The sequence below is a fragment of the Pipistrellus hanaki genome, assembly GCF_964339955.1.
Source record: "Pipistrellus hanaki genome assembly, chromosome: 3".
NCBI lineage: Eukaryota > Metazoa > Chordata > Mammalia > Chiroptera > Vespertilionidae > Pipistrellus > Pipistrellus hanaki.
The window spans coordinates 168,265,176-168,337,264 of record NC_140505.1 but is presented as its reverse complement, the minus strand read 5'-3'; the positions used below and the strand labels follow the sequence as shown (position 1 = coordinate 168,337,264).

The window sequence follows — 72,089 nt, the reverse complement described above, 5'->3', positions numbered from 1 at the left end:
GCTCTTTATTCTGGAGGCCATGAGACTCACGTCCCCAGTGAACGACAACAGAGAGAATGGATTTTAAAATGTCACAGTCACATAACTCAGCAGTGAAAATGAACAAACTGCAAATAAATGCAAGAGAGATGAAATGCAACAACATCATATGGGAGTCAGAAGAAACAGGAAGAAAATATGTTACTGTACGATTTCATTTCTATGAGTTTCAAAAACAAGCAAAGAGACTCTATAATATTAAAGGTCAGCACAGTGGGTAAGTGATAGGGCAGGAGAGATGATGAGAGAATACACAGGAGCAGAGCTGCTAAGGAGCGCAAACTCTATTTTGTGATCTGATTTGCAAGTATATGGTTCCATTGCCCTTGTAATCCATCTGTTCAATTATTTGTTTAGTATCCTTGATAGAAGGTAAAATTAAATGGCAAAGTTTGTTTTAGAAACCAAACACTTATAGAAACACAGTTTACTATAAAAAGCAAGACTGGAGATTAGTAGTATAAAAATGAAAAATAGTATGAAGTCAAAGTGGAATTTTATGTAGACTTTAAATACCTACAACTATGTACAAAAATGTGAATTCTACCAATATACTATTGACTGAAATAAGCCCTAAATAAAGTATATGAAATGTTTAACATCTTACCTTTTCTTCTTCATTATCTATGTAAAGCAGAGTAGAGTTCTTAGAAGCACAGGCCTGCAAACTCTCATTCCATGTTTTATTTTCAGTGCTAATGTAATAGCAATTGTTGGAATATGTAAACCACTCCAGTGGACAGTGATCACAATGATGTGCTAAAGGAAGATTATAAATTACTATCCAATAGCAATTTGAAGTTTTAAAAATAAAAATTAACTTACTTACATAGATATAAATACATAGGTACATAATATATCTATGCACATATAAAACAAAACACTCTCATACACTCACTCACAGAAAAAGGTCAGCCAGATATTCCCTAATTTATATGCCCATATAATGCAAACACAGAAACAAAAATATCCACTCTATACATGTCCTAAAGGTCGATGAATGAAACTACTTTTTAAGAATGGTGAAATTACTTGTCTTTTATTATATTATAGCAGTAGGAAATTTAAGCCAAACAGCAACAATAGGTGTGGGAATTTAAAATTAATATTTCTTCATAATGTTGCAAAAGAAGGAACACTCTCTTATACTAATTATTTATGAAAATTTATTGCTCATATTATAATTTATGTTCTCCCCATAAAAGGGTCTATTGTCATTTTTGCCCAGCTTAGTATAGAAACAAAATATAAACTTTGCTAGTATCAGAACTTTGAAAATCATATTTACCTTTCTGGATCCTTGTTATTTGGGAATAATTGTTCTTCTCCAGTTTACCAATATCTTCAAAAACTAAAAAGTAATTAATATAATTAAAACATAACACTTTTTGGTTTTGGCTTGAAGTCTTTTTAAATATTGTCTATGATGAGAATTATCTGTTAACAAAATTGATTTTACTAAGAAAAAAGAATAAAGTAATACAGACTTAGGAAGAAATATTTTAAAAGCATATGGGAACAAACTATACCATCACTTATAGTATTGACTTACCCAATATAGATAATTAATTTGCACTTCTCGATAAGGCCTTTTGTATTCCTATAAAGTATATGTTTAAGTTATGAAGTCAGAATATATAAATATATGTAAAATATTTTCTACAAGTCATTCTATCTCTATGCACTTGACAAATTCAGCATAGCACATTTATCTAAATGTAGACATTAAAATTAGAATTCTGTTCTGTAATACCGTATTATGAAATCCTTAGAACAATTTGATTCTTTAAAATTATGTCTCCTTGAAATCTTCCAAAAACTTACGAGGCATAAAATGTATCGCTCTCACTACACTGTACATCAAGATAAGGCAGATAACTCCCAGGACACAAGCAAAGACCTTCTCTGGAGGTGATGGTGAATCTGCAGGAAGAGAAAGGAGAAATGGAGACATTATTTTGACAATTTACATATAAGAGAACCCACAGGCACAGTGAATCATATAAAGTTGAACCCCAAAACTATATCTACCAGTGGAATCTTCCTCTCAGATGAACCATTTCATTTTCACGATTCTCCATAAGTTGTTGGTTAAAGGCGACACCTTACAACAATGCCTGAATGAAATTAGCCCTCAGATTTCATTTTAGAATACTGTGTTCCAACTTCAAGCTCTGGCTCTTGCAAATGAAAAAACGTGAGCTAATTCCCTACTCCTTTGCACACCTCTGTATCTCAGCTGCACCTCCTAGGACCATTATACTGTGTGTCTAATAAATGTGTCAGCTTTGCTTTAGTCATCCCTGTAATTCCATAGAAGATCTTGAAAAGCACTGGGAAGTTTATTCCCACATAAAATACTGACTGTTCAGTTGGTACAAAGGAGCTTCTCACGCCCTTACCTTTCACTTGCTGTCTCCTTAAGTCCTTAGCCAGATTCATTTCTGAGTCATTTTCTTGTTGGACATCCATCTCTGAGGCTGAGTAACGACAGGATGGTGTTTAGGGTAACAGTACTTAAGTATTTAACAAATGATGTGAACAATGACAAGACCCCAAGGAGAGCCTTTGGGAGTGGAGTGTGAGATAAGTAACAGTACTCACTTTGCATTTGCCCAATGTGAAATCTTGTTCTAACTTACGTAGATATTTAAATGTGCTTCATGATAGAATAATAGTTCTTAAAATGATATTCTGTGTTTGGCATAATATTATTGGTTGAAGCAATGATAATAAGTTATTGAAGAGTAAAGAAATTCAGAATAATGATATCATTATTAAAGTCAGAGTCCACTGAAACATTTTAATACAGTTAAAATAACTTTGAAAATTTAAATGTTATATAGAAATTGATGCCCTAATTCTTATGACAATTTTTAATTCAGTAATAAACATATTGAGTGTTTTAAAGTTGGGTGAATAGTAGTATTAGAATACTTTTCTGTGAGAAATTAATTTTATTTAGTAACTTACATTTATTTATTAAAAGGGCAAATATCAAGTGATGTTTTAAATAATTTTGGAGTTCTGAGAAATCATTATAATTTAAGAAAATATATTATTGCTGAAAAATACTAATGACATACTAAAAGTGTCCAAAACTTACAAATAAGAAAAGCAATAGAACATTAAAAGAATTTTAAAAATACTAACTTTACACAAGTAACTTACAATTTATTTAACGGTTAAGATATGAAACCATAAAATGACTAAGAAATATCTATGTCATTTATGGAGGAACATTGTTGGTGCAAAATTCCAGAAAGACCCTATGGCTATCAAAGTCAGCGAAGGTGACTTTAGTGTGTAGGCAAATGTAATAAATCTGATAATTTATTCAATTATTCAGTCAATGGGCTTTGCAATCAGTAAGATCTAGAATAAATTCTGGCTTTGAACCTTTAAAAGTTATTTAGTGTTTAACAACCTAGCTTACTAATCTAAGGTGGGAATAAAAATATGTTAAGATACAATGCATATAAAGATAACACTTAATCTGACATTTATTAACCCTCAATATGTCACTTGTTTTAATTATTTTAACACAATTGCCTTGTTACTATTTCTGATTCTTATCAGACAATGAAAACATAATTCATTAGACAGGAGTCTTATCAGTGTGGCATATTTTTGCATGTGTTGTTCAATTTCTAAAAGTATCTTGATTATTTATAATTAAGCTTAAATATTCAACAACAAACATTTTTAAAAGTTTAAATAAGCATTTTACCAAGACTACTAAATCCTGATTTTTATTGCAAGTCACACTGATTTTATTTAATTGAAGTGTATGTATGAGGAATTATGTTTTACCTTCACGACTTGATGAATTCTTGTCAAAAATCTACTTTTAAAATCTGGGATAAATATGAAATAATATACATTTACAATTATATCTATTAATTACAAAATACTATGGAATTTCATGAAAGTTATACTGATTTTCAAGCCCAAATATACATGTATGTATGCTCTTTAGTAATTTTATACAGGCAAAAATTTGAATATTTTAAAATAGCTACCAACACATTTCATGTTTTACTCTTTTGTCCTAAATTGTATAAATAAGAATGCCAATGTTTTCTTTATTTGGTTGTATGTGAATTGTACTTCAGTAATACCACATCTAGCATTTGCAATTTCCCATTAAATGAACTGGGCCAGTAGAGAGACAGGAGAGTAGACACACATACCTCTGGGAGCCAGAAAGTTATGAATCCTTAGTGAGAGGCCAGGTCACTCCCGCAAACAAACAATGTCTGTGATGTCCACAGACTGTCCTGTGAAGACTGGGAGGGAATCAAAACTAGAAAGAAAGAAAAGTAGATTTCTCATCTCTGTGTCACTTAGAGTTTGAACAGGAAATTCTTACACTTGGGCAAATCTGAAGGTGATTTATCTCATCACACATCTTCCTAGTATAGGAGGCTTTGGTCTTTTAATGCGTCACTTGGTTTGTCCATTGGGAAATGCCTCTGAGAAATTATTCTCATATTCTAAAAGATTTCTGGGACAAAAGACTTGACCCCTCACCATGTTAGCTTATTTCATCTTAACATCACGAAATCTTAGGCCTTGTGAGAGAATCTCAGATGTTTAAGTTCTACTCTCAGACAAGGTTGCTAAATAATGGCCTCACCTCATTTTACTTTATACTCATTATGTTATTTTAATTAGAATAAATCTAAAACCATAATTTCATTAACAATAGCTACTTAATGATGTTTGTCACTAATGTTCTGAAGAATTACTACATTTTCAACATATAGTAACTGTTAACAAATATTTATTCTCAAATCTATCTTCTTACCCTGTTGCTTTTAAAATTGCTGAATTTAATCTTATTATTTACATATTAAAAATGTAAATTTTCCTGATAATAATAAATATCTGTGAAGGATAAGATAGTAAGCAACACTGAACTATACCATAGTGTATAGAATTGAAATATTAAATTAATACTCATATTGTTGATTAATTCATATTCAAATTATAATTAGTAGTTTGTATTTTCATAGAAATATTTGTTTTAAATGACAAACACCCAAGTCTAACTATGGAGGAGGAAAACAAATGTAATTTTTTAAAATTTCACTTGATCATAACTGTTGTGGTAGAAATAGTAGACTTTGAAACCACATGTTAAGTGACACATGAACATTAGAAGAAATCAAACATTACATTTAAATTATCTAGTGTGTATCAGATAGAATTTTTTTATCTTTCTCATATTACATCATGAAAAGAGGAAACATTTATCTTCAGTAGTAAGTAAATTAAAGCCAGGATTACCACATGATCCAGCAATCTCATATCTGAATGTGTATCCAAAGACACAACACAATTATTTTATAATTTTTAATTTATTTATTGATTTTCAAAATAGAGAAGGAAAAAAGATTAAATAAATAGATAGATAATAAAAAGAAATAAACTTATTTGATTCTTTTTTAAGATTTTTAATTCATTTATTTATTTAATTTTTTTACAGTTCAAAATTTTTAATAAATTGACAGAATTGTGCATCTATTACAGAAAAAAAAAAAACAGCATCCAAAAAATACAGAAAAGCATTGTTAGATTCTTTTTTTTCTTCATTAAGATATTACATATGTGTCCTTATTTCCCCATTGACTCTTTCTCCCACCCACCCACCCCAATCATGCCTTCACCCCCTTGGTGTCTGTGTCCATTGGTTAGGCTTATATGCATGCATACAAGTCCTTTGGTTTATCCATCCTTTTTACCACCACCCTCCCCTACCTTCCCTCTGAGGTTTGAAGGTCTGATCGATGTTTCTCTGTCTCTGGGTCTGTTTTGTTCAGCAGTTTATGTTGTTCATTCTATTCCACAAATGAGTGAGATCATATATTCACCCTGACCAGGGATCAACCAGTAACCTTGGTGTACAGGGACCATGCTCTAAACCAGTGGTCAGCAAACTCATTAGTCAACAGAGCCAAATATCAACAGTGCAGCGATTGAAATTCCTTCTGAGAGCCACATTTTTTTAACTTAAACTTCTTCTAACGCCACTTCTTCAAAATTGACTTGCTCAGGTTGAGGTATTTTGTGGAAAAGGCACACTCAAGGGGCCAAAGAGCCGCATGTGGCTCGTGAGCCACAGTTTGCCGGCCACGGCTCTTACCACTTGGGATATCCAGTCAGATCAACGCAATTATTGGCAGAGATATCTGTGCTCCCATGTTCACTGACGCACATTCACCATGGTTAATGTTTGAAAGCAACCGAGGTGTCTTCGATGGGTGGACGGATAAAGAAAGTATCACACACACAGAGGGTGATTATTCACGCAGGAGAAAAAGAGATTTCTGCGATTTGTCATAGGTATGAACCTGAAGGCAGTTTGCTTAGTGAAACAAGCTAAACAGAGAAAGTAAAAATACTGTATGGTATAATTTATATGTAGAATTAAAAAAATATGAAATTCATTAAAAAGTGGTTGCCAGAAGTTGGGGGTGCAGAAAATTAGGTTGGTAAAAAGGTACAAACTTCCAGTTATAAGATGAATAAGGCCTAAGGATCTAAACTCTTACAGGAGGACTAAAGTCAATAGCATTGTATTTTAGAGTTGAAAATTTACTAAGAGGTAGAACTTAAGTATTCTCAACCAAAGGTAAAAATGGTAACAAAATAAACCACAGATTATAAAAATTCCCATTGAGAGACACCCTTGCTGAAAATTTGAAAAATTCTAAGAGAAAATTCTGTAAATTGATAGTTACAACATTGTCATGGGGATGTAAAGCCTAGGGAATATAGTCCATAATATTGAAGTCCTACATAATAAAAGCCCAGCGAACATAAAGGCATAACAACAACAAAAAATGAGAGGCCAGAACCACCTCTGCCCCTTGTAGGGCTGGCCCCGCCCCCCAGCAGGCACTTAGGGGTGATCAGGTAGGCAGGCAAGCAGCTGGGGGCAATGAGTAAGGTAGGCAGAGCCCCAGGATCAATGCCTCAAAGAGGGAGTATAGGACTCTCTTTCACGGCCTGCATAGAAAGAGTTCCAATTCAGGGTTCATGTTCTGGAGAAGGGCCGCACACAAATGAAGAGACTTGAGACTTGAAGACATTCAACTTGGCGATATGCGGGGGCCAGCCAGTAGTCCAAATCTAGTGGGAGAACTACTCTTGCTCTGGCCCTGCCATCCACTTTTATTGAGGCTTTGGGGAAAACATCTTAGGCAACATAAACAGAAATTTACATGTGACCCTTAGGCAGTAAATAACAGAAACTTTCATGGGATAAACAAGGTGGAGGCTGCTTCAGCTAACAATGTCTCAACCAGAGGTCAGAACAATTAAGGTTGGTGACCAGCCTTCCTGGCTTCCTGTCAACATCTTTTTTTAGTGAAACTGATTTGTTTTCCAGCAAGGGAGACCCAGGCCACAGCTCCTGGGAGGGATGCTGGGTGGCTGCAAGGGGAGGTGCTGGCAGGGTGTGGTGCATTTCCATCCTGGTGAACCCTTCATAATACTCAGTTCTGTGTCACTCAGAAAACATTCCGTTTACTTAAAATAAAATAAAAAAGAAAGAGGGAGGCCCAGGCCACCGGCCGGTGATGCTGTGGCAGGTGTACAGCTGGCCAGCGATCGCCCAGCAGAGGGAGGCCCAGGCCAATCAAGCCACTAGTGTCAGGGGAGGGAGGGAGCAGGGCTGCACAGATGTCACATAGTAGCAGCAGTGGGGGCAGGGCCATCTGCCTGCAGCGGGTGGGGGGAAGGAAAGCCCTAAGAGTCCCTGATCTCAAGCCAGGCCTAGGGACTCTATCTGAGGATTCCCTGATTGTGAGAGGGTGCAGGCCTGGCTGAGGGACCTCTCTGAGTGCACAATTTTCCATGCACTGGGCCTCTAGTAACTATTATATATATGGTGCCAAATGGGTAAGAGACTGATTTAGGGGTTACTTCATAAATTACATAAATGTCTAACCACTATCCTCAATGCTTTAAACCAGTGGTCTACAAACTCTTTAGTCAATAGAGAGGTGAGCTGTTGTTTACCAACCATTGTCTTAAACAGTGAATAACTAGAGTCCTCATGCACAAAATTCGTGCACGTGGGTGTGTGTCCCTCAGCCCAGCCTGACTCTCTCCAATCTGGGACCCCTCATGGATGTCTCCTTCAGGTCTGATAAATGGGCAGTCAGACATCCCTCTCCCAACCCAGCAGGTCGTCTGGAAAGTTGTCTGGCTATTTGGTCTAATTAGCTTATTACTCTTTTTATTATTATAAACTAGAGACCCAGTGCTAGAATTCATGCACAAGTGGCATCCAGCAGGCCTGCCCTGATTGGAGCTGATCAGGGGGGGTCAGCTGAGGGGAGGGCTGCAGATGGTTAGCCAGCTGGCCCTGCCCCCATTGGCATGTGGGGGGCCAATCAGGGTTCGGGCCAGCCAGGGTGGGAGGGAACTGTGGGCAGTTGCCAGTTGCCTCCATCTCCCCCTCCCCCACCCTGGTTAAACTCAAGGTTGAACTCCCAATCAAGAGGACAATTTAAATATTAGCCTTTTATTATATAGGAATGATAAGAATCATATGAGATATTAGGTAGAACCATGTGAAATTACAACCATTTGGCTATTTTTGAGTTGAAAAACCCTAAATTTATGTGGTTTAACATAACCACGTGTTTAGCACAGGGGTTTGGGAAGAACAACTGCTCAGTAAGTGGTAGCTTTGCTTCTTATTACCCAAACCAGTGACCGGGTGTACAAAATTTGTGCAAAGTTGAGGGGTTCCCTCAGCCCAGCCTGCCCCCTCTCACAGACTGGGAGCCCTCAGGGGTTGTCCATGGGGAGCGGGCCTCAGCCACAGTATGGGCTGATCAAGGGAAGGTGCCAGCCCCATGAATCTGCTGCTGCAGCCACTGCAGCCGCCAAGCTGTTTTCATCAACACAAACGCCAGTCCCTTCACCATGAAAAAATGACAACTTTCTTTAGGCACTTTTAAGATGTGTCTTTTATAGGATATGACTTTTCTTTCTTTCTTTTTTATCCTCACCTGAGGATATGTTTCCATTGATGTTTAGAGAGCTTGTAAGAGAGAAAGACAGAGAGAAATGTCAATGTGAGATCACTGCAATTGGCTGCCTCCTGCATGAGCCCTGACCTGGGCCCCAGCCAGGGAGGAGCCTGTAACCTAGCTATATGGCCTTGATCAGAATCAAACCCAGACCCTGTGGTCAACAGGTCAAGGCTCTATCCTCTGAGCCGGCTAGGGCAGGATATGACATTTTTAGTCCCGCCAGCAGTGGACCTTCATTTTTTCCTCCAGGAGTGAGGTGGAATAACCCTAAATCAACTTCTTGGATTCTTATAACCCAAGTTACCACAAACACTGCAAGTGAAGGTGTACAGGGAGATTAGCCAATGAGTGGTCAGAAAAGGTATTTACTCTTGAACTGTTTTGGCTCAATAGATAGACCAATAAACCAGGGGCCTGCAGACTGAAGGGTCCGAAGTTTGATTCCTGTTAAAAGCATGTACCCTGGTTGGAGGCACATCCCAGTGGGGAGTGTGCAGGAGGCAGCTAATCGATGTTTCTTTCTCATTGATGTTTCCGAATGTCTATCCCTCTCATCTCTTCTCTGTAAACAAATCAATAACATATACATATATTGAAAAAGTGTTTCCTCTGCCAAAACCGGTTTGGCTCAGTGGATAGAGTGTTGGCCTGTGGACTGAAAGGTCCCAGGTTTGATTCCAGTCAAGTCATGTACCTTGGTTGTGGACACATCCCCACTTGGGGGTGTGCAAGAGGCAACTGATCAATGATTCAATCTCATCGATGTTTCTAACTGTCTATCCCTCTCTCTTCCTCTCTGTAAAAAATCAATAATATATATATTTTTTAAAAGTGTTTCCTCTGCAGCTCATGCGGCTCTTGCATTGTGTCCACTGGGCTATTGGCATGTCCCCACCACTCAGAGGTGGCCGCTGGGGTCTCCGCAGCCCCAGAGGCCAGCAGCCAGCCCCCTGTGTGGGCACTGGTCTGGGGTCGTGGACCTGAACCACAGCTTGGTGCTGGAGCACACGCAAGCATCTGGGGGCGGGGCAGAAACATACCTGACTTCGAACGCCCTCGAGGGGAGGCCAGCAGCCAACTGGGCTTGTGGGCATGTGTGGACCTCTGGGACATGCATGGCAGCAGCTGCCAGTGTCTCCACATGCCCCAGAGGCCAGCAACCAGACCCCTGTCATGGGCCCTGGGCTGGGAACTTGGACCCGAACTACAGCTTCACCCCAGAGCACCTGCAAGCATTGGGGACAAGGTGGGACCATCCCCCACCCCTGTCTAAATTTTCCCACCCCGCCTCCAGCTATTTGGTGCCTGCACTCATAGTCCCGGAGTGGTCAGGGGCATAAACACGGACCTACAGGCTAGGAGTGGCCTGTGTCTCAAGGATGCTCTTAGGACCTAGGCAGCTCAGCACCTGCATATTCAAATTAACCACTATCTTTGTTGGGTTAATTTGCATACTCACTCTGATTGGATGGTTGGTGTAGTGGAGGTACAGTTAATTTGCATGTGTCTCTTTTATTAGATAGCATTGGTTTTGGGGGAATCTACATTTTGTCCCTCTGACCACTATGAGAAGAGTATACTTTGTAGACAATGAAAAAGGTTGGCCATGTGACCTGTTTTGATAATATAGTGTGAACTGGGAAGAAACAGTTTATGAATTCTGAGTTCAGGCATCAAGAAGCACATTTCTGCTAGACATGCTGAGAGTTGCTCATCACTGCTATGAAGTTATGTACCTGGTAGTTCACTGTTCAGAGAATAAAATATTAAAACAAAGATATGAGCTTTATGTGTGATCTTGAGCTGAGCCCATACATACCCAGTCTACATCAACTGAAAGCCATCCAAACCACAATACGGGAACTGAGAAATAATGAATAAAATGAATGCTGGTGTATAAATGTCAAAGCAACTTCAGCAATTAGATACAAATTAACTTTAAATATTGACACATTTCTCTATGTGAACCTAAGGAATAAATGTACAGAACATAAAGACAACATCTATGTCCGAAGAGATAAATGCATATAACTATTAATTCATTTTGCAATTATTAAGTGAGTGCAGGATCTCTCCCACCTGTAATGGAATTATAGCAAAAATATCTCCAAATGATTGTGTCAAATTACTATGGTTCATCCTACATTCTGTCAATAACTAACTCTTTGATTCACACAGATATTATGTCCTTTTAATTTTTGTTTTCTTCATTACTTAACACGTGATAACACTTGATTGCGTCCATCAAACATGCTTCTAATGCATGTTTTTAAGTAATTAAGAGTGTCAGAAGGAGAGACAGAGAATTTAATAAAACAAGGTACCTTCCAAAATATCTAAAATCCAGTAGAAAAACAAAACAGACATGTAAAATATAGCAAAGGACTCTGATTATTATACAGTGAAACCACCAGTCTGCACCCAAAAAAAGATGAATCTAATGATTGATATTGCTGAACCAATTTAGATTTCGAAGATATATGTGTTGGGTCCATATTCTGAATGAATGGGACATATTTAAATGGCTTTTCTATCGAAATCTTGGGGTTGTGGCATAATAAATAACCTTGAGTGTCGATTAAGAATGTATTACGCTGTTTTCCAAATCTATCTTTACTTGGTGAGTGAAGGGTGCTAGGTGAGCCCTAGGTGAGTAAATGGTGCTAGGTCTTCTACACCTTTTCTTCCCTGTCAGCTCACCTGATGTTTTCCTGGTAAAAGGCACCAGAGAGGCATGCCAGAGAAAGGGCACTTCTTCCTGGTTTCACGGTGTGTTCTCATTTTTTGCTAGAGATGTGGTTAACAGCTGAGAGCATGCAGGAAGCTCCTGAGGTGCTCGCCCTCCAGCAAGTGTTTGTGGCTGGTCACAGTTCCCTCTCCTCCAGCCTCTGCCTGCTGACCTGTGGCAGGGAGGCCTTCCTGCTTGTTAGTCATGACTTGAGGTCCATCCTCACCAATGTGGGCCAGCAGACTTGGAACTGCTCTGTCCTAGCACAGCCCAGTGAGCATTCCTGCCATAAAGCTTTCTGCAGTGACACTGTCTTCAATGAAGTCTAAAACCTGGCACCCATGTGATATTCCTTTTGGTAACCTTCCTTAGACCTATGGTACATTTTGTAAATTCCTTTTATTCCCCTCTCCTCAGGCTCTCGCCAACAAGTAGTTAATAATAACCTTGAGTCAAATTTCCTGAGTTTTTTCGCTCCTGACAAAACACATGTATACACCTTGTAACCCTGGGATGGTCAGTCAAAATTTTGAATATTTAAGGGCTAGGTCAAGCACATTAATTTAAAAATATTTGCTCAATTATTCATGTGATTGGAAACTTAGAAATAACAGTTTTTTGTTTTGCTTTTTAAATTCATTTCAGAGAAGAAGAGAGAGGAAGAGAGAGATAGGAACATCAATGATGAGAGAGGATCATTGATTGGCTATCTCCTGCACCGCCCCCCCCCCCCCCCCCCCCCCCCCCCCCCCCCCCCCGCCCACAGGGGATCAAGCCAGCAATCTGGGGCATGTGCTGTTGACCAGAATCAAACCCAGGATCCTTTAGTCCAAATGCTGACACTCCAAACCAGGAAGGGCAGAAATAACAGTCCTTGATATTATGATTCATAATATGTACATGATTTATTTTACTGAATATCAGAAGTTTAAAAGTGTACAATATGTAACTGAATAGATAGATACATAGATAGATAGATAGATAGATAGATAGATAGATAGATAGATAGATAGATTTAAAAATAAATTTGTAATACCAAGGGTGAAACATCAAATAAACTATAGACTTTGAAATAGAAGTTTATAATGATTTTAGAGTGAGGAATAGAGAGATAGAAAGATCGAAGGGAGAGGAAATTGACAGGCTGCCTCCTACACACCTCCTAATAGGGATTGAGCCTGCAACCTGGCATATTCCCTGATTAGGAATTGAACCATTGACTTTCGGTGCATGGGATGATGCTCAATTGCTGATCCATGGCAGTCAGGCCAAACTATCGACTTTAAGTGCTATGAAGAGTCAAAGTACAATATGTACCAGGGTGGTGAGTGATGTTGATAAAAGGGAGGCTCTGGCCGAAACCGGTTTGGCTCAGTGGATAGAGCGTTGGCCTGTGGACCAAAAAGGTCCCAGGTTCGATTCTGGTCTGGGGCATGTAAATTGGTTGTGGGCACATCCCCAGTGGGGGGTGTGCAAGAGGCAGCTGATTGATGTATCTCTCCCATTGTTGTTCTAGCTCTCTATCTCTCTCCCTTTCTCTCTGTGAAAAATCAATAAAATATATTTTAAAAAAAGGGGGGAGGGAGAGGCTCTGCTTGGGTGGGAACAGAGGAATAAGAGAAATCCCAATAACTTCCTCTTAATTTTGTTGTGAGCCTAAAGCTGATCTCAAAATAATATCTTAAAAAATAGTTCTACAAAAATAATTGCGGTGCTTTTAAAGAAACTAGAAATGTATTATTTTTAGATGGTGCAGGTACCATTGTACTAGATTTAGCTAAGCTAATGTGGCTGGTGCTTACAAACATAGTTGTTATTTTGTAAACAGGATTCAGAAGAGATATTGTGACTGTAAAGCTTTGCCAATGTACAATTCTTAGGAAATCCTGACATTATTGCAGATCTGAAATACAGAAATAATATATCATTAGTCTGATCATATATAACTTCATATTTTAATGAATAAACTCTATACAGTAATATTTACATATCTAATACTGAACACCTCTTACAATTTTTCAACAGAAACATTTAGTTTATGGTAAACACTGGATTTAATGGACTCAGGATTTAATGGACAAAATTTCAGGTTTGTATATAATATGTGAAATTAACACCTTGCTAATTTTTAAATGTTTTAAAAAAAGGTTTAGCCCTGACCAGTTTGGTGCAGTGGATAGAGCGTCGACCTACAGACTGAAGGGTCCCAGGTTCGATTCCAGTCAAGGGCATGTACCTTACTTGCAGGTCGATCCCCAGTAAGGGTTATGTGGGAGGCAGCTGATCAATGTTTCTCTCTCAACCACGTTTTCTTTTCTTTTTTTTTTTTTTTTACAATAAGGAAGGGAGAGGTATAGAGAGCCAGAAACCTGGATGAGAGAGAATCATAAACTGCCTCCTGCACACCCCCCACCGTGGATGCGGCCACAACCAATGCACAGGCTCTTGACTGGAATCGAACCCTGGACTCCACAGTCCGCAGGTCGACACTCTATCCACTGAGCCAAAAACGTTTTGGCTCTCATCGATGTTTCTAACTCTCTATCCCCATCCCTTCCCTCTCTATAAAATATCAACAAAAATATCCGAAACCAGTTTTGCTCAATGGATAGAACGTAGGGTTAGTGACTGAAAGGTCCCGGGTTCGATTGTGGTCAAGGGCATGCACCTTAGTTACAGGCATATCCCCAGTAGGGGGTGTGCAAGAGGCATCTGATCAATGACTCTCTCTCATGGATGTTTCTAACTATCTCTCTCTCTTCCTCTCTGTACAAAATCAATAAAATATATTTTTAGAAATCAATGGAAATATATTTTTTTAAAGTTTACTTAAAATTAAATTAACAGATTATTTTTTCTTTTGTTCTTAATCACCATTTTTTTAAAAATTTGGCAACTAGGCCATATGTTGGGAAAAAACAATGAAGTAATTTTACCGACATGAATAAATATTACATATTTACTACTAGAGTCTACATATTTAAATCCAAGAGTCAAAGCTCATAAACAATGTACTGCTAATGGTTAGCAAATGATCACACCACCTCAACTGTGTTAACTGGTGCTGTTGCCCTGAGGCCAGACTCTGCAGCTGTTTTACAGCCTGAGGGCTGAAGCCACACACCAGCGAAGCACATTTGTTCCCAGGCCATGACTGGTGAATGCATACATTTACTAAACTTTTTCAGAATAAAATTTAAATTATAGTAGCACATACAGAAAGCTTTCCTGTGAAATGAAACTTTTCATATAAACTTCATTTTAATAACACAAGTGTGTCATCATAAGTACAAACAGGTGAACTAATTGGTCAATTTTTGAACATATATATTTGTAAAACCTACTTTCTAACATAATGGCTTTTGACTCGTGGGTAGCTCCTTGCCTGAGTTAGTATGCTCTACCAAAGTTTTACTGTATTTATGTAATCGTTCATGCATTGATGTTCATTTCTAAGATTAATTTCTGACTTAAAGCACAAAGACATAAAATATATACGTTCTCAAGAAACTTACAGTTTGGAAGAGAAAGCTAAGCCATTTTGCCACACCAACAGATTATTATTGTCTCTCTGGTAGGGTTGAATCCATGAATATTTAACAAAAATTTTCAAAAATTTCTATGAGAGATAAAAATGTTTATGAGAAATTAGGTAATTGATTTCATACAAAGAACTAAGTTGGTCCCTGGCTGGAGGAGGAGAAGGGAAACGAGGAGGCTGGGTGACTGCAATTAGTGAATAAACTACCACCCATGTCTCGCATATCAGGAATTGTCGTGACCCCACCAAGCTGGCCCACCATATCCAACATCCAGAGGATCCCACACTCTTCCGTGGAAACATAGAGGTCTTTGAATCCACTTGAAATACCTCAACATTCATGTGAATTGAGGCAACAGCTGCAACAGAAGCAGCAGCATCCTAACAAACTTGCCAAAGGAACAGAAAAGTATAGAAAAAAAATGGAAAACAACAAAAAAAAAATATTAATTGATGCAGAAAAAGCATCTGATAATATCCAACACCCAACTTTGATAAAAAGTCTTGTAAGGCAATAGATGACAAACCTACAGCCAACATCATACTAAATGGCCAAAACTGAAACCATTTCGCTTAAGAACAGGAACAAGACAAGGATAACCGACTTCACCACTCAGATTCAGCTTAGTACTGGAAGTTCTAACTATAGTGATCAGACAGGAAGGAATAAAAGGCATCCAAATTGGAAAAGAAGAAGTAAAGCTGTCATTATCTGCAGATTATATGATACTGTACATAGAAACCCTTAAGGCTCCACTAAAAGACTACTAGATTAAATAAATGAATTTGGCAACATAGCAGAATACAAAACTAACACCCAGAAATCTATGTCATTTTTATACACCAAAATGAACTCACAGAAAAGGAAACTTAAAAAAAAAAAAATCCCATTTATCATTGGAACAAACAAACAAACAAACAAACAAAAAAGAAACATAGGAATAAACTAAACCAAGGAGGTAAAAGACCTATACTAAGAAAACTACAGGACATAAAAAAAAGAGATAGAGGACCCTAACCGGTTTGGCTCAGTGGATAGAACATCGGCCTGCAGACAGTAGGGTCTCAGGGTAAATTCCTATCAAGAGCATGCACCTTGTTTGTGGGCACATCCCCAGTAGCGGTTGTGCAGGAGGCAGCTGATGAAAGTTTCTCTCTCATCAATGTTTCTAACTCTCTTTCCCTCTCCCTTCCTCTCTGTAAAATATTAATAATTCTTTTTAAAAGAGAGATAGAGGAAAATATAACAAGTCAAAGAAGACACTGTATTCATGGATTGGTAGAACCAACACCGTTAAAATGTCCATACTATACAAAGCAATCTATAGATACAATGAAATCCCTAATAAAACAGTATATTTCACAGATCTAGAAAAATACTTCAAAAATTTATATGGAAAGAAAAAAAGATCCCAAATATCCACAGCAAAATTGAGAGAGAATAACAAAGTAGGAGGAATCACAATACTAGATATGAAATTATACTACAAAGCCACTGTAATCAAAACAGCCTGATACTGGCACAAGAATAGGAATATACATCAATGGAGCATAATGGAGAACGTAGAAATTGACCCAAACCATTATCCTCAATTAATATTTAACAAAGGAGGCAAGAGCATACAATGGATTAAAGAGCATACAACTGAGTAAAGACAACCTCTTCAATAAATGATATGGAGAAAATTGGACAGGTACATGCAAAAACAAAATGCAACTAGACCACCAGTTTACACCATACACAAGAATAAACTCAAAATAAATGAAAGACTGAAGTGTACGGTGTTGAACCATAAAATCTTAGAAGAATCCACAGGCAGCAAAATCTTGGATATCTCTCATAGCAATATGTTTGTGGATACATCTCTAGGGCAAGAGTAACTAATGATAAGTAAAAAAATGGGACTACATAAAAATAAAGGGCTTCTGCACAGCAAAAAAACAAAAAAACAAAACACCAACAAAATGAAAAGGGAGCCCACTGCATGGGTGACATATTTGCTACTGATACATCTGATAAAACATTAATATACAAATTATAATATAAGGAACTTAAATAACAGCAAAAGGAAAACAAACAAACCAATTAAAAATGGACAAAGGACCTTAAAAAGCACTTCTCCAAAGTTGACATAGAGAAGGCCAAAGACAACTAAAAAACTGTTCAAAATTACTGATCATCAGAGAGATGCAAATTTAACTGACAGTGAAGTATCACCTCATACCTTTCAGAATGACTACCATCAACAAAGCAACAAATGACAAGTTGCTGATGAGAATATAGAGAAAAGGGAACCCTAGTACACTGCTGGTGGGAATGCAGATTGGTGCAACTACTATGGAAAATAGTATGGAGTTTCCTGAAAACGTTAAAAATTACATTGGCATTTGGCCCAGTGATCCCAATTCTAGGAATATATCCTAAGAAACCCTAAACACCTATCAGAAAGAATGCATGCACCCCTATGTTCATAGCAGTGCAATTTACAATATCTAAGATGTGGGAACAGCTCAAGTGCCCATCAATAGATGGGTGGATTTAAAAGGCATGGTATATTCACACTATGGAATACTATGCCAGAGTACAAAAGAAGGATTTCCTACTCTTTGAGACAGCATGGAAGACCTAGAGAGTATTATGTTTAGCAAAATAAGCCACTGAGAAAGATAAGTGTCATGTGATCTCACTCATATGTGGAATCAAAAGAACAAAATTAAATGATGAACAAAACAGACCCAAAATATAGAAGCATAGGATAGACTGATGAATCTCAGAGGGAAGGCTGGGGTAGGTAGGTGGGGAGGGAGAGATTAAATGAAAAACTTATATGTATATATGTATAACACATGGGCACACACAATGGTCTGGTAAAGGCCTAGTGGGAATAGAGTGATGGAAGTCAATGGGGGAGAAGACAACTGGGAGATCTGTAAAACTTTCAACAATGAAGATAAATTAAAAGTGAAAAGAGTTTGGATCTCTGTACACCACCCCCAGTGAACAGTGTCAAAGGAAAATATAGAAGGATCACTTCGTTAATGTTGAGTTCACATCATTGACAAACTTTCTGAAGGTCCAGAGGCAAGCTGATGTGAAATAGAAAGTGTTTGTTGCTCCAGTGGGAGCCAGTTCTGGAGAATTTGGTAGTTTTCCTGAGGAAAGCTCAGAAGAAAAGAATCTTATATCCTAGGAAACCCAAAGTCCACCTCAGGAGCAGGTGCAGGATGAGGAAATTAGGGAGAATGACGTTTGCCTTGCTCATGAGAGTCTTCTGTTAGGTAATTTGAAGCTGATATTATGGATATAAAGGACCTATTAAAGATTTGTGTAGGACAAAACTGGTTTGGCTCAGTGGATAGAGTGTTGATCTGCGGACTGAAAGGTCCCAGGTTCGATTCCAGGCATGGGCATGTACATTGGTTGAGGAAACATCCCCGGAGGAGGTTGTGCAGGAGGCAGCTGGTCGATATATCTCTCTCATCGATGTTTCTAGCTCTCTATTCCACTCCCTTTCTCTCTGTGAAATATCAATAAAATGTATTTTTTTTAAAGATTTGTGCATGATAATTCATTAGCAAGGAGATGTGATAGATAGTATAGAAAGCAAAGTTGAAAGGGCAAGAGTACATGGCCAACAAGCCAAGCAACAACTGTCAAGGGTAGCAGAATATCAGAGAAAAGGATTCCTGCATGTTGCTGTGCAATGCCCAAGCCATTAAAGAAGTATAGAAACCGACAAGGTAGGTGGAGAGGGAGAGATTAACTGAGAAACATATGCATATATGCATAGCCCATGGGCACAGACAATGGTCTGGTGAAGGCCTGGAAGTGGGGGTACGGTGGTGGGAGTCAATGGGGGAGAAGACAAGGGGAATATCTGTAACACTTTCAACAATGAAGATAAATTAAAAAGTGAAAAGAGTTTGGATCTCTGCCCACCACCCCCAGTGAACAGTGTCAAAGGAAAATACAGAAGGATCACTTAGTTAATTTGAGTTCACATTGACAAACTTTCTGAAGGTCCAGAGGCAAGCTGATGAGATATATAAAGTGTTTGTTGTTCCAATGGGAGCCAGTTCCAGAGAATTTGGTAGTTTTTCCTGAGGAAAGCTCAGAAGAAAAGAATCTTATACCCTGGGAAAGTCAAAGTCCACCTCAGGAGCAGGTGCAGGATGAGGAAATTAGGGAGGATGACGTTTGCCTTGCTCATGAGAGTCTTCTGTTAGGAAATTTGAAGCTGATATTATGGATATAAATGACCTATTAAAAGATTTGTGCACGCCAACACTGGTTTGGCTCAGTGGATAGAGCATCGATCTGCGGACTGAAAGGTCCCAGGTTCGATCCAGGCAAGGGCATGTTCATTGGTTGTGGGCACATCCCCGGTGGGGGGTGGGCAGGAGGCAGCTGGAAAATATATCTCTGTCATCGATGTTTCTAGCTCTCTATTCCCCTCCTTTTCTCTCTGTGAAATATCAATAAAATACTTTTAAAAAAAAGATTTGTGCATGATAATTCATGAGCAAGGTGATGTGATAGATAGCATAGAAAGCAAAGTAGAAAGTGCAAGAGTGCATGTCCAACAAGCCAACCAGCCACTGTCAAGAGCAGCAGAATATCAGAGAAAAGGATTCCTGCATGTTGCTGTGCAATGCCCAAGCCATTAAAAAAATACAGAAACCTACAAGTGGCTAGCAATGAGGAATGGAACAAAACTCTTAATCTTTATATTTTGTGACTATATTATCATTATTTTGCCTCCGGTTTTAATTTGTATGTTGAGATTTTGGATGCAGTTTTCGGTAATAATAAACAATGAGAATAATTTTTGAGCAATTTTAAAAAAGATTTTTTCAGTTACAATTGATAGCCAGTGTTTTTTTGGTTACAGATGTACAGCTTGTTGATTGGGCCCATGTATACCTTTTGGGGTGAACACCCCACTGGGTCTGCTACCCATCTGACAACATGAATGATTATTAGAATACTAGAGGCCCAGTGCACAAAATTCATGCAAAAAGAGGGTTTCTCAGCCCGGCAGGCACCCTCTCTAATATGGGACTCCTCATGGGTTGTTCTATTGGCAATTTAGGCCCAAAACTGGCAATCAGACATCCCTCTCACAATCTGGGACAACTGGCTCCTACCCAATCACCTGTTTGCCTGTCTGATCACCCCTAACTCCTCTGCCTGTTGGCCTGATTGCCCTGATCTTGCCCCCCTACGGATCTAGTCACCCCTATCTTGCCCCCTGCCAGCTTAATTACCCCAACCTTGACCCCAGCCAGCCAGATCGCCCCTAACATCTTTGCCTTCCTGCTTAATTGCACCTAACTTCCTTCCCCTGCAGGTCTGGTCACTCCCAACTGCCCTCCCCTGCAGGCCTGGTCCCCCTCAACAGCCCACTCAAGCAGGCATTGTCCCTGCCAACTGCCCTGCCCTGCAGGCCTGGTCCCCATTCCAACTGTCTTCGCCTGCAGACTTGATCACTCCCAACTACCCTCCCCTGCAGGCCTGCTTGCTCCTAACTGCCCTTCCCTGCCAGCCTGGTTGCCCCCAACTGTCCTCACCTGCAGGCCTGGTCCCCCACAACTGCCCTCCCCTGCTGGCCATCTTGTGGTGGCAATCTTGTGTCCACATGGGGGCAGCCATCTTTGACCACATGGAGGAGGCCTTCTTATGTGTTGAAGTGATGGTCAATTTGCATATTAGCCTTTTATTAGATAGGATGGGTCATTTAAGTTTTTAATTAATGTGCACAATCATGATACCTTCAGTTTCCTTGATGTATAGTAAAATCAAGTAGCAAAGTTTACATTAGAAAAAAGCATTTATAGAAGCATGGCTGTCTATAAAATAAAATGGAAACATTTAAATCTTACCATTTCTTCTTCATTATCTATGTAAAGAAGAGTAGAGTTCTTAGAAGCACAGGCCTTTAAACTCTCATTCCATGCTTTTAGTTCAGTACTAATGTAATAGCAATTGTTGGAATACATCAACCAATCCAGTGGACAATGACCACAATGATTTGCTAAAGAAAAATTATAAATGTTTAACTGAACACATTTTGAATAAAAAATAATCTACATATATGCACAGATACATACATATCTGTGCACAATATCTATGCACATTCACAGGCTGATACATATACCCACTCACAGAAAAGGATCACCCCTTATTGCCTAATTCAGGTGCTCACATAAAGAAATAACACATAGAAAAATATTCAGTCTCTAATATCTGGAAATCATTGAATGAAACCACTTTTTTTAGAATAGCAATTGGATTTTGTCTCAACATAATAGAGCAGTAGGAATTTTGCGATAATTGGCAATAGTGGGTATGGTGATTTTTAAGTAAATACTTTTTCTTATTGTTGCATAAGAAGAAATACTTTCTTTAAAATTATTTGCTCATTTTAAAATTTATGTTCTCTCCACTGAAAGGGTCTATTGTCATTTTTTCCCAGCTTAGAATAGAGACAAAATATAAACTTTTCTAGTATCAGAACTTTGAAAATCATTATGTACCTTTGAGGATCTTTATTTGAGACGATGAATTGTTCTTCTCCAGTTTACCAATATCTTAAAAAATTAAAAAGTAATTAATATAATTAAAACATATCACTTTTTGTTTTTAGCTTGAAGTCTTTTTAAATATTGTCGATGATGAGATTTATCTGTAACAAAATTGATTTTACTAAGAAAAATGAATAAAGTAATACAGACTTAGGGAGAAATATTTTAAAAGCCTATGGGAACAAACTATAACATCACTTACAGTATTGACTTACCCAATATAAATAATTAATTTGTACTTCTTAATTAGGTCTTTTATATTCCTATAAAGAATGTGTTTAAGTTATGAAGTCAGAATATATAAATATTTGTAAAATATTTTCTACAATCATTCTATCTCTTTGCACTTGACAAATTCGTCATAGCACATTTATCTAAATGTAGACACTAAAATTAGAATTCTATTCTGTAATGCCGTATTATGAAATCCTTAGAACAATCAGATTCTTTAAAATTATGTCTCCTTGAAATCTTCCTAAAACTTACAAGGCATAAAATGTATTGATCTCACTACACTGTACATCAAGATAAGGCAGATAACTCCCAGGACACAAGCAAAGACCTTCTCTGGAGGTGATGGTGAATCTGCAGGAAGAGAAAGGAGAGATGGAGACATTATTTAGACAATCTACATATAAGAGAACCCACATGCACAGGGAATCATATATAAAGTTAAACCCCAAAAGCATATCTACCAGTGGAATCTTCCTCTCAGATGAACCATTTCATTTTCATGATTCTCCATGAGTTGTTGGTCAAAGACGACACCTTACAACAATGCCTGAATGAAATTAGCCCTCTGATTTCATTTTAGAAAACTGTTTTCCAACTTCAAGCTCTGGCCCTTACAAATGAAAAAACGTGAGCCAATTCCCTACTCCTTTGCACACCTCTGTTTCTCAGCTGCACCTCCTAGGACCCTTATACCGTGTGTCTATTAAATGTGTCACCTTTGCTTTAGTCATCCCTGTAATTTTATTGAAGATCTTGAAAAGCACTTGAAAGTTTATTCCCACATAGAATACTTACTGTTCAGTTGGTACAAAGGAGCTTTTCACGCCCTTACCTTTCACTTGCTGTCTCCTTAAGTCCTTAGCCAGATTCATTTCTGAGTCATTTTCTTGTTGGACATCCATCTCTGAAGCTGAGTAATGACAGGATCGTGTTTATGGTAACAGTACTTAAGTATTTAACAAATGATGTGAACAATGACAAGACCCCAAGGAGAGCCTTTGGGGGTGGGGTGTGAGATAAGTAACAGTACTCACTTTGCATTTGACCAATGTGAAATCTTGGTCTAATTTACATAGAGATTTAAATGTGCTTCATGATAGAATAATAGTTCTTAAAATGATATTCTGTGTTTGGCATAATATTATTGGTTGAAGCAATGAAAACTAAGTTATTGAAGAATAAAAAATTCAGAATAATGATATCATTATTAAAGTCAGAGTCCACTGAAACATTTTCATACAGTTAGAATAACTGTGAAAAGTAAAATGCTGTATAGAAAGAAAGCGATGCCTTAATTTTTATGACAATTTTTAATTCAGTAATAAACATATTGAGTGTTTTAAAATTGGGGGAATATTAGTATTAGAATACTTTTCTATAAGAAGTTAATTTTATTTAGTAACTTACATTTATTTATTAAAAGGGGAAATTATATTTTAAAATTTCAAGTGATATTTTAAATAATTGTGGAGTTCTGAGAAATCATTATAATTTAAGAAAATATTTTATTGCTGAAAAATACTAATGACATACTAAAAGTGTCCAAAACTTACAAATAAGAAAAGCAATAGAACATTAAAAGAATTTTAAAAATACTAACTTTACACAAGTAACTTACAATTAATTTGACAGTTAAGATATGAAACCATAAAATGACTAAGAAATATCTATGTCATTTATGGAGGAACATTGTTGGTGCAAAATTCCAGAAAGATCCAATGGCTATCAAAGTCAGTAAAGGTGACTTAAGTGTGTAGGCAAATGAATAAATCTGATAATTTATTCAATAATTCAGTCAATGGGCTCTGCAATCAGTGAGATCTAGAATAAATTCTGGCTTTGAAATTGATAGTGTATTACCTTTAAAAGTTATTTAGTGTTTAACAACCTAGCTTACTAATCTAAGGTGGGAATAAAAATATGTTAAGATACAATGCATGTAAAGATAACACTCAATCTGACATTTATTAACCCTCAATATGTCACTTGTTTTAATTATTTTAACACAATTGCCTTGTTACTATTTCTGATTCTTATCATATAATGAAAACATAACTCATTAGACAGGAGTCTCTTATCACTGTGGCATCTTTTTGCATGTGTTGTTCAATTTCTAAAAGTTTCTTGATTATTTATAATTAAGCTTAAATATTCAACAACAAACATTTTTAAAAGTTTAAATAAGCATTTTACCAAGACTACTAAATCCTGATTTTTATTGCAAGTCACACTGATTTTATTTAATTGAAGTGTATGTATGAGGAATTATGTTTTACCTTCACGACTTGAATTCTTGTTAAGAATCTATTTTTAAAATCTGAGATAAATATGAAATAATATACATTTATAATTATATCTATTAATTACAAAATACTATGGAATTTTATTGAAGTTATACTGATTTTCAAGCCCAAATATACATGTATGTATGCTCTTTAGTAATTTTATACAGGCAAAAATTTGAATATTTTAAGATAGCTTCCAACACATTTCATATTTTACTCTTTCGTACTAAATTGTATAAATAAGAATACCAATGTTTTCTTTTATTTGGTTGTATGTGAATTATATTTCATTAGTACCACATCTAGCATTTGCAATTTCCCATTAAATGAATTGGGCCAGTAGAGAGACAGGAGAGTAGACACACATACCTCTGGGAGCCAGAAAGTTGTGAATCCTTAGTGAGAGGCCAGGTCACTCCTGCAAACAAACAATGTCTGTGATGCCCACAGACTGTCCTGTGAAGACTGGGAGGGAATCAAAAGTAGGAAGAAAAAAAAAGTAGATTTCTCATCTCTGTGTCACTTAGAGTTTGAACAGGAAATTCTTACACTTGGGCAAATCTGAAGGTGATTTATCTCATCACACATCTTCCTAGTATAGGAGACTTTGAGCTTGCAATGCGTCACTTGGTTTGTCCATTGGGAAATGCCTCTGAGAAATTATTCTCATATTCTAAAAGATTTCTGGGACAAAAGACTTGACCCCTCACCATGTTAGCTTATTTTATATTAACATCACGAAATCTTAGGCCTTAGGAAGTGTTTCTCAGATGTTTAAGTTCTACTCTTAGACAAGGTTGCTAAGTAATGGCATCACCTCATTTTACTTATACACTCATTATGTTATTTTAATTAGAATAAATCTAAAACCATAATTCCATTAACAATAGCTACTTAATGACGTTTGTCACTAATGTTCTGAAGAATCACTATATTTTCAACGTATAGTAACTGTTACAAATATGTATTTTCAAATATATCTCCTCACACTCTTGTTTTTAAAATTGCTATATTTAATTTTATTATTTATATATTAAAAATGTAATTTTTCTTGATAATAATAAATATCTGTGAAAGATAAAATAGTAAGCCACACTGAAGTATACCATAGTGTATAAAATTGAAATATCAACTTAATACTCATATTGTCGATTAATTCATATTCAAATTATAATTAGTAGTTTGTATTTTCATAGAAATATTTGTTTTAAATGACAAACACCCAAGTCTAACTATGGAGGAGGAAAACAAATGTAATTTTTTAAAATTTCACTTGATCATAACTGTTGTGGTAGAAATCGTTGACTTTGAAAACACATGTTAAGTGACACATGAACATTAGAAGAAATCAAACATTACATTTAAATTATCTAGTGTGTATCAGAGAGAATTTTTTTATCTTTCTCATATTACATCATGAAAAGAGGAAACATTTATCTTCAGTAGTAAGTAAATTAAAGCCAGGATTACCACATGATCCAGCAATCTCATATCTGAATGTGTATCCCAAGACACAACACAATTATTTTATAATTTTAATTTATTTATTGATTTTCAAAATAGAGAAGGAAAAGAGATTAAATAGATAGATAATAAAAAGAAATAAACTTATTTGATTCTTTTTTAAGATTTTTAATTCATTTATTTATTTAATTTTTTTACAGTTCAAAATTTTTAATAAATTGACAGAATTGTCCATCTATTACAGAAAGAAAAAAAAAAACAGCATCCAAAAAAAACAGAAAAGCATTGTTAGATTCTTTTTTTTCTTATTTAAGATATTACATATGTGTCCTTATTTCCCCATTGACTCTTTCTCCCACCCACCCACCCCAATCATGCCTTCACCCCCTTGGTGTCTGTGTCCATTGGTTAGGCTTATATGCATGCATACAAGTCCTTTGGTTTATCCATCCTTTTTACCACCACCCTCCCCTACCTTCCCTCTGAGGTTCGAAGGTCTGATCGATGCTTCTCTGTCTCTGGATCTGTTTTGTTCAGCAGTTTATGTTGTTCATTATATTCCACAAATGAGTGAGATCATATATGCACCCTGACCAGGGATCAACCAGTAACCTTGGTGTACAGGGACCATGCTCTAAACCAGTGGTCGGCAAACTCATTAGTCAACAGAGCCAAATATCAACAGTACAATTATTGAAATTCCTTCTGAGAGCCACATTTTTTAACTTAAAATGCCACTTCTTCAAAATAGACTCGCGCAGGCTGTGGTATTTTGTGGAAAAGCCACACTCAAGGGGCCAAAGAGCCGCATGTGGCTCGTGAGCCACAGTTTGCGGGCCATGGCTCTAACCAATTGGGATATCCAGTCAGATAAACACAATTATTGGCAGAGATATCTGCGCTCCCATGTTCACTGACTTGCATTCACCGTGGTTAATGTTTGAAAGCAACCGAGGTGTCTTAAATGGATGGACGGATAAAGAAAGTATCACACACACAGAGGGTGATTATTCACCCAGGAGAAAAAGAGATTTCTGCGATTTGTCATAGGAATGAACCTGAAGGCAGTTTGCTTAGTGAAACAAGCTAAACAGAGAAAGTAAAAATACTATATGGTATAATTTATATGTAGAATTAAAAAAATATATGAAATTCATTAAAAAGTCGAAGAGTGGAGAAAATTAGGTTGGTAAAAAGGTAGAAAATTCCAATTATAAAATGAATAAGGCCTAACGATCTACTCTTACAGGAGGACTAAAGTCAATAACATTGTGCACCCTGAAACCCCGCCCCATCTGTAACTGTGAAATGCGACAACAAAATAGATCACAAACAAAAGAAATGGAGGACAAAAAGCGTCTGGATATAGAGTTCAAATCTATGCTTATAAGGTTTTTCAAGAATTTCCTAGAAAAGATGGATAAGACCTATGAGGATATGAAAAGAGATCATCAAGAAATGATTAGGGAACGACAAGAAATAAAGAATACATTGTCTGAAATAAAACATATTTTACAGAGTCCTAAAAACAAAAGGGAATATCGCAAGAATCAAGTCAAAGATTTGGAACATAAAGAGCCAGAAGACACTCCTCCACAGAAGCTAGAAGGCAAGAGAATTCAGAAAATTGAAAATAATGTAAGAAACCTCTGGGACAACTTCAAGCGAACCAACATCAGAATTATGGGGGTCCCAGAAGATGAGAGAGAGCAAGATATCGAAAACATACTGAAAGAAATAGTGACAGAAAACTTCCCCCACCTGGTGAAAGAATTAGACTTACAAGTCCAGGAAGCGCACAGAACCCCAAACAAAAGGAATCCAAAGAGGACCACACCAAGACACCTCATAATTAAAATTCCAAGAGCAAAAGACAAAGAGAGAATATTAAAAGAAGCAAGAGCAAAGAAGGTAGTTACATATAAAGGAGCACCTATACGATTGTCAGCTGACTTCTCAACAGAAACCATGCAGGCCAGAAGGGAATGGCAAGAAATATTCAAGGTGATGAATAGTAAGAACCTACAGCCAAAGATAATCTATCCAGCAAAGCTATCACTCAGAATCGAAGGTCAGATAAAGAGCTTCACTAATAAAAAAAAAGCTAAAGGAGTTCATCACCACCAAACCAGAATTATATGAATTGCTGAAGGGGGTTCTTTCAGAAGAGAAAGTAAACAAAGATAAAAATTATGAACAACAAATATGTAACTATCAACAAGTGAATCTAAAAACCAAGGAAATTAAAAAAAAAAATCTGATGAACAATAGTAACTGTTGAATATAATAGAATCAGAGGTATGGAAGGGGAGTGAACTGATGATTCTTGGGGAAAAGGGGAGAGGGGGGCATGGGAAGAGACTGAACATAAACTGTGCACCTATGGATGAGGACAATGGGGAGTGGGGAAAGGGCAGAGGGTGGGGTGGAAACCTGGTGGAGGAGAGCAATGGTGAGGGGGGGGGGGAAGGAACATTTGTAATAATATGAACAATAAAAATTTATTATAAAAAAAAAAAGTCAATAACATTGTATTTAAGAGTTGAAATTTACTAAGAGGTAGAACTTAAATATTCTCGACCAAAGGTAAAAAAGGTAACAAAATAAACCACAGATTATAAAAATTCCCATTGAGAGGCACCCTTGCTGAAAATTTGAAACATTCTAAAAGAAAATTCTATAAATTTTTAAAAATATATTTTTATTGATTTTTTTACAGAGAGGAAGAGAGAGGGATAGAGATTCAGAAATATTGAGGAGAAAAAAATCATCGATCAGTTTCATTTTGCACACCCCCTACCGGGGATGTGCCCACAACCAAGTTACATGCCCTTGACCAGAATTGAACCCGGGAACTTCAGTCCCCAGGCCGACGGTCTATCCACTGAGCAAAACCGATTTTGGCATATTCTATAAATTGATAGTTACAACATTGTCATGGGGATGTAAAGCCTAGGGAATATAGTCCATAATATTGAAGTCCTATATCATAAAAACCCAGTGAACATAATGGCATAACAACAAAAAAACAATGAGAGACCATAACCACTTCTGCCCCCCGCATAGGGCTGGCCCCACCCCCCAGCAGGCACTTAGGGGTGATCAGGTAGGCAGGCGAGCAGTTGGGGACAATGAGGCAGGTAGACAGAGCCCCAGGATCAATGCCTCAAAGAGGGAGACCCAGGCCACAGCTCCTGGGAGGGATGCTGGGTGTCTGCAACAGGAGGTGTTGGCAGCGTGGACGCTGCAGGGCAGGGCTGGTGCCACAGTGGCTCCTGAGTGGGCAGGGCACCTGCAGCCTGGCCCAGGCCCCAGGGTCACAGCCTCTCTCCATGGCTTCAGCAGGGCTGGACTGCCACTCCTCCTGCTATGATGCCTGGGCAGATCCCAGATCCTTCCATGACTTCAGGGTCTTCGGCAAGGCTCAGCTCCCTGACTGGACTCCCCAGCTCAGCGCTGTCTGCAGAGGAGTTGAAATACCCTGACATCTGTAACAAGGGGCCATGATCGCCCCTTTGCGCTTCCTGGAGGTGAACCTGGGCAAGAGGCCTCAACCTGTGAAAAGTGAGCTACATGAGGAAGAGGAGTGGAGGAGAAGGTGCTGGGGAAGAAACAAAGGGGTGGCAGCCCGATGCTGGAACAAGAAGAAAGAGGTTCTGCAGTGGGAATCTGAGTGGCTGGAGCTCATGACTGTGGAGCTGAAAACCCAGATGGAGGAGCTAAAGCAGGAGTGGCAGCAGTTCATCCCGATGCTCAATTGTCCCACCTGCATCTTCAGGACCTACAGCATTAAGACCCCAACTCAGAAGGCAACCCACTGCTTGAGCAGCTGGAGAAGAAGTGACCATGGGCTGGGAGGAGGAGAAGGGAGGCCCAGGCCAATCAAGCCACCTGCAGAGGGAGGCGACCAGTGTCAGGGGGAGGGAGGGAGCAGGGCTGCACAAATGTCACGTAGTGGCAGCAGCGGGGGCAGGGCCAGCTGCCTGCAGCTGGGAGAAGAAAAGCCCAAGAGTCCTGATTTCTGGTCAGGCCTATGGAATCTACCCAAATTGTGAGAGGGTGCAGGCCTGGCTGAGGGGCCTCTACAAGTGCACAAATTTTCATGCACTGAGCCTCTAGTAATTATATATGGTGCCAGGTGGCTAATAGACTTACTTGGGGGTTACTTCATAAATTAATACATAAATGTCTAACCACTATTCTCAATGCCTTAAACCAGTGATCGGCAAACTCGTTAGTCAACATAGGCCTCCAGGGTCTCCACATGCCCCAGAGGCCAGCAGCCAGACCCTGGTCATGGGCGCTGGGCTGGGGGCTTGAATCCAAAATGCAGCTTCAAACCAGAGCATCTGCAAGCGGCTGGGGACAAGGTGAAACCATCCCCCACCCCTGTCGAAATTTTCCCACCCCGCCCCCAGCCACTTGGTGCCTGCAATCATAGTCCAGGAGTTTATATGGTTTCACATAACAAAGTGTTTAGCACTGGGGTTGGTGTAGGACAATTGCTCAGTATAGTCCCCGAGTGGCCAGGGGCATAAACACGAGCCTATAGGCTAGAAGTGGCCTGGGTCTTGAAGATGCTCCTGGGACCTAGGCCACTCCACACCTGCATATGCAAATTAACTACCATCTTTGTTGGGTTAATTTACATGCCCACTCTGATTGGATGGTAGTGTAGTGGAGGTACAGTCAATTTGCATGTGTCTCTTTTATTAGATAGGATTAGTTTGGGGAGAATCTATATTTTGTCCCTCAGACCACTATGAGAAGAGTATACTTTGTAGACAATGAAAAAGGTTGGCCATGTGACTTGTTTTGATAATATAGTGTGATCTGGGAAGGAACAGTTTATGAATTCTGAGTTCAGGCATCAAGAAGCACATTTCTGCTAGACATGCTGAGAGTTGCTAATCACTGCGGTGAAGTTATGTACCAGGTAGTCCACTGTTCAGAGAAGAAAATATTAAAAACAAAGATATGAGCTTTATCTGTGGTCTTGAGCTGAGCCCATACATACCCAGTCTACATCAACTGAAATCCAACCAAACCACATTAGGGGAACTGAGAAATGAATGAATAAAATAAAAGTTGTTTTTTTAAATGTCAAAGCAACTTAAGCAATTACATACAAATTAACTTTGAATATTGACACATTTTCTCTATGTGCACCTAAGGAATAAATGTACAGAACATAAAGATAACATCTATGTCCAAAGAGATAAATACATATAAACTATTAATTCATTTTGCAATTATTAAGTGAGTGCAGGATCTCTCCCACCTGTAATGGAATTATAGCAAAAATATCTTCAAATGATTGTGTCAAATTACTAAAGTTCATCTCACATTCTGTCAATAAATAACTCTGGTTCACACAGATATTGTAATTTTAATTTTTGTTTTCTTCATTACTTAACACTTGATAACACTTTATTGCATCCTTTTAATTTTTGTTTTCTTCATTACTTAACACTTGATAACACTTTATTGCATCCATCAAATATGCTTCTAATGCATTGTAATTAAGAGTGTCAAAAGGAGAGCAGAGAATTTAATAAAACAAGGTGTCTTCCAAAATATCTAAAATCCAGTAGAGAGAAAAACAAAACAAAACAGACATTTAAAATATAGCTAAGGAAACTGATTATTATCCAGTGAAACCACCAGTCTACTAAAAAAAAAAAAAAAATGAATCTAATGATTGATATTGCTGCACCAATATAGATTTAGAAGATATGTGTGTTGGTTCCATATTCTGAATGAGTGGGACATATTTAAATGGCTTTTCAATAGAAATCTTGGGGTTGGGGCATAATAAATAACCTTGAGTGTCGATTAAGAATGTATTACTCTGGGCTCCAAATCTATGTTTACTGCCCTTGGTGAGTGAATGGTGCTAGGTCTTCTACACCTTTTCTGCCCTGTCAGCTCACCTGATGTTTTCCTGGTAAAAGGCACCAGAGAGGAGTGCCAGAGAAAGGGCCCTTCTTCCTGGTTTCACGGTGTGTACTCATTTTTTGCTAGAGATGTGGTTAACAGCTGAGAGCATGCAGGAAGCTCCTGAGGTGCTCGCCCTCCAGCAAGTGTTTGTGGCTGGTCACAGTTCCCTCTCCTCCAGCCTTTGCCTGCTGACCTGTGGCAGGGAGGCCTTCCTGCTTGTTAGTCATGACTTGAGGTCCATCCTCACCAGTGTGGGCCAGCAGACTTGGAACTGCTCTGTCCTAGCACAGCCCAGTGAGCATTCCTGCCATAAGGCTTTCTGCAGTGACACTGTCTTCAATGAAGTCTAAAACCTGGCACCCGTGTGATTTTCCTTTTGGTAACCTTCCTTAGACCTAGGGTACATTTTGTAATTTCCTTTTATTCCCCTCTCCTCAGGCTCTGGCCAACAAGTAGGTAATAATAACCTCGAATCAAACTTTCCCGAGTTTTTTCCCTCCTGACTCAACACACGTATACACCTTGTAACCCTGGGATGTTCAGCCCCCATTTGGAACATTTAAGGGCTAGGTCAAGCACATTAATTTGAAAATATTTGCTCAGTTATTGATGTGATTGAAGACTTAGAAATAACAGTTTTTTGTTTTGTTTTTTAAATTCATTTCAGAGATTAAGAGAGAGGGAGAGAGAGAGAGGAACATCAATGATGAGAGAGAATCATTGATTGGCTGTCTCCTGCACGCCCCCCACTGGGGATCAAAGCCTGCAACCTGGGGCATGTGCTGTTGACCAGAATCAAACCCAGGATCCTTCAGCCCAAATGCTGACACTCTACGCACTGAGCCAAACGAGGAAGGGCAGAAATAACAGTCCTTGATATTATGATTCATAATATGTTCATGATTTATTTTAGTGAATATCAGAAGTTTTAAAAGTGTACAATGTGTAACTGGATATATATATATATATATTTTTTTTAAATTAATATATAGATTTAAAAATAAATTCGTAATACCAAGAGTGAAACATCAGATAAACCATAGACTTTGAAATAGAAGTTTATAATGATTTTAGAGAGAGGAATAGAGACATAGAAAGATTGAAGAGAGAGGAAATTGACAGGCTGCCTTCTGCACACCTCCTAATAGGGATTGAGCCCGCAATCCAGCATATTCCCTGATTAGGAATTGAACCATTGACTTCTCGGTGCATGGGATGATGGTTAATTACTGATCCACAGCAGCCAGGCCAAACTACGGACTTTAAGTGCTATGAAGAGTCAAAGTAGAATCATTTTCAGTAAGAAATGTACCACAGTGGTGAGTGATGTTTATAAAAGGAAGGCTCTGCTTGGGTAGGGACAGAGGAATAAGGGAAATCCCAATAACTTCCTCTTAATTTTGTTGTGAGCCTAAAGCTGGTCTCAAAATAATATCTTAAAAAATAGTTCTACAAAAATAATTGCAGTGATTTTAAAGAAACTAGAAATGTATTATTTTTAGATGGTGTGGGTACCATTGTACTAGATTTAGCTAAGCTAATGTGGCTGGAGCTTACAGACATAGATTTTATTTTCTAAACAGGATTCAGAAGAGATGCTGTGTTTGTCAAGCTTCACAAATGCACAATTCTTAGGAAATCCTGACGTCATTGTGGATCTGAAATACAGAAATAATATATTATTAGTCTAATCATATATAACTTCATATTTTAATGAATAAACTCTTTCCAGTAATATTTACATATCTAAATCTGAACACCTCTTCCAATTTTTCAACAGAAATATTTAGTTTATGATAAACACTGGCTTTAATGGACTCGGGATTTAATGGACAAAATTTCAGGTACGTATATAATATGTGAAATTAACACCTTGCTAATTTTAAAATGTTTAACCCTGACAAGTTTGGTACAGTGGATAGAGCGCCAGCGTGCAGACTGAAGGGTCCCAGGTTCGATTCCAGTCAAGGGCATGTACCTTGGTTGCAGGTACATGCCCAGAAGGGGTTGTGCAGGAGGCAGCTAATCAATGTTTCTCTCTCATCGATGATTCTTTTCTTTTTATTCTATTGATTTTTTACAATAAGGAAGGGAGAGGGATAGAGAGCTAGAAACATGGATGGGAGAGAATCATCGACCAGCTGCCTCCTGCACACCCCCCACCGGGGATGCGCCCGCAACCAATGCACATGCCCTTGACTGGAATCAAACTCAGTGGATAGAGCAGGTCGACACTCTATCCACTGAGCCAAACAGGTTTCAGCTCTCATCGATGTTTCAAACTCTCTATCCCTCTCCCTTCCCTCTCTATAAAAAAATCAATATAAATATACATTTAAAACAGGTTTACTTATAATTAAATTTACAATATATTTTTTGTTCTTAATTTACCATTTTTTAAAAAATTTGAATCCACTTGAAACACCTCTAGATTTACATGAATTGAGGCAACAGCTGCAACAGAAGCAGATCAGTGGATAGAGTAGGTCGACGCTCTATCCACTGAGCAAAACTGGTTTCAGCTCTCATTGATGTTTCAAACTCTCTATCCCTCTCCCTTCCCTCTCTACAAAAAATCAATAAAAATATATTTTAAAAAACGGTTTGCTTATAATTAAATTTACAAGATATTTTGTTCTTAATTACCATTATTTTTTTTTAAATTTAGCAACTAGGACATATGTTGGGGAAAAAACAATGTAGTAATTTTACCAACATGAATAAATATTACATATTTACTACTAGAGTCTACATATTTAAATACAAGAGTCAAACCTCATAAACAATGTACTGCTAATGGTTAGCACATGATCACACCACCTCAACTGTGGTAACTGGTGCTGTTGCCCTGAGGCCAGACTCTGCAGCAGTTTTACAGCCTGAGGGCTGAAGCCACACCCCAGCCAAGCACATTTGTTCACAGGCCATGACTGGCGAATGCATGCATTTACTAAACCTTTCAGTGTAAAATTTAAATTATAGTAGTACATACAGAAAGCTTTCCTGTGAAATGAAACTTTTCATATGTACTTCACTTTAATTACACAAATGTGTCATCATAAGTACAAACAGGTGAACTAATTGGTCAATTTTTGAACATATATATTTGTAAAACCTACTTTCTAACATAATGGCTTTTGACTCTAGTGGGTAGCTTCTTGCCTCTGTTAGTATGCTCTACCAAAGTTTTACTGTATTTATGTAATCATTCATGCATTGATGATCATTTCTAAGATTAATTTCTGACTTAAAGCACGAAAACATAAATATATACATTCTCAAGAAACTTACAGTTTGGAAGAGAAAGCTGAGCCATTTTGCCACAACGAAAGATTATTGTTGTCTCTGTGGTAGGGTTGAATCCATACAAATTTAACAAAAACGTACAAAAAATTCTATGAGAGATAAAAATGTTTATGAGAAATTAGGTAATTGATTTCATACAAACAACTAAGTTGGTCCTTGTCCGGAGGAGGAGGATGGAAATGAGGAGGCTGGGTGACTACTTACTTAAATGCACAGCCCACAACACCTGATTCAATGAGTGAATAAATGAACCACCCATGTCTCACATTGCAGGAAATGTTGTGACCAGCTGGCCCAGGATATCCAACATCCAAAAAATCCTACACTCTTCCGTGGAAACATAGAGATCTTTGAATCCACTTGAAACACATCAAAATTCACGTGAATTGAGGCAACAGCTGCAACAGAAGCAACAGCATCCTAACAAACTTGCCAAAGGAACAGAAAAGTATAGAAACAAATTGGAAGACAAAAGACATATAATATTAATTGATGCAGAAAAAGCATCTGATAAAATCCAGCACCCAATGTTGATAGAAAGTCTTATAGGGCCATAGATGACAAACCTACAGCCAACATCATACTAAATGGCCAAAAACTGAAACCACTTCCCCTAAAAACAGGAACAATCCAAGGAAAGCCAATTTCACCATTCTGATTCAGCTTAGTACTGGAAGTCCTAGCTATAGTGATCAGACAGGAAGGAATAAAAGGCACCGAAATTGGAAAAGAAGAAGTAAAGCTGTCATTATCTGCAGATTATATGATACTGTACATAGAAACCCATAAGGCTACACTAAAGGACTACTAGATTTATGCCGAAACCGGTTTGGCTCAGTGGTAGAGAGGCGGTCTGCGGATTGAAAGGTCCCGGGTTTGATTCCGATCAAGGGCATGTACCTTGGTTGAGGGCACATCCCCAGTAGGTGGTGTGCAAGAGGCAGCTGATCGATAACACTCTCTTATTGATGTTTCTAACTATCTATCCCTCTCTCTTCCTCTCTGTAAAAAAAAAAAAAAAAAAAATATATATATATATATATATATATATATATATCAATAAAATATATTTAAAAAATAAAATATATTTAAAAAATAAAATAAAATAAAAGACTACTAGATTTAATAAATAAATTTGGCAACATAGCAGAATACAAAACTAACATCCAGAAATCTATGTCATTTTTATACACCAAAATAACTCACAGAAAGGGAAACTTAAAAAAAAAATCCCATTTACCACTAGAACAAACAAACAAACAAACAAAAAGATATGTAGGAATAAACTAAGCTAAGGAGGTAAAAGACCTATACTCAGAAAACTACAGGACATTAAAAAAAAAGAGAGAGAGAGATAGAGGACCCCAACCTGTTAGGCTCAGTGGATAGAACACCAGCCTGCAAACTGGAGGGTCTCAGGTTAAATTCCTATCAAGAGCATGCACCTTGTTTGCCGGCACATCCAGAGTAGGAATTGTGCAGGAGGCAGCTGATCAAAGTTTCTCTCTCATCGATATTTCTAATTCTCTATCCCTCACCCTTCCTCTTTGTAAAATATTATTAAAATAATTAAAGAGAGAGAGAGAGAGAGAGAGAGAGAGAGAGAGAGAGAGAGAGAGAGAGAGAGAGGAAAATATAACAAGTGAAAAAAGATACTGTATTCATGGATTGGTAGAACCAACACCGTTAAAATGTCCATACTATACAAAGCAATCTATAGGTTCAATGAAATCCCTAATAAAACAGTATATTTCACAGATCTAGAACAAAAGTTTCAAAATTTTATATGGAAACAATAAAAGATCCCAAATAGCCACAGCAATCTTGAGAGACAATAACAAAGTCAGAGGAATCACAATACTAATTATTAAATTATACTACAAAGCCACTGTAATCAAAACAGCCTGGAACTGGCACAAGAATAGGAATATAGATCAATGGAACATAATGGAGAACCCAGGAACTGACCCAAACCATTAAAACCATTGTCTTCAATTAATATTTAACAAAGGAGGCAAGAGCATACAATGGATTAAAGAGCATACAAATTGAGTAAAGACAACCTCTTCAATAAATTACATGGAGAAAATTGGACAGGTACATGCAAAAACAAAATGAGACTAGACCACCAGTTTACAACATACACAAGAATAAACTCAAAATAAACGAAAGACTGAAGTGTACGTTGTTAAACCATAAAATCTTAGAAGAATCCATAGGCAGCAACTAATTTATCATTAGCTTCTCTTGCCCTGGAGATGTATCCACAAACATATTGCTATGAGAGCATAGCAATATGTTTGTGGATACATCTCCAGGGCAAGAGAAGCTAATGATAAATAGACAAAATAGGACTACATCAAAATAAAAAGCTTCTCCACAGCAAAAGAAACCATCAACACAATGAAAAGGGAGCCCACTGCATGGGTTAACATATTTGCTACTGATAGATCTGATAAAGGGTGAATATACAAATTATATAAGGAACTTATACAACTTATCAAAAGGAAGACAAACAAACCAATTAAAAATGGACAAAGGACCTAAAAAGACACTTCTCCAAAGTTGACATACAGAAGGCCAAGGACAAATAAATAACTGTTCAAAATTACTAATCATCAGAGAGATGCAAATTTAAATGACAGTGAAGTATCACCTCATACCTTTCAGAATGATTACCATCAACAAAGCAACAAATGACGAGTTTCTGATGAGGATATAGAGAAAAGGGAACCCTAGTACCCTGCTGGTGGGAATGCAGATTGGTGCAACCACTATGGAAAATAGTATGGAGTTTCCTCAAAAAGTTAAAAATTGCACTGGCATTTGGCCCAGTGATCCCACTTCTGGGAATATATCCTAAGAAACCCTAAACACTTATCAGAAAGAATGTATGCACCCCTATGTTCATAGCAGTGCAATTTACGTACAATATCTAAGATGTGGGAACAGCTCAAGTGCCCATCAATAGATGAGTGGATTTAAAAGGCATGGTATATTCACACCATGGAATACTATGCCAGAGTATAAAAGAAGGATTTCTTTCTCTTTGAGACAGCATGGAAAACCTGGAAAGTATTATGTTAAGCAAAACGAGCCAGTGAGAAAGATAAATATCATATGATCTGACTCATATGTGGACTCAAAAGAACAAAATTAAATGATGAACAAAACAGACCCAAAATATAGAAGCATAGGATAGACTGATGAATCTTAGAGGGAAGGCTGGGGTAGGTAGGTGGGAGGGAGCGATTAAATGAAAAACTTATATGCATATATGCATAGCCCATGGGCACAGACAATGGTCTGGTGAAGGCCTAGAAGTGGGGATTGGGTGGTGGGAGTCAATGGGGGAGAAGAGAAGAGGGAGATCCATAACATTTTCAACAATGAAGATAAATTAAAGAGTGAAAAGAGTTTGGATCTCTGCCAGCCACCCCCAGTGAACAGTGTCAAAGGAAGATACAGAAGGATCACTTAGTTAATGTTGAGTTCACATCATTGACAAACTTTCTGAAGGTCCAGAGGCAAGCTGATGAGAAATAGAAAGAGTTTGCTGCTCCAGTGGGAGCCAGTTCTGGAGAATTTGGTAGTTTTCCTGAGGAAAGCTCAGAAGAAAAGAATCTTATATCCTGGGAAAGCCAAAGTCCACCTCAGGAGCAGGTGCAGGATGAGGAAATTACAGAGGATGGCCTTTGCCTTACTCATGAGAGTCTTCTGTTAGGTAATTTGAAGCTGATATTATGGATATAAAGGACCTATTTAAAGATTTTTGAATGATAACTCATGAGCAAGGAGATGTGATATATAGCATAGAAGGCAAAGTTGAAAGTGCAAGAGTGCATGTCCAACAAGCCAACCAGCAACTATCAAGGGCAGCAGAATATCAGAAAAAAGGATTCCTGCATGTTGCTGTGCAATGCCCAAGCCATTAAAGAAGTATAGAAATCTACAAGTGGCTAGCAATGAAGAATGGAACAAAACTCTTAACCTTTATATTTTAAGTGACTATATTATAATTACTTTGCCTATGGTTTTAATTTGTATGTTGAGATTTTTGGATGCAGTTTCCGGTAATAATAAACAATGAGAATAATTTTTAAGCAACTTTTAAAAATATTTGTCAGTTACAATTGATATCCAGTATTGTTTTGGTTTCAGGTGTACAGCATGTTGATTTTTAAGGTGAACACCCATCTGACACCATGCATAGTTATTAGAATACTAGAGGCCCAGTGCACAAAAATTCATGCAAAGAGGGGGTCCCTCAGCCCAGCCTGCACCCTCTCCAATCTGGGACTCCTCAGGGGTTGTCCTATTGCCAGTTTAGGCCCAAAAATGGCCATCAGACATTCCTCTCACAATCTGGGACAACTGGCTCCTACCCACTCACCTGCCTGCCTGCCTGATCGCCCCTAACTCCTCTGCCTGCTGGCCTGATTGCCCCAACCTTGCCCTCCTACTGGTGTGATCACCCTTACCTTGCCCCCTGTCAGCCTATAATCGCCCCAACCTTGTCCCCTTGCCAGCCAGATCATCCCTAACATCTCTGCCTGCTTGCCTGATTGTCCCTAACTGCCCTCCCATGCAGGCCTGGTCCCCCTCAACAGCCCTCTCATGCAGGCATTGTCCCTGCCAACTGCCGTCCCCTGCAGGCCTGATTTTTCCCCCACCCCCGCATCCCAACTGTCTTCACGTGCAGACCTGATCACTCCCAACTACCCTCCCCTACAGGCCTGGTTGCCCCCAACTGCCCTCCCATGCAGGCCTGGTCACCCCCAACTGTCCTGCCCTATAGGCCTGGTCACCCACTTCCCTCCTCTGCTAGCCTGGTCACCCCTAAATGCTCTCCCCTTGCAGGCCTGATCTCTTCCAACTGCCCTACACTGTGGCCTGATTGTCCACAACTACCCTCCCCTGATGGCCATCTTGTGGTGGCCATCTTGTGTCCACATGGAGGCAGCCATCTTTGACCACATGGAGGAGGCCTTCTTGTGTGTTGAAGTGATGGTCAATTTGCATATTACCCTTTTATTACATAGGATGGGTCATTTAAGTTTTTAATTAATGTGCACAATCATGATACCTTCAGTTTCCTTGATGTATAGTAAAATCAAGTAGCAAAGTTTACATTAGAAAAAAGCATTTATAGACGCATGACTGTCTATAAAATAAAATGGAAACATTTAAATCTTACCATTTCTTCTTCATTATCTATGTAAAGCAGGCTAGAGTTCTTAGAAGCACAGGCCTTTAAACTCTCATTCCAGGCTTTTAGTTCAGTACTAATGTAATAGCAATTGTTGGAATAGGTAAACCACTCCTTTGGACAATGTCCACAATGATATGCTAAAGAAAGATTATAAAATTTTATCAAAAACAATTTAAACTTTAAAAAATGAAAAATAATTTACATATTTGCCTAGGTATAGACACATTTGTGCAATACATATAAAAGAAAACACACTCACAGAGAAGGGTTAGTCTCTTCTTTCCTGGTTTAAATCCCATATTAAGCAAACACACAAACAAAAGTATCCACTCTCTACATGTCGTGAATGTCAATGAAGAAAAACACGTTTTTAGAATCCTAAAATTATCTTTGAGCCCATCTGCAACAATCAGTATGATGATCTTAAATGAATATTTCTTCATATTGTTGCATAAGAAAACACTTTTCTATAATCATTATTTATGAACATTTATTGCCTGGTATAATTTATGTCCCCATCCAAAAGAGCTATTATTTTTGACTACCCTATGTTGGAGATAAAGTATAAACTATACTAATATCAGCACTGAGAAAATAATTATGTACCTTTCTGGATCCTGATTTTCAAGGAAGAATTATTCTGCTCCAGTGATGCATTAGCTGTGGGGGAAAAAGTAATTCTTATAAAAATCAATCTAGATCTAACTACATCATAATACTTCTGTTTCTTACATTTAATTTGTTGCATTATCTAGGATTAGAACTATCTGGAATAAAGTTTAGTTACCAATGAAAATTAATGTAGTAATGATAATTTTGAGGGAAAACATTCTGAAATACTAAAGAACTACATCTCTCACAGTATTTGGATTAAACAATGTCAAAAAATACTTTGTATTTTTCAATAAGGTGTCCTAAGGCATGCCTTACATTATAAAATGTGGTCATATATATGTACATATATTTATAAACTACTCTCTAAAATCATTCTGATATTTATACCTTGGACAATTTCAGAGTTACAATTTTTCACTTAATCTAAATGCATACTTTAAGATAAGAGTTCTATTCTATAACACTATGAAGTATTCAGAGGCACTGATAAACATAAAAGTGAAAATTTTTATATAACCTTACAAAAATGTATTTACAAAGCATAATAGGGGTTGTCACCACAGCAGACATCAGGACAAGACAAATGACCACGAGGGTCCCAGCAATGAGCTTCTCTGGAGGTGATGGTGAAACTGCAGGAAGAGAAAAGGAAACACTGAGAAAGGAGAAAGAGAGACAATTTGTTTAGACAGTTTACGTACAGAGAATCAAATACATAAACTTGGACACTAAGCCCATCCCTACCACTGTAATCTTTCTCTTAGAATATGCTATTGCATGTTTAGGAAATAGACTGCTCCGTGAGTTACTGGTCAAAAACTACACCTTCAACAATACCTGAATAAAATTAGCCCTCTGCTTTTGTCTTAGAATACCGTATTCCAACTTTAAGCACTGATTCTCACAAATGAAAAAAAATATGCAAGCTAATGCCCTATTTCCCCCACATCGCTGCACCCCAGCTGCACACACTAGAACAGTTAGACTGTGTGTCTATTGAATGCGTTACCTTTGGAGTGGTCCTTCTTGTCCCTCCCTGGAAGATCCCGGGAAGCATTTCCAAGAGTTAAGTCTGCGTAGGTTATTTCCTGCTCAGTTACTGGAGTGCAGCTTTGAGTGCTCTTAGGTTTCCTTTGCTGTCTCTTGGTGGACTTGGCCAAATTCAGATCTGCATAGGTTACACTTTGGTTATTCATCTCTGCAGCTGAGTGGCGTTTGAGTCTGTGCTCTAACTTAAGTGTCCTTACAAATAAGTGACATAAGCAATAATGTGATCTCCAATACAGTAAAACTGGGCGGGGTAAAGGGTAGTAGGGCTCATTTCCTTGTTGAAAAAACTAAAGTCCTGATTTTAAATTTGTTAGATCTTTAAACAAGTGCTTCATAGTAGATGTAAATTTTACGATATTCTACATTTAGCAATATATTATTTGTTTGAGCCATAAAAAGCAAGAAATCAGAGAGGAATAAAGAATAGCATAAATAATGGCATTGTTATTAATTGAAAGACAGATTCCATGAAAATATTAACATTATTAGAATGCTTGTATTAAAATTGAAATGTTATATGAGAAAAAAGAGTCTCCAATATTTATGATAAATTTGAAATCAAATAATGTTTAAAGACTGAATGGTTCAAAGATGGGACATCAGTTGTGTTGGCATATATAGTAGTTTTGAAGTAAATTAATTTTATTTAATAACATACTTTATTTATAATGCAACATAATTCATTAAACAAGAGTTTCATTGTCAGTGTGGTGCCATTTCTTGCAATGTTTGTTTAATTTTTTTTAAATATCTTTTGATTTTTTATAATTCAGCTTAAACTTGCACTTTATGAGAGCAACTTCATCCTGATTTTTATTAAAAGCCAACTATTTTTATTTATTCTAAATAAGTGTACATTTAGATTACCACTGTAATTTAGATAACTCATTTAAAGAATCTCTTTTTAAAGGCTGGGCTAAGTATAAAATATACCTATATTGATAATAAAATAAAACTAACTCTTCCTTGTCATGATTCTTGCTGCATTTCCCTTTAAATTGTTTTGCTTAACACATCAATTGTGCATGGGTGTATGCACTTGAGTCATTCTCTAACAGGCAAGAATTTGAATTGTTTGATATCCTCCAACATATTTCATATTTTATTCTTCTCATTTTTTTGCCCCAATTATTTAAATAAAGACAGCAATGTTTTCTTTTATTTGGTTCTATCTTAATTGTACCTCACATCTACCATATGTAATTTCCCACTACATTTGAGACGGGCTAATAGAGAGACAGGAAAATAGAGACACATACCTTCTGTAGCCTTTAGTGGGAGACCAGGTTTCTCTAGTAAACAAACAATGACTGTGGTCTTCACAGACTGCCCTGTGAAAGTTCAGAATGCATCATGAGTGGAAAAAGTAGATTTCTCATAAAGTTTGAACAGGAAATTCTTACACATGGGCTATTTTTAAGATAGTTTATGTCATCAAACACCTCCAGAATATGGGATACTTGGGGCTGGTAAGTGTGTGCTGTGGTTTATCCACATTGGCAGTGCCTATGAGAAGTCGTTTTCTTATTCGAAAAGATATCAGAGGACAAAAGACGTCAGCACACATGCTGTTAACTTACATCTTAATCACAAACTCTGAACACTGAAGCCTTGTTAGGAGTATCTCAGATGTTTAAATCCTACTCTTAGACAGGTTACTAAACCCTGGCATTACATACTTCTTTTCCTTATACTCTCATTATGGAATTTCTATTACAATTGGGAAAATTTCTAAAATCATAATCCCATCAACTATAGTTATTTAATGATATTTGTCTCCAATGAACTGAAGAATTGCTATTATTTTCACCTTTATGTAAACTGTCACAACAATCATTAATCCTCAATTTCTTACCTTCTCAATTTCTCCTTCTTGGTTCTTAAAAAAAAATCCCTCATTCATTTTATTATTCTTAAATGTTAGACTTCCCTTGGCAAAAATAATATCTCTGTGAAGGATATAACATTAGATAATGTTGAACTATACCACCATGACAGAGATTAAATTATTATATAACTAATGATTGAATTTTTTTGCTCATTTTTCTAATCAAAACCATCTCTATTTTAATGATTAATTATGGTAAATAACAAAGCAAAACTCTACCTATGTAGGGGGATACATAGGGGGACATTTTTGAAATGTCCCTATGTAGGGGGACATTTTTGAAATGTCCCTTATTTTAAAAACTAGAGGTCTGGTTCACAGAATTCGTGCACCAGGAGGTCCCTCGGCCCACCCTGTCCTCTCTCAGAGTTCAGGAGCCCTCAAGGGGTGTCCTACTGATGGCTTAAGCTCACTCCTAAGCCATCAGTAGGCCTCCCTCTGCAAGAGGCAACCTGGCTGATCAGGGGAATGTGCCAGCCCCATCACCCCACTGCTGCTTCCACTGCCCTCTACCACAGCTGCCAAGATGGTTTCACCAACACGGACTCCAGTACCTTCACCACAAAAAATTGACAACTTTCTTTAGGCATTTTCAAAATGTCTTTTATAAGCTATGACATTTCTTCCTTTATTCCTTTTTCTCTATCTTTATTTCTTCTTTCTTTCTTTTTTTCTCTTTCTTTTTTTCTCTTTCTTTCTTTCTCTCACTCTTTCTTTCCTCCTTCCTTCCTTCCTTCTTTCCTTCCTTCCTTCCTTCCTTCCTTCCTTCCTTCCTTCCTTCCTTCCTTCCTTCCTTCCTTCCTTCCTTCCTTCCTTCCTTCCTCCTCTCCTGAGGATATTTTTCCATTGACTTTTTGAGAGTGTGGAAGAAAGAGGGAAAAACAAAAGGAAACAGCACTGTGAGAGGGACACTGCAATTGGCTGCCTCCTGCATGAGCCCAGACCCAGGCCCTGGCCAGGAAGGAGCCTTCAACCTAGGTACATGCCTTTGATCAGAATCAAACCCAGGCCCTGCAATCCACAGGCCGGGCTTTATCCACTGAGCAAACTCACTAGGGCAGTATATGAAATTTGTTAGCCCCTCCAGCAACAGACTTCCATTTTTTTCCTCCAGGAGTGAGGTGGAAAAACCCTAGAACACCTTCTTGGATTCGAATTGTCCAAGTTACCAAGAATACTGCAAGTAGCATCCAGGGAGCTTAGCTAATGAGCTGTCAGAAAAGGTGTTTCTTCTGCAGCTCAGGCACAGAGGTTGGTTTGCTGGTGAGAGCCTGCCCTTGGCCAGGAGAGGGCCTCCCCCTCCCCCTCCCCCTCCCCCTCCCCCTCCCTCTCCCTCTCCCTCTCCCTCTCCCTCTCCCTCTCCCTTTTCCTCTCATCCTCTCCCTCTCCCTCTTACTCTCACTCTTCCTCCCCTTCTCCCTCTCCCTCTCCCTCTCCCTCTTTTTCTCCCTCTCTGTCTCCCTCCGGTCCACTATCTCTAAGAAGCAGTGAAAAAATATCCTCTAGTGAGTATTAAAAAACAAAACAAAACACAGAATAACGGGCCTTCTCCTTGGAGATGCTGAGTATGTAGGCCTGAAAGAGAGAATACTTGGCTCTGCGAAGTTCCCTACATGAATTTTATTAACCGTATTTGGAAAATTAGCCTAAGCCACACCAATGACTCAAGTTTGTGCTTTTCTGTGTTCCAGGGAAGAATCAAATGACCCTTTGCTCTATTGTGTCAAAACAAAATTGTGCATGTGTTACATACATAATTCTTATTCAAATATATAATAGCAGATGCAAAAGCTCTGTAACTCAGTGAAGGGACTGGCAGGATGACAATTCTGTTCAAAGGAGATTGCCAAAGATGAAAGCCTGAAGTAAAACTGCTATATTAGATACAATCTGGCTAAAACCCTATAGGACAATAAAAGCAGCACTTTTTGAATTGGTGTGCCTTCTAGTCAGAAATTAGTTACATCTTTAAAAAAACCTAAAAATTATTTTCATCTTCTCACTTTGCTGATCATTATATGTAACTTTCCAGGGCTGTAAAATGCGAAAGTAAATGGAACTTGGTGAATTGTAAATAGTGTGTCAGAGTTACGTGTTTCATAGAAAAGGAAATGATCATTCTGTGGGCCTCTAATGCCCCAATTATACTGAAAGGACTTGCTGTCAACCTTTTACTCTGGGCCTGTGCTCAGCCACAGAGGCTCGGGCAGGGGCAGGTGGCCCGCCCCTTTCCTCTCAGGGCCTGTGATAGGCCTGTGAGGCTGCTGGGTGGGCTCCCCGCTCCTCTCCCAGCCTTCCCCTCTCCCCACCCTGTCCCTGACCTTGTCAGCTCCAGCAGGCCTGCCAGAGCCACAGGATGATGGCTCAGGCCAGCCTCTTTGTACCTGTCTGTGTCTGCTCCTGAGCCACTGCACAGCGGCTTGGCTGGCCTCTCCTGTCTCTATCTCCATCTCTGTTCAAGGCCTCACCTATGTGAGCAACCTCCACCTGTCCAGTCATGACCCGTTAAGGCATCATGGCCTAATTTGCATTATATGTGCGTGTATATATATATATATATATATATATATATATATATATATATACACAAGTTAAAAGACACATAAGCATCAAAAGAAACAAAACTTTACAGCACGGTGGTTTGATATACATGTACTGCAAAATGATCGCCACAATACGTTCAACTAACACCCATCTTCTCATACAGAAGAAATAAGAAAATAAAGAGGATATAGTGTATACACGCTGTATACTCTACCCGCCCACTAATCACATAATAGCTGTCCAGGTGCAAGACAGTCTGCTGTGACATTGCAGTGCTTGTGTTCAAGCAAGCCTTATTTTACAAAATGGAGGCATAAGATCATCCCATGGAATGCAGCATTAATGTTACCCATATGATCACCGAAGGATTACAACTTTGCAGCAACACATTGATGAGTTGGGGAAACACACACACACACACACACACACACACACACACACAGCTACTTCCAGTAATAGTGTTCTTCCAAAACTATTCTGCTGTGATAGTTCCTGCTCCGGTGCATGGTGACCACCCTCTGCTGGGGCAGGAATCCGGGAAGTTAGGCCCATCCCTATTGCTTTGGGCCCTGGGGCCCTCATATGACAGCAGCGCAATGGCAATGTTCCACCAAATTGATGAGGGGATAGAATGAGGACCTGGAGACCTATTTCTACTCTGCTCTTGTGGTGATAACTTCTGCAAGAAAAACGTGGAGAATGGGGAAGACATAGCAACCTGTCCTAGCTGCTCTCTTTATAGAAAGTGACTTATGGGCCTGGCCAGGTGGCTCGGTTGGTTGGAGCATTTCCTTTACAACAAAAGGTTTTGGATTCCACAATCCCTGGTGGGGCACATTCGGAAGGACTGATGGGTGGTCTCTCTCTCTCTCTCTCCCTCTCCCTCTCCCTCTCCCTCTCCCTCTCCCTCTCCCTCTCCCTCTCCCTCTCCCTCTCCCTCTCCCTCTCCCTCTCCCTCTCCCTCTCCCTCTCCCTCTCCCTCTCCCTCTCCCTCTCCCTCTCCCTCTCCCTCTCCCTCTCCCTCTCCCTCTCCCTCTCCCTCTCCCTCTCCCTCTCCCTCTCCCTCTCCCTCTCCCTCTCTCTCTCTCTCTCTCTCTCTCTCTCTCTCTGTCTACCTCCCTCTCTTAAAAAAATGATAATAATAAAATAAATAAAAAATAAAAAAATAAAAACGTGAGTGGCATTTTTGCTGTTCTTGCTGTCATTGTTGCCTGCAAGCAGCAAGGTTATGTGAGGCCATTAGCTGAGACACAAAACAAATTACCAAAAATGTGTGCTGGAAGTGCTTGGTACATTATATGAAACACTAGGGCCCAGTGCATGAATTTGTGCACCTTGAAAGGAACTGTGGGCCGCAAGACTGCAGCGGGCACAGGGATATGTTTTGGCCTGTCCTCTGGCCTCCACCTGGCTTGTTTTTCTGTGGCCCCTGGTCACCTCTCTACTGGCAGCTCCACTCCTGCCACTGCTGCTCCTGTGTGCTGACAGCACTGAGCAATTGGGGCTGGCACCAGCAGTGGTTGTGAGTGGGGCCAGCACTGCCAGTAGGTGTCAGCCACAGCTGCTGCCTTATTGACCCTCAGGAGCAGGGGAAGGTGGAGTGGCCCTCAGGGGCAATCAGGACCAGTGCCAGGTGCCAGCAGCAGGTGCAAGAGGGGACATCACTGGCAGCAGGTGCAAGAGGGGAAATCACTGGCAGCAGCTGCTGCCCCAATTGCCCCTCAGGAGCACAGGGAGGTCGAGAATTCCTGAGGGGCGATCATGGCCAACAGTCACCACTCACATCCACTGATGCTGCCAAGCAATTGGGGCCAGTGCCGAATGTCAGGAGCAGGTGGAAACATGGGCATCACCAGCAGTAGGTGTGAGTGCCTGGCAGGGCAGCGAACCATGGGAGCAAAGAATCTTCAGTAACCACCAGAGGCTTGTCCCAATGACAGTGACTGGAACCCCACCTTGGTCTGATGCCCCGATCACCTGCTCCACCATCCTTCGGTGGCCAACACCTGCTATGTTCTGCACATGCCCCCTGGTGGTCAGCGAACATCATAGTGACAGCTTGTTCAGTTGTTCAGTTGTTCTGTCGTTTGGTCTATTTGCATATTAGGGTTTTATATGGAGAGATTTTATATGGAAAAGATTATATGGCATAGGCTGATGTGATGAGACATTGCATTGCTGTTTGAGACATCTCATTGTTAATGCCCCAGAAGTAACCCACACTTGCTTTGGAACCATTGATGGCTCAGATGACCAGGGCAGGTGCTGTCTGTCAGAGATGAGCTACAGAGAGAAACCAACTGCCCGGTATTCAACGTTGGTGGCTCTGTAAACATTGATGATTTTAGTTCCCTTGGTTAAGGGTGAATTTCAAACAGGAGCAGAGACTTTAGATACAGGTCTGTGAGCACAGAAGAGCAGGAAGAAAGGTGGTCAGATCCAGATGTTTCAGGAGAAAAGAAGCATGAATGGCAGTGATCAACTGTCAACCTGCAATCATGGGAGCAATTTTGTTTCCAAAGCAACCAAGTCACCAAATTTGTTAACAGGAATAAAAGAACTTAGCAGAATTTGATCTAAACTTCTGTCAAGCAGGAAGTAAAACCAGAGGCTTTCAGACATGACCAGAGTTCTGTGTGATATGTGTGCCTTAGTTAACACAAAAGGCTTTTCTGGATGCCCTCTTGAGTACTCATCTGTCTTTTACTATATTGTAATCTTCTGAAAGGAGAGTGGATTCTTTAGCTCTACACTTAGGATACCGGGGCAGGTGATTTTTAAACTGTCAGTTCAGGCTTCATAACCCGCAAGAGCTGAAATGCTCATTGAAATGTATATAAACGCAAAACTATCTAAATCATGAAAGAGACTCCATTCTTCAGTAACTTTATGTTACCACACTTCCTAGTTTGAAGATTATAAAGTCAACTGTGTACATGACTTTGCACATCTTTTACATGTTCAGGAACATTTTCTTACAAAGCACTAAATGTTTCTGTAACTATATAAATCTCTCTCTGTGTGATTGTGTGTATTAATTTATCAGAATAATTCTATTGGCATGTTCAATATATACTAATAAGATAATTCAGACACACACACACCAAAAAAAGTATTTTATAAAATACCCTTCAACTGTCCATCCCTAACCATTGGCATGGTCTGTTCCTGACATCCAACCATTGACATTGTCATAAGTTGATGATCTAGCATAACCCTAAACCAGTGGTCAGCAAACTGTGGCTTGTAAGCCACATGTGGCTCTCTGGACCCTTGAGTGTGGCTCTTCCATAAAATACCATGTGCGGGCTTACATGTACAGTGTGATTGAAACTTCAATTCCCATGCGCAGAAGTAGGTTTTTGGCCTGGGCGAGTCTGTTTTGAAGAAGTGGCATTATGACACTCAAGGGGCCAAAGAGCCGCATGTGGCTCCTAAGCCACGGTTTGCCAACCACAGTCCTAAACAGATGATCCTCCATCTGATGTACTGACTGGTCAACAGTAGTTTTGTTATATCACAGAATCTACATCATTTACCTCATTTTATGTTATCACATAGGCATTTTATCATCTCACATAATTATTAGTAAAAAGAAGGTGGCTACAATACTATATAAAAAAGAGCTAACATGCTAATTAGACTAAACAGGATGACTGTCCAGATGAAGCCAGGGCTGTGAGGGCCAAGGCAGCCCGGGCTACGACGGCAGAACCCCTTGCGTGAATTTTGTGCATTGGGCCTCTAGAATGACAAGATATTTAGAGAGAGAGAGAAATCATTTTCACAAAACTTTCATTACAGTGTATCATTGTCTTTTATTATTAGTTATTATTGTTAATTTTTCACTGTGCCTAATTTACACATTAAACTTTATCATAGGTATCCTATATAATAAAGAGGTCATATGCAAATTGACCATCATTCCAACACACAATATGGCCGTCCCTATGTGGTCAAAGATGGCTGCCCCCATGTGGACATAAGATGTCCAGCAGGAGAGGGCAGTTATGGGTGATCAGGCCAGCATATACGAAATAACCACTGTGGTTTTATTTCAGAAATGCAAGGTTGGCTTAACATTTAAAACAAATAAAGGTAGTTTTCCTCATAAACATTATACAGAGAAAACATTTATCTTTTCAACTGACGCAAAAATAATAAAAATGTAACATCATTATAAAAATATATTAGAATAATAGCAATATTATGAAATTGCTTTTATATGAGAAAGGTCTGATGAAAAAAAAAAACACTTTAAAACAAACCTCATACTTAAGGATGAAATATTTAAATATTGTCCCCCAAAATAGAGGATACAGCCCAAACCATTTGGCTCAGTGGATAGAGCATAGGGCTGTGGACTGAAAGGTCCCTGGTTTGATTCTGGTCAAGGGCATGTACCATAGTGGAGGGTGTGCAAGAGGCAGCTGATCGATATTTCTCTCTCATCAATGTTTCTAACTTTCTATCCCTCTCTCTTTCTCTCTGTAAAAAATCAATAAAATAGTTTTTTTTAAAGAAAAGAAATATTAAAAAAAAATAGAGGATACATACAGCACTTTTACTATCCTTACTATTCAACATTGGAAATAAAACTGTAACCTATGAAAATTAGTCAAGAAAGAAAATAATTACACCAGGAATGAAGAAATAAAATAACTCTACATATATACTATGCGGAAGAACGTATATTTGAAATGATAGGATTAATAGAAAAATCAATAGCAAACCTCAACTGCATTTATGTTTAAAACAGCAAAAATTACTAAAGAAATTTTTAAATAAGTATACGATTTACAAAATCATAACTATAGAAGAATCATATTTCTTTGACTTCAACATAGAAAACTTTTAAACATAGTAGAGAAATTAAAGAAAGCCTAATAAAGCATGATATTGATTGGAAGAATCAATATTGTAAAATGAGATCTTCATAAATTATTTAAAGTTTGAATGCAGTCTCTAACATAACCTTAAGTTGTTTTTTTTTAACAGCTGCACTGAGGTTTAATTTACAAAGCAAAAGAAAAAAAAATCATCCATGTAGAGTATATATGTTAGTGATTTTTAGTATATTCAATCGAGATTGCAACTATCACTACTAACCAAATTTAGAAAGTGCCCGGCCCCCAAAAGTAACAGTGTACAATTAGCATCGTTTGTTATTCCTATCTCCCTTCAACCTTTGGCAACCACTAACCTACTTTCTGCCTCTGTGGGTTGGCCTATTCTTGATAACTCATATAACATGACTCACACAACATAAGATCTTTTGGAAATGCTGAATGCCACAAATATAACGTTGACCAAAACACATCAGACACTAAAATCAATGAATATATGCACTTTCGGATGTGTATGTTATTGTCCAAAAATTGGTATAGAAAATTATTTCATCATTAGAACAAGTGATATAATTCATTTGAAGATATATGCAATCATAATGTTATTTCCATTTTATGAAAATAAAGTTACCTGAGAGAATCCAAACTCAGGCGTTTTAACTCTGAAGCTTATGCTTACAGCTAAATACTTTCGAAGCTCCACAACTCCATGATCTGAGGCCATATGGATTTAGCATAGCACAGCCACCTTTACCAGATGATAAGTCTTTTATTCTGTAATGGAGAAAAATGCATTTTTTTGTTGTTATCATGTGGGGCCAATCTATGAAGCAATAAATAGCATTTCCCATGTAACTGCAATCAGAAAATATTTTGAAAATGGGTAATGATATTTTTCATAGAATATTAGTAAGAGTTGGTTATTAGGAAAATTAGTCATTCTTTAAATTTATATCAACATTTCATCAACTTTGACAATCATTCTTCATGTGTATAATTCAACTTAAACAAAACATCAATAATACTCTTCATAATTTTTCTTTTTTGAATTTTCCTTTTATATAGCATTTAAAACTTACTCTAGTTTGAAAGTTGAACCATTTATCAACATCCAAGGATGATTACTGCTGGTACGAAAAACTCCAATCCATGATGGAGGAAATATGGAACTCAGAAACTCCTACACCAAAATAAAGAATTTTTATTTAAATAATAATCATGAAAGTTTATCTTTTTAAAGCAAGTAGGGTATTCTCTCAAAAAAAAAAAAACCTTCAATTTTAGAACAAAATAAGATTGTTTTATCCTAATCTGACACTAAATAAATATGAAGACTTTTTATTAAAGATATATTAAAAATACTTTTCATATTTTCAAAAACTTTCAGCAATGTTTATACATTTGATTTAAAATTAACCCAAATATTTATGTTTAAAGGTCTCATTCTTCTTAAGTTAATTAAAAAAATTCTGATTCATGTAATTTAGTAGTTACCCTGGTTGACAAAACTAACATAACAGAGCTTTAAATAAGTTTCCAAATACTTAAAGTATTTGATACCTGACTAAATCAATGTTATTTTCTACTATTCCTCAGATATCAGGATTTTTTATTAAAGAAGGGATTGTAATTAAGAAAATAAATAACATGAAAGTGGAAGGAAGGAAGGAAGGAAGGAAGGAAGGAAGGAAGGAAGGAAGGAAGGAAGGAAGGAGAGAGAGAGAGAGAGAGAGAGAGAGAGAGAGAGAGAGAGAGAGAGAGAGAGAGAGAGGGAGAGGGAGAGAGAGAGAGAGAGAGAGAGAGAGAGAGAGAGAGAGAGAGAGAGAGAGAAATGAGTAAAGAAGAAAGAAAGAAAGAAAGAAAGAAAGAAAGAAAGAAAGAAAGAAAGAAAGAAAGAAAGAAAGAAAGAAAGAAAGAAAGAAAGAAAGAAGGAAAGGGAGAGAGAGAAAGAGGAAGGGAGAGAGAGAAGGAGGAAGAGAGAGAGGAAGGGAGAGAGGGAGGGAGGAGGAAGAAAGGAGGAAGGGTGAGAGGGAAGGAGGCAGGAAGGCAGGAAGGCAGGAAGGCAGGAAGGCAGGAAGGCAGGGAGGGAGGGAGGGAGGGAGGGAGGGAGGGAGGAAAAGGGACAGGGAAAAAGATTCTCTGTGTCTCACAACATTCTTTAACCAGATAAAGCCCAACTTGACCTGTTTCTGTGTTGATGGAATCCAGTGGTCCAGGTGTCAGAGACTCATTTCCCTGCTAATTAGAACCATAAATTCTGGAACTAATTAATGAGAGACATGAGTAAAGAAGAGCTCTGAAAGGTGAAATGAGAAAGAGTAAAAGGTTCGGTACTCCAGGATTAGGAAACACCAGTGACAGGGTATCTTATATCCCACCCAATAGCAGGAAGTATTTGCAATAGCCAACCTAGAAAGAGGACATGGCTCAAGGAAGACATTCCTCCTCTGTGCTGCGGAGGAATCTTGCCCCGCAACAGCAGGCAAGCCTAGGAGAGTGATCCACCAGGACCCTGCTGAAAGGCAACCAGAGAAACCAGGGCAGGCGAGGCAGAGGTGGGACCAGCGAAAAGGAGCCGATGACTAAGAGTAACGGACCCAGCAAGGCTCTTTATTCTGGAGGCCACGAGACTCACGTCCCCAGTGAACGACAACAGAGAGAATGGATTTTAAAATGTCACAGTCACGTAACTCAGCAGTGAAAATGAACAAACTGCAGATAAATGCAAGAGAGATGAAATGCAACAACATCATATGGGAGTCAGAAGAAACAGGAAGAAAATATGTTACTGTATGATTTCATTTCTATGAGTTTCAAAAACAAGCAAAGAGACTCTATAATATTGAAGGTCAGCACAGTGGGTAACTGATAGGGCAGGAGAGATGATGAGAGAATACACAGGAGCAGGGCTGCTAAGGAGCTCAAACTCTATTTTGTGATCTGATTTGCAATTATATGGTTCCATTGCCCTTGCAACCCATGTGTTCAATTATTTGTTTAGTATCCTTGATAGAAGGTAAAATTAAATGGCAAAGTTTGTTTTAGAAATGAAGCACTTATAGAAGCACAGTTTTCTATAAAAAGCAAGATTGGAGATTAGTAATATAAAAATAAAAAATAGTATGAAGTCAAAGTGGAATTTTATATAGACTTTAAATAACTACAACTATGTACAAAAATGTGAATTCTACAAATATACTATTGACTGAAATAAGCCCTAAATAAAGTATATGAAATGTTTAACATCTTACCTTTTCTTCTTCATTATCTATGTAAAGCAGAGTAGAGTTCTTAGAAGCACAGGCCTGCAAACTCTCATGCCATGTTTTATTTTCAGTGCTAATGTAATAGCAATTGTTGGAATATCTAAACCACTCCAGTGGACAATGACCACAATGATGTGCTAAAGGAAGATTATAAATTACTATCCAATAGCAATTTGAAGTTTTAAAAATAAAAATTAACTTACACACTTACATAGATATAAATACATAGGTATATGATATACCTATGCATCTGGCTGCCACATATAAAACAAAACACTCTCATATACTCTCTCACAGAAAAAGGTCAGCCAGATATTCCCCAATTTATGTGCCCATATAATGCAAACACAGAAACAAAAATATCCACTCTATACATGTCCTAAAAGTCGATGAATGAAACTACGTTTTAAGAATGGTGAAATTACTTGTCTTTTATTATATTATAGCAGTAGGAAATTTAAGCCAAACAGCAACAATGGGTGTGGGAATTTAAAATTAATGTTTCTTCATAATGTTGCAAAAGAAGGAACACTCTCTTATAATAATTATTTATGAAAATTTATTGCTCATATTATAATTTATGTTCTCCCCACTGAAAGGGTCTATTGTCATTTTTGCCCAGCTTAGAATAGAGACAAAATATAAACTTTGCTAGTATCAGAACTTTGAAAATCATTATTTACCTTTCTGGATCCTTGTTTTTTGGGAATAATTGTTCTTCTCCAGTTTACCAATATCTTAAAAAATTAAAAAGTAATTAATCTAAATGAAACATAATTTTTATTTTTGGCTTGAAGTCTTTTTAAATATTGTCTATGATGAGAATTATCTGTTAACAAAATTGATTTTACTAAGAAAAAAGAATAAAGTAATACAGACTTAGGAAGAAATATTTTAAAAGCATATGGGAACAAACTATACCATCACTTATAGTATTGACTTACCTAATATAAATAATTAATTTGTACTTCTCAATAAGGTCTTTTGTATTCGTATAAAGTATGTGTTTAAGTTATGAAGTCAGAATATATAAATATATGTAAAATATTTTCTACAAGTCATTCTATCTCTATGCACTTGACAAATTCAGCATAGCACATTTATCTAAATGTAGACATTAAAATTAGAATTCTATTCTGTAATACCGTATTATGAAATCCTTAGAACAATCAGATCCTTTAAAATTATGTCTCCTTGAAATCTTCCAAAAACTTACAAGGCATAAAATGTATCGCTCTCACTACACTGTACATCAAGATAAGGCAGATAACTCCCAGGACACAAGCAAAGACCTTCTCTGGAGGTGATGGTGAATCTGCAGGAAGGGAAAGCAGAGATGGAGACATTATTTAGACACTTTACCTAAAAGAGAACCCACTTGCACAGTGAATCATATTAAGTTGAACCCCAAAATCATCTCTACCAGTGGAATCTTCCTCTCAGATGAAACATTCCATTTTCACAATTCTCCATGAGTTGTTGGTTAAAGAGGACACCTTACAACAATGCCTGAATGAAATTAGCCCTCAGATTTCATTTTAGAATACTGTGTTCCAACTTCAAGCTCTGGCCCTTACAAATGAAAAAACGTGAGCTAATTCCCTACTCCTTTGCACACCTCTGTATCTCAGCTGCACCTCCTAGGACCCTTATACCGTGTGTCTATTAAATGTGTCACCTTTGCTTTAGTCATCCCTATAATTCCATGGAAGATCTTGAGAAGCACTGGGAAATTTATTCCCACATAGAATACTTACTGTTCAGTTGGTACAAAGGAGCTACTCACGCCCTTACCTTTCCCTTGCTGTCTCCTTAAGTCCTTAGCCAGATTCATTTCTGAGTCATTTTCTTGTTGGACATCCATCTTTGAGGCTGAGTAAAGACAGGATGGTGTTTAGGGTAACAGTATTTAAGTATTTAACAAATGATGTGAACAATGACAAGAGCCTTTGGGGGTGGAGTGTGAGATAAGTAACAGTACTCACTTTGCATTTGACCAATGTGAAATCTTGTTCTAACTTACATAGAGATTGAAATGTGCTTCATGATAGAATAATAGTTCTTAAAATGATATTCTGTGTTTGGCATAATATTATTGGTTGAAGCAATGAAAAGTAAATTATCAAAGAATAAAGAAATTCAGAATAATGATATCATTATTAAAGTCAGAGTTCACTGAAACATTTTAATACAGTGAGAATAACTGAAAATTTAAATGCTGTATAGAAAAAAGTGATGCCTTAATTTTTATGACAATTTTTAATACAGTAATAAACATATTGAGTGTTTTAAAGTTGGGGGAATACTAGTATTGGAATACTTTTCTGTAAGAAATTAATTTTATTTAGTAATTTATATTTATTTATTAAAAGGGAAAATTATATTTTAAAATATCAAGTGATGTTTTAAATAATTGTGGAGTTCTGAGAAATCATTATAATTTAAGAAAATATTTTATATGCTGAAAATGCTACATGACACACTAAAAGTGTCTAAAACTTACAAATAATAAAAGCAATAGAACATTAAAGGTATTTTAAAAATACTAAATTTACACAAGTAACTTATAATTTATTTAACGGTTAAGATACGAAACCATAAAATGACTAAGAAATACCTATGTCATTTATGGAGGAACATTGTTGGTGCAAAATTCCAGAAAGATCCTATGGCTATCAAAGTCAGCGAAGGTGTCTTTAGTGTGTAGGCAAATGTAATAAATCTGATAACTTATTCAATAATTCAGTGAATGGGCTCTGCAATCAGTGAGATCTAGAATAAATTCTGGCTTTGAAATTGATAATGTATTACCTTTAAAAGTTTTTTAGTGTTTAACAACCTAGCTTACTAATCTAAGGTGGGAATAAAAATATGTTAAGATACAATGCATATAAAGATAACACTCAATCTGACATTTATTAATCCTCAATATGCCACTTGATTTAATTATTTTAACACAATTGTCTTGTTACTATTTCTGATTATTATTAGACAATGAAAACATAATTCATTAGACAGGACTCTCTTATCAGTCTGGCATATTTTTGCATGTGTTGTTCAATTTCTAAAAATATTTTGATTATTTATGATTAAGTTTAAATAATCAACAACAAACATTTTTAAAAGTTTAAATAAGCTTTTTACCGAGACTACTAAATCCTGATTTTTATTGCAAGTCACACTGATTTTATTTAATCGAAGTGTATGTATAAGGAATTATGTTTTACCTTCACGGCTTGATGAATTCTTGTTAAGAATCTATTTTTAAAATTTGGGATAAATATGAAATAATATGCATTTATAATTATATCTATTAATTACAAAATACAATGGAATTTTATTGAAGTTATACTGATTTTCAAGCCCAAATATACATGTATGTATGCTCTTTAGTAATTTTATATAGGCAAAAATTTGAATATTTTAAGAGATCTACCAACATATTTCATATTTTACCTTTTTTGCACTAAATTGTTCAAATAAGGATAACAATGTTTTCTTTTATTTGGTTGTATGTGAATTGTACTTCAATAATACCACATCTAGCATTTGCAATTTCCTATCAAATGAACTGGGCCAGTAGAGAGAAAGGAGAGTAGACACACATACCTCTGGGAGCCAGAAAGTTATGAATCCTTAGTGAGAGGCCAGGTCACTCCTGCAAACAAACAATGTCTGTGATGTCCACAGACTGTCCTGTGAAGACTGGGAGTGAATCAAAATAGAAAAAAAAAAAGTAGATTTCTCATCTCTGTGTCACTTAGAGTTTGAACAGGAAATTCTTACAATTGGGCAAATCTGAAGGTGATTTATCTCATCACACATCTTCCTAGTATAGGAGACTTTGAGCTTGCAATGCATCACTTGGTTTGTCCATTGGGAAATGCCTCTGAGAAATTATTCTCATATTCTAAAAGATTTCTGGGACAAAAGACTTGACCCCTCACCATGTTAGCTCATTTCATCTTAACATCATGAAATCTTAGGCCTTGTGAAGAGTATCTCAGATGTTTAAGTTCTACTCTTAGACAAGGTTGCTAAGTAATGGCCTCACCTCATTTTACTTATATACTCATTGTGTTATTTTAATTAGAATAAATCTAAAACCATAATTCCATTAACAATAGCTACTTAATGACGTTTGTCACTAATATTCTGAAGAATCACTACATTTTCAACATACAGTAACTATTACAAATATTTATTTTCAAATATATCTCCTCACACTCTAGTTTTTAAAATTGCTATATTTAATTTTATTATTTATATATTAAAAATATAAAATTTCCTGATATTAATAAATATCTGTGAAGGATAAGATAGTAAGCAACACTGAACTATACCATAGTGTATAAAATTGAAATATCAACTTAATACTCATATTGTTGATTAATTCATATTCAAATTATAATCAGTAATTTATATTTTAATAGAAGTATTTGTTTCAAATAAAAAACACCCAAGTCTAACTATGTTGGAGGAAAACAAATGTAATTTTTAAAAATTTCACTTGATCATAACTGGGGAGGCAAAAATATTAGACTTTGAAAACACATGTTAATTGATACATGAACATTAGAAGAAATCAAACATTACATTTAAATTATCTAGTGTGAATCAGAATTTTTTCATCTGTCTCATATTACATCATGAAAAGAGGAAATGTTTATCTTCATTAGTAAGTAAGTTAAAACTGGGAGTACCACATGATCCAGCATCTCATTTCTGAATGTGCATCCAAAGAAACAACACAATTATTTTATAATTTTTAATTTATTGATTGATTTTCAAAATAGAGAAGGGGAAGAGGTTAGATAGATAGATAGATATAGATAGATAGATAATAGAAATAAATGAACTTGTTTGATTCCTTTTTAAGATTTTTAATTCATTTATTTATTTAACTTTTTTACAGTTTAAAATTTTTAATAAATTGACAGAATTGTGCATTTTAAAAAAAACAAAACACCAACCTCTAAAAACCAGAAGAGCATTTTTAGATTTTTTTTTTATTATTAAGATATTACATATGTGTCCTTAACCCCCATTATTCCCTACCCTCCACCCTCCCTCATCATGCCTTCACCTCACTGGTGTCTGTGTCCATTGGTTAGGCTTATATGCATGCATACAAGTCCTTTGGTTGATCTCTCCTCCTTACCATCAACTCCCCTACCTTCCCTCTGAGGTTTGACAGTCTGATCGATGCTTCTCTGTCTCTGGATCTGTTTTATTCAGCAGTTTATATTGTTCATTATATTCCTCAAATGAGTTAGACCATATATGCACCCTGCCCAGGGATCAACCAGTAACCTTGGTGTATAGGGACCATGCTCTAAACCAGTGGTCGGCAAAGTCATTAGTCAACAGAGCCAAATATCAACAGTACAACGATTGAAAATCCTTCTGAGAGCCACATTTTTTTAACTTAAACTTCTTCTAATGCCACTTCTTCAAAATAGACTCGCGCAGGCTGTAGTATTTTGTGGAAAAGGAAACTCAAGGGGCCAAAGAGCCATATGTGGCTCGTGAGCCACAGTTTGCCAACCACGGCTCTAACCAATTGAGATATCCAGTCAGGGCAACACAATTATTGGCAGAGATATGTGCACTCCCATGTTCACTGAAGCACATTCACCATGGTTAATGTTTGAAAGCAACCGAGGTGTCTTCAATGGATGAAAGGATAAAGAAAATATTACACACACAGAGGGTTATTATTTCCCCAGGAGAAAAAAAATTTCTGTGATTTGTCATACGTATGAACCTGAAGGCAGTTTGCTTAGTGAAACAAGCTAAACAGAGAAAGTAAAAATACTGTATGGTATAATTTATATGTAGAATTAAAAAAATATGAAATTCATTAAAATGTGGTTGCCAGAAGTTGGGGGTGCAGAAAATTAGGTTGGTAAAAAGGTACAAACTTTCAGTTATAAGAGGAATAAGGCCTAAGGATCTAAACTCTTACAGGAGGACTAAAGTCAATAGCATTGTATTTTAGAGTTGAAAATTTACTAAGAGGTAGAACTTAAGTATTCTCAACCAAAGGTAAAAAAGGTAACAAAATAAACCACAGATTATAAAAATTCCCATTGAGAGGCACACTTGCTGAAAATTTGAAAAATTCTAAAAGAAAATTCTGTAAATTGATAGTTACAACATTGTCATGGGGATGTAAAGCCTCCGGAATATAGTCCATAATATTGAAGTCCTATATAATAAAAGCCCAGCGAACATAAAGGCATAACAACAACAAAAAATGAGAGACCAGAACCACCTCTGCCCCTTGTAGGGCTGGCCCCGCCCCCCAGCAGGCACTTAGGGGTGATCAGGTAGGCAGGGGAGCAGCTGGGGGCAATGAGGAAGGTAGGCAGAGCCCCAGGATCAATGCCTCAAAGAGGGAGTATAGGACTCTCTTTCACTGCCTGCATAGAAAGAGTTCCAATTCAGGGTTCAGGTTCTGGACAAGGGCCACACACAAATGAAGAGACTTCAGACTTGAAAAAATTCAACTTGGCGATATGGGGGGGCCAGCCGGTAGTCCAACTCTAGTGGGAGAACTACTCTTGCTTTGGCCCTGCCATCCCCTTTTATTGAGGCTTTGGGGAAAACATCTTAGGCAACCTAAACAGAAATTTACATGTGGCCCTTAGGCAGTAAATAACAAAAACTTTCAAGGCTTAAACAAGGTGGAGGCTGCTTCAGCTAACAATGTCTCAACCAGAGGACAGAGCAATTAAGGTTGGTGACCAGCCTTCCTGGCTTCCTGTCAACATCTTTTTTTAGTGAAACTGATTTGTTTTCCAGCAAGGGAGACCCAGGCCACAGCTCCTGGGAGGGATGTTGGGTGGCTGCAAGGGGAGGTGCTGGCAGGGTGTGGTGCATTTCCTTCTTGGTGAACCCTTCATAATACTCAGTTCTGTGTCACTCCGTAAACATTCCTCTTACTTAAAGTAAAATAAAAAAGAAAGAGGGAGGCCCAGGCCACCGGCCGGTGACACTGTGGCAGGTGTGCAGCTGGCCAGCGATCGCCCAGCAGAGGGAGGCCCAGGCCAATCAAGCCACCAGTGTCAGGGGAGGGAGGGAGCAGGGCTGCACAGATGTCACGTAGTGGCAGCAGTGGGGGCAGGGCCATCTGCCTGCAGCGGGGTGGGGGGAAGGAAAGCCCTAAGAGTCCCTGATCTCAGGCCAGGCCTAGGGAATCTATCTGAGGGTTCCCAGATTGTGAGAGGGTGCAGGCCTGGCTGAGGGACCTCTCCAAGTGCACGAATTTCCATGCACTGGGCCTCCAGTAACTATATATGGTGCCAAGTGGGTAAGAGACTGATTTAGGGGTTACTTCATAAATTACATAAATGTCTCACTACTATCCTCAATGCCTAAAACCAGTGGTCTACAAACTCATTAGTCAACAGAGAGGTGAGCTGCTGTTTACCAACCATTGCCTTAAACAGTGAATAACTAGAGTCCTCGTACACAAAATTCATGCACGTGGGTGTGTGTCCCTCAGCCCAGCCTGACCCTCTCCAATCTGTGACCCCTCAAGGGATGTCCAACTTCCCCTTTAGGTCTGATAAATGGGCAGTCAGACATCCCTCTCGCAACCCAGAAGGTCGTCTGGAAAGTTGTTTGGCTATTTGGTCTAATTAGCTTGTTACTCTTTTTATTATTATAAACTAGAGACCCAGTGCTCGAATTCATGCACAAGTGGCATCCAGCTGGCCTGCCCTGATTGGAGCTGATCAGGTGGGGCCAGCTGAGCGGATGGCTGCAGATGGTTAGCCAGCTGGCCCTGCCCCCATTGGCATGTGGGGGGCCAATCAGGGTTCGGGCCAGCCAGGGTGGGAGGGAACTGTGGGCAGTTGCCAGTTGCCTCCATCTCCCCCTCCCCCACACTGGTTAACCTCCAGGTTGAACTCCCAATCAAGAGGACAATTTAAATATTAGCCTTTTATTATATAGGAATGATAAGAATCAAAGGAGATATTAGGTAGAACCATGTGAAATTACAACCATTTGGCTATTTTTGAGTTGAAAACCCTAAATTTATGTGGTTTAACATAACCACGTGTTTAGCACAGGGGTTGGGGAAGAACAACTGCTCAGTACGTGGTAGCTTTGCTTCTTATTACCCAAACCAGTGACCGGGTGCACAAAATTTGTGCAAAGTGGAGGGGTTCCCTCAGCCCAGCCTGCCCCCTCTCACAGGCTGGTAGCCCTCAGGGGGATGTCCATGGGGAGAGGGCATCAGCCACAGTATGGGCTGATCAAGGGAGGGTGCCAGCCCCATGACTCTGCTGCTGCAGCCACTACAGCCGCCAAGCTGTTTTCATCAACACAAACGCCAGTCCCTTCACCATGAAAAAATGACAACTTTCTTTAGGCACTTTCAAGATGTGTCTTTTATAGGATATGACATTTCTTTCTTTCTTTTTTATCCTCACCTGAGGATACGTTTCCATTGATGTTTAGAGAGCTTTTAAGAGAGAAAGACAGAGAGAAATGTCAATGTGAGATCACTGCAATTGGCTGCCTCCTGCATGAGCCCTGATCTGGGCCCCAGCCAGGGAGGAGCCTGTAACCTAGCTATATGCCCTTGATCAGAATCAAACCCAGACTCTGTGGTCAACAGGTCAAGGCTCTATCCTCTGAGCCGGCTAGGGCAGGATATGACATTTTTAGCCCCGCCAGCAGTGGACCTTCATTTTTTCCTCCAGGAGTGAGGTGGAATAACCCTAGATCACCTTCTTGGATTCTTATAACCCAAGTTACCACAAACACTGCAAGTGAAGGTGTACAGGGAGCTTAGCCAATGAGCGGTCAGAAAAGGTATTTACTCTTGAACTGTTTTGGCTCAATAGATAGACCAATAAACCAGGGGCCTGCAGACTGAAGGGTCCGAAGTTTGATTCCTGTTAAAAGCATGTACCCTGGTTGGAGGCACATCCCAGTGGGGAGTGTGCAGGAGGCAGCTAATCAATGTTTCTTTCTCATTAATGTTTCCGAATATCTATCCCTCTCATCTCTTCTCTGTAAACAAATCAATAACATATACATATATTTAAAAAGTGTTTTCTCTGCCAGAACCGGCTTGGCTCAGTGGATAGAGTGTTGGCCTGTGGACTGAAAGGTCCCAGGTTTGATTCCAGTCAAGTCATGTACCTTGGTTGTGGACACATCCCCAGTTGGGGGTGTGCAAGAGGCAACTGATCAATGATTCAATCTCATCGATGTTTCTAACTCTCTATCCCTCTCTCTTCCTCTCTGTAAAAAATCAATAAAATATTTATATATTTTTTAAAAGTGTTTCCTCTGCAGCTCATGCGGCTCTTGCATTGTGTCCACTGGGCTATTGGCATGTCCCCACCACTCAGAGGTGTCCGCTGGGGTCTCTGCAGCCCCAGAGGCTGGTAGCCAGCCCCCTGTTGTGGGTGCTGGTATGGGGGCGTGGACCTGAACAACATCTTGGCACTGGAACACACGCAAGCCTCTGGGGGCGGGGCAGAAACATACCTGACTTCGAACACCCTCGAGGGGAGGCCAGCAGCCAACTGGGCTGGTGGGCATGTGTGGACCTCTGGGACACGCATGGCAGCAGCTGCCAGTGTCTCCACACATCCCAGAGGCCAGCAACCAGACCCCTGTCATGGGCCCTGGGCTGGGAACTTGGACCCGAACTGCAGCTTCACCCCAGAGCACCTGCAAGCATTGGGGACAAGGTGGGACCATCCCCCACACCTGTTGAAATTTTCCCACCCAGCCTCCAGCTATTTGGTGCCTGCACTCATAGTCCCGGAGTGGTCAGGGGCATAAACACGGGCCTACAGGCTAGGAGTGGCCTGTGTCTCAAGGATGCTCCTGGGACCTAGGCAGCTCAGCACCAGCATATTCAAATTAATCACTATCTTTGTTGGGTTAATTTGCATACTCACTCTGATTGGATGGTTGGTGTAGTGGAGATACAGTTAATTTGCATGTGTCACTTTTATTAGATAACATTGGTTTTGGGGGAATCTATATTTTGTCCCTCTGACCACTATGAGAAGAGTATACTTTGTAGACAATGAAAAACGTTGGCCATGTCACCTGTTTTGATAATATAGTGTGATCTGGGAAGTAACAGTTTATGAATTCTGAGTTCAGGCATCAAGAAGCACATTTCTGCTAGACATGCTGAGAGTTGCTCATCACTGCTTTGAAGTTATGTACCAGGTAGTCCACTGTTCAGAGAACAAAATATTAAAACAAAGATATGAGCTTTATGTGTGATCTTGAGCTGAGCCCATACATACCCAGTCTACATCAACTGAAACCCAACCAAACCACAATAGGGGAACTGAGAAATAAATGAATAACATGAATGCTGGTGTATAAATGTCAAAGCAACTTAAGCAATTAGATACAAATTAACTTTGAATATTGACACATTTCTCTATGTGAACCTAAGGAATAAATGTCAGAACATAAAGACAACATCTATGTCCGAAGAGATAAATGCATATAACTATTAATTCATTTTGCAATTATTAAGTGAGTGCAGGATCTCTCCCACCTGTAATGGAATTATAGCAAAAGTATCTCCAAATGATTGTGTCAAATTACTATGGTTCATCCCACATTCTGTCAATAACTAACTCTTTGATTCACACAGATATTATATCCTTTTAATTTCTGTTTTCTTCATTACTTAACACTTGATAACACTTGATTGCGTCCATCAAACATGCTTCTAATGCATGTTTTTAAGTAATTAAGAGTGTCAAAACTAGAGACAGAGAATTTAATAAAACAAGGTACATTCCAAAATATCTAAAATCCAGTAGAAAAACAAAACAAAACAGACATGTAAAATATAGCAAATGACTCTGATTATTATCCAGTGAAACCAACAGTCCGCACCAAAAAAAGATGAATCTAATGATTGATATTGCTGAACCAAATTAGATTTAGAAGATATATGTGTTGGGTCCATATTCTGAACGAAAGGGAAATATTTAAATGGATTTTCTATAGAAATCTTGGGGTTGTGGCATAATAAATAACCTTGAGTGTCAATTAAGAATGTATTACACTGTTTTCCAAATCTATCTTTCCTTGGTGAGTGAAGGGTGCTAGGTGAGCCCTTGGTGAGTAAATGGTGCTAGGTCATCTACACCTTTTCTTCCCTGTCAGCTCACCTGATGTTTTCCTGGTAAAAGGCACCAGAGAGGCGTGCCAGAGAAAGGGCCCTTCTTCCTGGTTTCACGGTGTGTTCTCATTTTTTGCTAGAGATGTGGTTAACAGCTGAGAGCATGCAGGAAGCTCCTGAGGTGCTGGCCCTCCAGCAAGTGTTTGTGGCTGGTCACAGTTCCCTCTCCTCCAGCCTCTGCCTGCTGACCTGTGGCAGGGAGGCCTTCCTGTTTGTTAGTCATGACTTGAGGTCCATCCTCACCAGTGTGGGCCAGCAGACTTGGAACTGCTCTGTCCTTGCACAGCCCAGTGAGCATTCCTGCCATAAAGCTTTCTGCAGTGACACTGTCTTCAATGAAGTCTAAAACCTGGCACCCGTGTGATTTTCCTTTTGGTAACCTTCCCTAGACCTAGGGTACATTTTGTAATTTCCTTTTATTCCCCTCTCCTCAGGCTCTCACCAACAAGTAGGTAATAATAACCTTGAATCAAACTTTCCTGATTTTTTTCGCTCCTGACTCAACACATGTATACACCTTGTAACCCTGGGATGTTCAGCCCCCATTTTGAACATTTAAAGGCTAGGTCAAGCACATTAATTTGAAAATATTTGCTCAATTATTCATGTGATTGGAGACTTAGAAATAACAGTTTTTTGTTTTGTTTTTTTAATTCATTTCAGAGATGAAGGGAGAGGGAGAGAGTGATAGGAACATCAATGATGAGAGAGGATCATTGATTGGCTATCTCCTGCACGCCCCCCACTGGGGATCAAGCCAGCAACCTGGGGCATGTGCTGTTGACGAGAATCAAACCCAGGATCCTTCAGTCCAAAGGCTGACACTCCAAACTAGGAAGGGCAGAAATAACAGTTCTTGATATTATGATTCATAATATGTACATGATTTATTTTAGTGAATATCAGAAGTTTAAAAGTATACAATATGTAACTGGATAGATAGATAGATAGATAGATAGATAGATAGATTTAAAAATAAATTTGTAATACCAAGGGTGAAACATCAAATAAACTATAGACTTGGAAATAGAAGTTTTCAATGATTTTAAAGAGAGGAATAGAGAGATAGAAAGATCTATGGGAGAGGAAATTGACAGGCTGCCTCCTACACACCTTCTAATAGGGATGGAGCCTGCAACCCAGCATATTCCCTGGTTCGGAATTGAACCATTGACTTCTCAGTGCATGGGATGATGCTCAATTGCTGATCCATGGCAGTCAGGCCAAACTATCAACTTTAAGTGCTATGAAGAGTCAAAGTACAATATGTACCAGGGTGGTGAGTGATGTTGATAAAAGGGAGGCTCTGGCTGAAACCGGTTTGGTTCAGGGGATAGAGCGTTGGCCTGTGGAACAAAAAGGTCCCAGGTTCGATTCCGGTCAGGGGCATGTACATTGGTTGCGGGCACATCCCCATTTGGTGGTGTGCAGGAGGCAGCTGGTCAATGTATCTCTCCCATCGATGTTTCTAACTTTCTATCTCTCTCCCTTTCTCTCTGTGAAAAATCAATAAAATATATTTAAAAAAAGGGGGGGGGGGGGGAGAGGCTCTGCTTGGGTGGGAACAGAGGAATAAGGGAAACCCCAATAACTTCCTGTTAATTTTGTTGTGAGCCTAAAGCTGATCTCAAAATAATATCTTAAAAAATAGTTCTACAAAAATAATTGTGGTGCTTTTAAAGAAACTAGAAATGTATTATTTTTAGATGGTGCAGGTACCATTGTACTAGATTTAGCTAAGCTAATGTGGCTGGTGCTTACAAATATAGTTGTTATATTGTAAACAGGATTCAGAAGTGATGCTGTGATTGTTAAGCCTTGCCAATATACAATTCTTAGGAAATCCTGACAATATTGCGGATCTGAAATACAGAAATAATATATCATTAGTCTGATCATATATAACTTCATATTTTAATGAATAAACTCTTTACAGTAATATTTACATATCTAAATCTGAACACCTCTTACAATTTTTCAACAGAAACATTTTGTTTATGGTTAACACTGGATTGAATGGACTCAGGATTTAATGGACAAAATTTCAGGTTTGTATATAATATGTGAAATTAACACCTTGCTAAATTTTAAGTGTTTTTAAAAAAGGTTTAGCCCTGACCAGTTTGGTGCAGTGGATAGAGCGTCGACCTACAGACTGAAGGGTCCCAGGTTCGATTCCAGTCAAGGGCATGTACCTTGGTTGCAGGTACATCCCCAGTAAGGGTTATGTGGGAGGCAGCTGATCAATGTTTCTCTCTCAACCATGTTTCCTTTACTTTTCTCTTTTTTTTTTTTACAATAAGGAAGGGAGAGGTATAGAGAGCCAGAAACCTGGATGAGAGAGAATCATAAACTGCCTCCTGCACAACCCCCACCGGGGATGCGGCCACAACCAATGCACAGGCTCTTGACTGGAATCGAACCCTGGACCCCACAGTCCGCAGGCCGACACTCTATCCACTGAGCCAAAAACATTTTGGCTCTCATCGATGTTTCTAACTCTCTATCCCCATTCCTTCCCTCTCTATAAAAAAATCAACAAAAATATGCGAAACCAGTTTTGCTCAATGGATAGAACATAGGCTTAGTGACTGAAAGGTCCCGGGTTCGATTCCGTTCAAGGGCATGCACCTTAGTTGCAGGCATATCCCCAGTAGTGGGTGTGCAAGAGGCATCTGATCAATGACTCTCTCTCATCGATGTTTCTAACTATCTCTCTCTCTTCCTCTCTGTACAAAATCAATAAAATATATTTTTAGAAATCAATGGAAATATATGTTTTTTAAAGTTTACTTAAAATTAAATTAACAGATCATTTTTTCTTTTGCTCTTAATCACCATTTTTTTTTTTAATTTGGCAATTAGGCCATATGTTGGGAAAAAACAATGTAGTAATTTTACAGACATGAATAAATATTACATATTTACTACTAGATTCTACATATTGAAATCCAAGAGTCAAAGCTCATAAAGGTTAGCACATGATCACACCAGCTCAACTGTGGTAAATGGTGCTATTGCCCTGAGGCCAGACTCTGCAGCAGTTTTACAGCCTGAGGGCTGAAGCCACACACCAGCCAAGCACATTTGTTCACAGGCCATGACTAGAGAATGCATGCATTTACTAAACCTTTTCAGTATAAAATTTAAATTATAGTAGTACATACAGAAAGCTTTCCTGTGAAATGAAACTTTTCATATGCACTTCATTTTAATTACACAAATGTGTCATCATAAGTACAAACAGGTGAACTAATTGGTCGATTTTTCAACATATATATTTGTAAAACCTACTTTCTAACATAATGGCTTTTGGCTCCAGTTGGTAGCTCCTTGCCTGAGTTAGTATGCTCTACCAAAGTTTTACTGTATTTATGTAATCGTTCATGCATTGATGTTCATTTCTAAGATTAATTTCTGACTTAAAGCACAAAGGCATAAATTATATATGTTCTCAAGAAACTTACAGTTTGGAAGAGAAAGCTAAGCCATTTTTCCACACCAATAGATTATTATTGTCTCTCTGGTAGGGTTGAATCCATGAATATTTAACAAAAATATTCAAAAATTTCTATGAGAGATAAAAATGTTTATGAGAAATTAGGTAATTGATTTCATACAAAGAACTAAGTTGGTCCCTGGCTGGAGGAGGAGAAGGGAAACGAGGAGGCAGGGTGACTGCAATTAGTGAATAAACTACCACTTGTGTCTCGCATATCAGGAATTGTCGTGACCCCACCCAGCTGGCCCACCATATCCAACATCCAGAAGATCCCACACTCTGCCGTGGAAACATAGAGGTCTTTGAATCCACTTGAAACACCTCAACATTCATGTGAATTGAGGCAACAGCTGCAACAGAAGCAGCAGCATCCTAACAAAATTGCCAAAGGAACAGAAAAGTATAGAAAAAAATTGGAAAACAAAACACATATAATATTAATTGATGCAGAAAAAGCATCTGATAAAATCCAACACCCAACTTTGATAAAAAGTCTTGTAAGGCCATAGATGACAAACCTACAGCCAACATCATATTAAATGGCCAAAACTGAAACCATTTCGCTTAAGAACAGGAACAAGACAAGGATAACCGATTTCACCACTCAGATTCAGCTTAGTCCTGGAAGTTCTAACTATAGTGATCAGACAGGAAGGAATAAAAGGCATCCAAATTGGAAAAGAAGAAGTAAAGCTGTCATTATCTGCAGATTATATGATACTGTACATAGAAACCCTTAAGGCTCCACTAAAAGACTACTAGATTAAATAAATGAATTTGGAAACATAGCAGAATACAAAATTAACACCAGAAATCTATGTCATTCTTATACACCAAAATGAACTCACAGAAAGGGAAACTTTAAAAAAAAAAATCCCATTTATCATTGCAACAAACAAACAAACAAACAAACAAAAAAGATACATAGGAATAAACGAAACTAAGGAGGTAAAAGACCTATACTAAGAAAACTACAGGACATTAAAAAAAAAGAGATAGAGGACCCTAACCGGTTTGGCTCAGTGGATAGAACATCGGCCTGCAGAACATAGGGTCTCAGGATAAATTCCTATCAAGAGCATGCACCTTGTTTGTGGGCACATCCCCAGTAGGGGTTGTGCAGGAGGCAGCTGATCCAAGTTTCTCTCTCATCAATGTTTCTGACTCTCTATCCCTCTCCCTTCCTCTCTGTGAAATATTAATAATTCTTATTTAAAGAGAGATAGAGGAAAATATAACAAGTGAAAGAAGATACGGTATTCATGGATTGGTAGAACCAACACCGTTAAAATGTCCATACTATACAAAGCAATCTATAGATTCAATGAAATCCCTAATAAAACAGTATATTTCACAGATCTAGAAAAATGCTTCAAAAATTTATATGGAAAGAAAAAAGGATCCCAAATAGCCACAGCAAAATTGAGAGAGAATAACAAAGTAGGAGGAATCACAATACTAGATATTAAATTATACTACAAAGCCACTGTAATCAAAACAGCCTGATACTGGCACAAGAATAGGAATATACATCAATGGAGCATAATGGAGAACCTAGAAATTGACCCAAACCATTATCCTCAATTAATATTTAACAAAGGAGGCAAGAGCATACAATGGATTAAAGAGCATACAACTGAGTAAAGACAACCTCTTCAATAAATGATATGGAGAAAATTGGACAGGTACATGCAAAAACAAAATGCAACTAGACCACCAGTTTACACCATACACAAGAATAAACTCAAAATAAAGGAAAGACTGAAGTGTACGGTGTTGAACCATAAAATCTTAGAAGAATCCACAGGCAGCAATATCTTGGATACCTCTCATAGCAATATGTTTGGGGATATATGTCTAGGGCAAGAGTAACTAATGATAAGTAAATAAATGGGACTACATAAAAAAAAAAAAGGCTTCTGCACAGCAAAAAAAAAAAAAAAAAAAAAAATGCCAACAAAATGAAAAGGGAGCCCACTGCATGGGTGAACATATTTGCTACTGATACACCTGATAAAACATTAATATACAAATTATATAAGGAACTTAAATAACGGCAAAAGGAAAATAAACAAACCAATTAAAATTGGACAAAGGACCTAAAAAGACACTTCTCCAAAGTTGACATACAGAAGGCCAAGGACAAATAAAAAACTGTTCAAAGTTACTAATCATCAGAGAGATGCAAATTTAAATGACAGTGAAGTATCACCTCATACCTTTCAGAATGACTACCATCAACAAAGCAACAAATCACAAGTTGCTGGTGAAGATATGGAGAAAAGGGAACCCTAGTACACTGCTGGTGGGAATGCAGATTGGTGCAACCACTATGGAAAATAGTATGGAGTTTCTCAAAAAGTTAAAAATTGCCCTGGCATTTGGCCCAGTGATCCCACTTCCGGGAATATATCCTAAGAAACCCTAAACACCTATCAGAAAGAATGTATGCACCCCTATGTTCATAGTAGTGCAATTTACAACAGTTAAGATGTGGAAACAGCTCAAGTGTCCATCAGTAGATGGGTGGATTTAAAAGGCATGGTATATTCACACCATGGAATACTATGCCAGAGTACAAAGGAAGGATTTCTTACTCTTTGAGACAGCATGGAAGACCTGGAAAGTATTATGGTAAGCAAAAGAAGCCAGTGAGAAAGATAAGTATCATAAGATCTCACTCATGTGTGGAATCAAATGAACAAAATTAAATGATGAACAAAACAGACCCAAATATAGAAGCATAGGATAGAGTGATGAATCTCCGAGGGAAGGCTGGGGTAGGTAGGTGGAGAGGGAGAG

General features: G+C 38.2%; 1 protein-coding gene and 2 pseudogenes across 3 annotated transcripts; 2 read left to right on the top strand and 1 right to left on the bottom strand.

Annotated features, from left to right (window-relative positions):
- Positions 1-29,060: 29,060 nt before the first annotated feature.
- LOC311619762 (jun dimerization protein 2-like) lies at positions 29,061-29,773 on the top strand (annotated as a pseudogene). The gene is made up of 2 exons: positions 29,061-29,069; positions 29,272-29,773. The product of its transcript is annotated as a jun dimerization protein 2-like (transcript).
- A 2,983-nt stretch (positions 29,774-32,756) lies between these two features.
- Positions 32,757-46,439, bottom strand: LOC311619761 (NKG2-A/NKG2-B type II integral membrane protein-like; the record flags this gene model as incomplete). Its single annotated transcript, XM_084878287.1, has 8 exons — positions 32,757-33,527; positions 35,161-35,264; positions 40,373-40,524; positions 40,994-41,047; positions 41,539-41,634; positions 42,012-42,170; positions 43,312-43,383; positions 46,325-46,439. 8 exons carry the CDS (start codon positions 46,437-46,439, stop codon positions 33,407-33,409), a joined length of 873 nt encoding a protein of 290 aa, XP_084734413.1. The 3' UTR covers positions 32,757-33,406.
- On the top strand, positions 35,433-39,120 carry LOC311618680 (syntaxin-7-like; annotated as a pseudogene). The gene is made up of 3 exons: positions 35,433-35,456; positions 35,520-35,623; positions 38,582-39,120. The product of its transcript is annotated as a syntaxin-7-like (transcript).
- Positions 46,440-72,089: the final 25,650 nt, after the last annotated feature.